General features: G+C 42.9%; 1 protein-coding gene across 1 annotated transcript; it reads left to right on the top strand.

Annotated features, from left to right (window-relative positions):
* Window positions 1-35,991: 35,991 nt before the first annotated feature.
* On the top strand, window positions 35,992-71,585 carry esrrgb (estrogen-related receptor gamma b; the record flags this gene model as incomplete). Its single annotated transcript, XM_079291037.1, has 7 exons — window positions 35,992-36,041; window positions 45,800-46,215; window positions 49,558-49,674; window positions 58,528-58,638; window positions 58,839-59,000; window positions 64,362-64,631; window positions 67,318-71,585. 7 exons carry the CDS (start codon window positions 35,992-35,994, stop codon window positions 67,560-67,562), a joined length of 1,371 nt encoding a protein of 456 aa, XP_079147163.1. The 3' UTR covers window positions 67,563-71,585.
* Window positions 71,586-72,089: the final 504 nt, after the last annotated feature.

The following is a 72,089-nucleotide window of genomic DNA, read 5'->3' as shown; positions in this document are numbered from 1 at the left end:
ATTGATGTGGCGTATTTAAATTCAAGTTTACATGCCACAGTGAAGTGAACACATTTGGTTCTTCTGATGTCATGAAAGAGTTCCCTTGTTCGTCTCCATGTTGCTGCCGCTGCTGTCGCATCCTTTGGCATTTACAGTTGTGTTGGCAGTTCTCCATTAAGCCAGCAGGTGATGCTGCATAACAAACAATCTCTGCCGTCAGTGTCTGTGTGTCGACACAAGAGCAGAGAAACTCAACATCTTGTCCATTTTCAGAGGATCCTGTTATATAGAAATGTACCCACTTTATAAAGGACACCAATGCAACAGCTCAGCCATAAATTCTACTTCTACAAACAAGTTTTTTTATTTTTGTGAAATGACACTTTTAGTTTGAGTGTCATTTCTGCAAAACGAAATAATGCAGAATGGATGACATCAAACATCTATATCTAATTAATTATCAACACCACTATTGTACAGCTCTCCTCCTTTCATTCTTGCTCTCTGCTTGTATTCAAATTGGAAATAAATATACGGCAGAATTATAAATCTTCTTCCAGCTGTAATTATGGGTTGAGCATCCATTTCCATTTGTTTTATCAAGTTTGTGGAGAGATTCTGTAATGGGGTCGTTGGCCTTCATCAGGAGGCCGTACACACCCCATCACATGCTGGACTGGTGCACAGAAATTACATCATCCCACACACACACACACACACACACATATTGTACTATTCCAACCTGGCTGGGGATTCCTAGACATGATCTAGCCATCACCATCAAAGTTCATTTTTACTCCAAGCGTCCTCCAGTGATTACCTCACTGCTGGGTCAGGTTTTAGTGAGTCATTCTCCGGCAATCACTCCGTCTCGCACAACACACGGAATGCAGCTACGGACCGGAGGATGAAAACAAAAAACACATGCTGGTCAATACGGAGGAAGAAGTCCTCTTTATTTTTCCTGTAATGCAGGCTACATGCCTGCTGACTGTACTTGTCATCGAGGTAACAGCAACTGTAGTGCTTAACCTCTTATAGCAGCGCAGCGATAGAAGACTGTTGTGTTAACAAAACAAGATTTTAACGTGGTTGTGTAGAGTAGACGGAGTTCATCATCTGACCACTTACACGCAGTCCAGACTGCTTAATACTGGCTAGACAAAGTGAGACAAACCCCAAATACTAAGCAGACAGATTTCCCTGCTACAGCACACCGACAAGCCGGCACAGTGACGTCTGCTTCGTCTGGGGGTTACAAGCCCATGAGTCATACTTGGGGAGTCGGTTGGATAGGAATGCCAACAGGAGACCCCTTAAACCCACACCAGCGGAGACAGTGATGTGTATATGTCACAGCCATACAACTCGAATGACTCATTTGATTCGTCCACCATCTGTGTTAGTCATCGGTTTTCTTAATTCATGTACATAGGAAAGGAATACCACGCCGGCTAGACGATGACTTAAAGTGAGATCACGTCGAGTCAGCGAAAGCTTGTCTCTCGATGTGTCGTTCTGCCTGAGGTCTCTGTCGTGATTCAATTCAATTCAATTTATTTTTGTATAGCCCAAAATCACAAATTATAAATTTGCCTTAGAGGGCTTTACAATATGTACACATTTGACATCCTCTTGTCCCGGAACCCTCACATCGGAACAGGAAAAACTCCCCAAAAAACCCCTTTAACGGGGAGGAAAGAGGAAGAAACCTGTGGGAGAGCAATAGAGGAGGGATCCCTCTCCCAGGATGGACAGAAGTGCAATGATGTCATGTGTAGAACAGGATAGTGAATTACAACACATTCAATGTAATTACAGCACATTCAATGTATGACACAACCACGACAGGAGGCAACACCTGGTCCAGGTAAACCCGGATACACAGGAACCTGTGAGGCGAGAAAGCACAGAGACTCTGGTGAAGAAGCAGGTCAATAATGTGCATTAATGGTATCGGTAGTATGAAATAGTAATGTGAGTAATAATAAAAGTGATATTAGCAGTTGGAGTCAGCAGGGCCATGGTAGGAGGAAGGACCAGGGTCCAGATGAAACCATGCTCCATGGAAACCTGTGAGGAGAGGAAGCACAAGGACTCCGGGGAAGAGACAAAATCAGTACTGTGCATTAATGGGACATCAATGCATACAGACGGAGGTGAAGAAGAGGAGGAGAGAGGTGCTCAGTCTAGGAAGTGCCCCTGTAGTTTTTGCTTATACCAGTTTGTCCATGGGCCGGTCCAAGGCAAGCCAGAGCCAGCCCTAACTATAAGCACTATCAAAGAGGAAAGTCTTAAGCCTACTCTTAAATGTGGTGAGTGTGTCTGCCCCCCGGACTGAAACGGGAAGCTGGTTCCACAGAAGAGGAGCTTGATAACTGAAGGCTCTGGCTCCCGTCCTACTTTTTAAGACTCTAGGAACCACAAGTAACCCTGAATCACTGGATCGCAGCTCTCTAGTAGGGCAGTATGGTACTATCAGCTCTTTAAGATATGATGGTGATACATGTAATAAATACATATAGTAATAAGTGCAGTGCTTTAATTGATTCTTCATTTCACAAATGAAAAGTTTCATTCATATGCAATAAAGCTCACCACTGTTAAATGCTTTACTAGCGTTCTAATGTCTTGTATTACCAACAGCTGTAGGATACTGTTGCTTTGCAACAATGGATGTGTAAAGAGAATTGGATGCAGCGTTGGAGCTGGGTCCGGTTCATTCCTATGAAAGTCACTCAGTGGTGCGTGTAGCCAAAAAAGTTTGACTTCAGAGTGTAGAATTACCTGGATGTTCCGCATCAATGGATCAAGTGCACAAACGTTTCCTTTGACCTCGCCTCTCCGCCGCTCGCTCTCGGGCTCATTCACCTGAACGGATGACCGAATGATTTAAATCAGGACTATTTAAGTGTTGTTACTCGGAAGTTGATTTACCTCCTAAACTACAGGCGTCCTTTTCTCAATGTAAGTCTATGGGAAACTTTGGGCCGAATAACATCACATGACGCACCCAGAGGTTGTAATTGCTCCGTTTGGCCACGATGTAAATTGTCCTCAAAGCCCGGCGCACTAGTTTGTTGACCAATGACTCTCCACTTTTGCCAATGTTGCACTTTGTTTTACCACATACCAATATCCCGTACTTGTTGCAACAGTGTATGCTGTTCAACATAAATTACATAAACTCACCCAAAGTCATTGCACTGCAGCACAGAAACACTTAGAAGTTTTGTTCCGACAACTTCTGTTGAGGTTGAATGCACTTATTGTAAGTCACTCTGGACAAAAGCATCTGTTATAATAATGTAATGTGAGGAATGTAATTGCATTTATTTTACATGTTTGCCATATTTGACAATTCATTTCACACTTTTGTCCACTAGGGAGCAGAAGACCTTCAAAGCAGCTGACTGAGGCACATTCCTGACATGGCTAACGCGTTAGCTAACGTGGAGGGATCTCCTCGACATCCCATTGGAGTTGTGTTTCTGTCCACCTGACGAATGTAAGTCCAATATTCACTGTCGTGGTTTCCACCAACTCTGCTAGTTGTTTGACCGTCTTCACCAGCTGGTTGCTGACTTTGTCTGTCTGGCAGTTTGATGTTGCGTTCATCAAAGGTTGTTTCCCGAAAACGGGGTTGATGGGAGGAAAAAGACAAAACTATGTACACTTAATTTGTTGGCTGCAAGCCAATAACAATAAAATGCAAAAAAAGAAGCTCTGAGACCCCCATTCACATTATCTTCAGTCATTTGATCATATTAAAATATGAATTAATAGAGTTTTAAAGAAAAGTTGTGGTTTAGGTCCCCCCCCCCACCCACCCCAAAAAAAGCCACTGTCATTTGTTCTTGGCTTCTTGGCCGCCGTGGTCTTTGGCACGCGTCTGTGACGGCTTGCTCCCATAAGACGACATATCGTGGCGGTCTGATGTCACAAAGGTGAAGACTGTTCACTTTACATCTGGGTCTACAGGGGTGGCGATCTGCTGAGTTAAGGCCTTTTTGGAAGGCAGAGCAGAGGACAAGGTGTCATTGGGCCTCTGCATGAATATGAAATAGCGCCGCTCATGATGTTGATTCACGCTCCAGACAAATGCTGTCAAAGCTAAGGCTAAACACACTTAGCATTTTCTGATCAGCACTCAGTGTGAGTAAGAGGCCAGCAAGTTGCTGTGCTCGGTGGTGTTTGTTGTGATTACTAATGGCTGGGTTTGTGCAAGTGATTGATGGCAAGAGGCTGACGGCAATTCCAGTTATGAGTCAGCTCAGTTAGATCTTGTTACCATACTGCGAGGGATTCTTTCTCGGGGACTTTTTTTTCCGTGTTGAGTGTTGTGTTTATGCTGTTTTGGGCTAAAGTATACAGCTTTCACTATACCACATGTGCTCTCGTTAAGCTGATCAGCTGTATTTCGGAAGGACGAGAATAAGGAAGAAAAACAAGAACCTCTCAGTCCTTCTCTAGCTCATCCTCGCTCTTTGTGTGGAATTTCAAAGACACCCGCATCGGCCCTTGTTTCCATTTCCCTCCAACGTTAACCCTCCACACACCCCCACCCACCCCACCTCTCTATTCCCGTAAGTGCTGCAAGTTGGATAATGAGGAAATTGGCTTTTTGGAATCGCGGCAGCATTGGCACACGTGGCAGAGAAAGTGTCAAAATAACAGAAAACAAGCATTGGACTGTAGATGTGAAAGGCCGGAGGTTGATGTCTGTTTTCTGGTTTGGACGAGTACAATGATAATGTCCAATGTCTCTCGCTCTCTCTCTCTCTCTCTCTCTCTCTCTCTCTCGCTCTCTCGCTCTCTCTCTAAAACACAGACATAATGTAGGTCTGTGCTCACCCATAAATTAGTACCATGCACACAAACACAGTGGTAGTGTGCATGTATGCTCACACACATATACACACTCACAGCACTGGCCAGGTTAGTGCTGGCCTCCTCATGCAGAGTCTAGACAGGAAGCTGGACCATGCCAGATTAGGGATTTTCTCCCTCGCACTAACACACACACACACACACACACACACACACACACACACACAGTTACACTGCTGACAAGTCATCTTCTTTCAATATGTCTGTGTGCGTTTATTGTGTGTCAGAGGGAAAAGGAGAAAGAAAAGGGAGGTAAAAGCAGAGACTTGGTGACAGAGCACAGTGTGTATGTAGATGTGTGTGTTTATGTGCTCGTCTGTCTTTGTTTGAACAAGTCTCGCACAAAATGAAAAACAACTCCGCCACAAAGAAACCGATTTCGAGTCAAAAGCGTTCTCGCTTTTTCAGAGTCTGTTACTCATTTTTCCTCCCGTTGAAATGATGAGTCGAAGGCGCAGTGTGAAAAGTTCAACTTGTCCTTCCCAGGTACAGGAGGCGCACTGCATCCTGTCGTGCTTAGCTAAATTAAACCGAGCCCCTACTGTTCTCATCTGCTCACCTGTAGCCCCTGCCAGGCCCGGCCACGACCTCTGAACCCACACAGATGGGTCTGCATAATAAGACACGGGCACCCACAGCTAAGTGCCATCCTGGACATGTTTGATGGGTTAGCTATATAGGACCAGGAAGGTCTGAATACTGTATGTATTGGAATGATAACGTGTTGACCTTTATGAGCAGATGAGGGTGATTGTGTGTGTGTGTGTGTGTGCGTGTGTTTCTATATTTCTGTGGGTGTGACTGAGCTTTTATGTGTAAATAAATACAGATACTAAGTGTGTGCTTACTACACACAATCGTCGTTGGCCTGAGGCCAATGGCCCCTGCGCCCTGTGTATGGCAGGCTGGGCTGTGCTTTTCACTCTAACTGTATGAATATGCATGGCCTCCTGGCTTGTTGGACATGGCACTATAGACATAGATTATAAAGAGCTCTCTTTAAAACGTTACATGTAGCTGAAACGGTTCAGCTCTTCAGCGCTGTTTGTTGAGGGAACAACCCCACAGGGCCTCCAGAAATGTGTTTACGTTTGCCATTGAAGGAAACAATCAATTTAAAGAAGAGTTCAGTTGCATTTGACTGTTTTTCTGAGATTCCTTTTTATGACCTTGTGCTCAATTTGAATGCATGTTGAACTACTGTGTTTAGACTTCTATGAATTCAAATGAGCAGATTTACAAAGACATGGCGAAGGTCTCTCTGAGTTCCTCTGATGCCGAATAAGTAAGCAACAAAACAGTAAAAAAGAACCCTGTCAATTTCCCCCAAAACTGAACCCCTTCAGTCTGTCAATTCGGAAGATCCCCGCTGTGAAAAATGAATAATATATAGTATATAATCCACCTTCATTCCACCTCAGGACATGAAATATTTATTGTTGACACAAAGCAATCCAAATGCTTTTTTTCATTATATAAGGTTCAAAAGGCTATGTTTGGAAGTAGTCATCTCCGCGCAAGTCCTTCTGTTCGACACCGCCTGAATATATGAGCATATTTACACCTTGTCTTAGAGAATATATGACATATGTGCACTGGCCACTGCTGCATTAACAGTATATTTCATCCCCTTCTTGTTCCGTGTGTGAAATGATCCTCTTCATTTGCCACATGAGTGGTTTTCTTATCATCCAGGACCCCTCTCGCCTGCCCCGGGGGCTGAGTTAAAGTCGATAAAACACCCAAATATTCTGTTAAACATGGGCGGCCTCTGCCATGTGGCCGCTCCCTGCAATGCCTCCTGGGTAATTATGGTAATAACTCAGCAGTCAGAGGCGAGGCCAGAGGCCTCGGGTTGACGAGGTCAGACCGGGGAGCCTGAGACGAGAGGAGCGGTGGGAGCGGGGTCAAGGTGAAGCGGGCCGGGCTCCCGCGTTGCTATCCCATAAACCCTTGCTGTCACATCAGAGGCCGCTGGATCTATGTGGACATTCCCTCTAATCGGTCCTCCTCAACAATCAAGATGCTGATGAGGGATGATGACAAGTTTGGTTATTTGTGCGGCCTATCGATAGATAGATGGATGGATGTGGTTTTGGAAAATGTTCTGGTGGAACATTGGTCCCAGAGACGGAGGTGTACACACCATCACTTTCAGAAATTAAAATCGACTTCTTTGTATTCTCTGTACTGTCTGACCGCTTGCACTTTGACGAGTCTCTCGTTTGATGAATAACCGGGAAAGAAACGGAACAACGCGACGTTTGGACATTTTTTTGCAGAAGATTGATTTGTGTCTTTAAATTCTGTTCATGTTCGATTTTTTCACATGTTATATTACCATTAATTCAGAGTCCTCTACACTTTATGTACCTTTGTAGTTTTTAGACACCGAGCTGTTTTCATGTAAATTTTTGTAAACATCGAATAACCAAAATAATAATACAATAGTCATGTCACTGTACTGAGTATCTATTTTAAGAGCATTTGAAGTAAATGTGCCTTAAATATCTGAGGTATTTTGAAAGGTGGAAGGGTTAGAAAGAGGTCATTACAAAGTAAAAGCACACAGTGACTCACTGAGTGTGTTTTTTTTGCGTGTGTGGCTCGAGCCTTTCTTGCATGACCTATATTTAGACTCAAAGTTATGCTAGACGTACAATGACAGAAACACTATATTCCCCCGTATTCTGTCCAAGTTCTGGTCAGGGGAGAGGCCACAGGAAAATGTTACCGTTCAATCACCATTTTGGCTTCTTCAGCATTTCTTCATTTCCTTGAACCTTAAATTTCTTTTCCCCTGCTTGTGCTACTCCTTCATCACCCGAGCCAAGGCTTTGTCGAGGTCATTACGGTCTCTTTGCGTAGAAATATCTCCTCTAAAGTATAAATTTGATAGGAAGTGGAGTGAAGTGACAAGTGCAATAATTTCCGGTGACACGCATCTCCGTTCCCGACCGAGGTTTAATGTAAAAGTGATCAGCGCCAGAGCTATTATCACAGGCGTCGAGATGTCAGGGAAAATGAGAACGCTGCATTCAGGGAAAGTGTGAGTAAAAATCGAACGCCACATCCCAATGAGTAACCCCATAACACACCAGGAAGCTCTCCAACTAAGTTAGTTTGAAGCTCAACCAGTATTAGTGTTGATAGATGTGATCTCAGCCTTAATTTTGCTCCATATTATAAATCTCCTGGTTTTTTTCTTCTGTTTTTCAAGTGCGAGCGAGTGCCAGTCCTTAAATATCTCCCATCAGTTTATTCCTGCCCTGCTGTATTGAACCCTCATTCCTGCTTACATAGTTACATATTGCAGTTTATTCACTGCCAGCCACCCTGCGGTTCGTTGAGACCCCTGACCTGCAAACAACTATAAATATTTATTTGCGTCGGCTTGTCTAAAAATAACTGGATTACAATAGAGTGTCCTGGAAGAGGTCCAGGAGAGCTGTGCAGCGAGCAGTGTAGTCAGCATTCAGAGTCCGGCCTCCGTGTCCAGAGAGAGATGGGGCAGTGTCAAGAGGCAGACATATTGATAGCTTTTGTGGTCAACAGGGAAAAAAAAAGTCACTTAGCGAGAGATCCTTTGGGTCCAAGGATGTATTTCTGGAACGCGCAGACGGAAAACAAGGAGCAGTTTGGAGCGATGCGCAGTGGTTCTCCAGTGACATCTATAAACACCATCCCCGTCCTCCTACAACGTCACAGTGCTGCATTTTAAATGACAGCAGTGATTCCAAGGTTAGATATCGTATCAACCGTGTAACAGTCCAAATGTGGAAGAAATAGACTGAAGACACCCTCGTATTAATAATTTGGGCGGTTCAACAATAGTTGCTTAAAGGAAGAACAACACAGCGGCCATTTTGAATTCAAAGAAAGCCGGATAAAAGCTGATGGGAATGTTGGGTATTGTGAGACTGTGTTGACGCAAACATAAACTTTTTAGCGACTTGTAGTCACTTTCTGCACCGGCATTATGGCCACTAACACAACATTAAATACAAACAGGCCTCACAGTGAAGTGATCCTCGTCCAAAGTTCGTTTTCTTCCTTTCAGAGGAGGTCTAGTCGGTGATTGATCCGACATCAGATGTCCTGGATGAACTGATTTTGTAGGACGTGCATGTATTTCAACAACGTCCACAAGTAAAATACAATTGTACTTTCTGAGAATGAACTTTGTTTTATTCATGATATATGAAGAATAGAAGCAAACATGGTCAACATATCCACATAAGAATAATATTCAAGTGTGAAACATGTATTTGGCTCCTGCAGAGTGTTGGAGTGGGCAGTACAGGTCAGCTTGGTCTTAACATAACTAGCACTGACTCTTGCCATGTGACATGCAATGCTGCATACATTGACACATTAACTTGTATGATCCAGAGCAACGACTCAGACTGAAGCACGGTCTGCTCGGAGACAAACTCAGCTCTGTGGCGGATGATTTCACTTTCTTCCTTTGTGTCTTCTCCATTCTTTGTGCCAGCGCTGTACGCTGGCTAGTCAATATCAAACTGTCTGCCAGTCTGGCTCAGTATGAGACACAAGCCTCACGCCGCAACTTTTGCTTCTCCTCCCCAATCCCTCCTTCACCCCCAGAATGCAATAAATGTCCGGCCATCATTTATTTTAATTCACTCCCCTCTTGCACAGATGAAATGGATTCGTAACCTTGTAGGACAAGGACGTGCATGCCGTCTGCCGTCAGTTGCTGAGTTATTCTCAATTCTTCTAGCATAGAGAGAGAGAGAGAGCGGCCCAATGATGAAGAGAAATAGTCTGGCATGCAAATTGCCGGCTGCCATGTCCAATGAGGAGGCCTGGTGGAGACTGTCACCGTAGAAACTCTGGACAGGGTTAATGAGGCTGAGGGAGAGACGGGGCTGAGAAACACAGCGGCGGTGGTGGTGGTGGTGGAGCGAGGGAGGGAAAATAGTCTGAAAAAAACTCAGCGTGTGATTTATTTGCCAAATCAAGGCACGATGAGTGGATTATGGCTAGCCTGATGAGAGAGTGTTTAGAGGATAGCTAATTGGACGTGACCGAGGAGGAGAATGCTAAGAGCAGGCCGTGGGGTTTGGGTGACGTATGTCATTCAGCTGGCAGTTGTTTAACTCAGTGTGTTGAAGTGAGCAGTGGGGAAGAAGAGCACAGGTGTGTCGGGCTACAGCTAATTATTCATTGTATTGTTGATTCATCTGTGGGTTAATAGTTTAGTCTATGAAATGTTAAATAGTTTAGAAAATGACCAGAAGCCACAGTAAAGTTTTACATTTTCTTATTTGTCTGATGGTTGAATTGCTGTCGTATGCATAACAAATAAAAATACTAAAGTTTGTCTTTTTATTTTTTTTCAAAATTACAAATTTAATTATCAAAATAAGTTGTCGAATAATTTTGTGTTGATCGAATCATCAACTAATCGTCACAAATCTCTATTAGTGCGTTGACACAATTCCCAGATGGCCCTTGTTCGAGCGGGTGTCGCGCAATCCTTCAAAATGTCCTTTGTCTGGTTTGTATGGTGTGAATTTTTAAAAACACAGCTGAGCATCATCCTGCTGCAGAGATGCCTCTCTCACCTGGAAAAGGCTGGAAGCACTGTGAGAGTCATGTTCTACGACTTCTCCAGTGCCTTCAACACCATCCAGCCTTTGCTTCTGAGGGACAAGCTGGAGCAGACCGGGGTGGACCACCACCTCACCGCATGGATCCTGGACTACCTCACCAACCGTCCACAGTATGTGCGGATACGGGAGTGTGAGTCAGATCGGGTGTCCTGCAGCACAGGGGCCCCACAGGGAACCGTTCTGGCTCCATTCCTCTTCTCCATTTACACCTCGGACTTCAAACATAACTCTGCCAACTGCCACCTGCAAAAGTTCTCTGACGACTCTGCAATCGTCGGTCTCATCTCCGCCGATGATGACAGAGAATACAGGGAACTAAACCAGGACTTTTTAGGATGGTGCCAGCGGAACCGCCTCCACATCAACTCCAGCAAGACCAAGGAGCTGGTGGTGGACTTCCGCCGGGGCAAACGCCCTCCTCCGACACCGGTGAGCATCCAGGGACTGGACATTGAGGTCGTGAAGTCGTATAAGTACCCGGGTGTGCACCTGAACAATAAACTGGACTTGACTGACCACGCTCACGCTCTTTATAAAAAAGGACAGAGCAGACTCTTTCTGCTGAGGAGGTCTTTTGGGGTGCAGGGAGCACTCCTGAAGACCTTCTTCGACTCCGTGGTGGCATCAGCCATCTTCTATGGAGTGGTCTTCTGGAGCAGCAGCATCGCGGCAGCTGACAGGAGGAGACTGGACAAACTGGTGAGGAAGGCCAGCAGCGTGCTGGGGTGTCCACTGGATACTGTGGAGGTGGTGGGAGACAGGAGGATGATGGCGAAGCTCTCATCCCTGATGAGCCACGCCTCCCACCCCATGCAGGACACTCTGGCAGCTCTGCACAGCTCCTTCAGTCACCGGCTGATTCACCCCCGGTGTCTGAGGGAGAGGTACCGCAAGTCCTTTCTCCCCGCTGCTGTCAGGCTGCACAACAAACTGCTCTCGGTAGACCACTAACACGCTGAACACGAACACTCTGAACACTTTAACACTTTAATTCATTCACCTGGTGCAATATCTAATCCGTGCAATATCCAATACGTTTAAGTATTTACCTGATCCGTCTGGATATTCTGGATATATATTCTGTATATACTGGTATATTTAATACTCTTCTTTACTGTCTTATTTTATTACTGTTTACTGTTTAGTTTATTATATTACTTGATTTTTATCTTTTATTTAATTTACTTGTGAGCAGTGCTGCTGTAATCCTGTAATTTCCCCACTGAGGGACTAATAAAGGATTATTTTATCTCTTATCTTATTGTTCTTTGTTCTCCTGGAGGACTGGGTACCTTTAGATGAGAGAGCGACTCATAAACCTCAGCAATGATCATATTTCTGATTTTTGTTTGTTCTGAATTGTCTTATCTGGCATTATGATTAAAAGTAAGTCAACAAAATCGTCTTCTCCAGGTAATAAAATGCAGTCTTGGTTCATGACTAGACATCCAGCAACACTGTAACGCCCACTAGAGGGTAGTATTTAACTACAGGCAGCATTTCATATGTATTCATACTTTCTGCGATGCATCCATTGCTTGCATGACTATCTTTATGGTTTTGTAAATGAATACAAAAAACATAAATTCTCCACTTAAAGTCACTTCAAGTCACTTGAAGCATTCAACCCTGGATTTAAAGACATGGTTTGTTGAGGTGAAATAATTTGATAAACAGCAGAACTTTCTTTTCACTTATCTGTAATGTTTTGCGTAAAGTGCCTCCTGAGTTTTTAGCATCTAAGATGAAAATGAAGTGTGGAGCATGAAGTATTTATTATTGTCCTCAAACCTCCACCTGCTGAAGGATGTCCATTATGTTCTTGCCATAAATTGTGAGGATTCTTGTTTTGCTCCAAATCATGTTTTTTTTGTTCACCAAAATGAAAATGTTGTGGTCCTGGATTTCACGATATTGCTGCCATTTCAAATTAACTGCATGGATTTGGAAATATTTATTTAATTCGGTGGAGTAATTTATTTTAAGTATTTTAAGAAGCGTGATACAACAATCAGTGTCACCACCTGCTGCTGTTAGGTTTTTTTGGACATGATGCGGTTCCACTTTTGGAAAGATGCGATGGCCTTTACGCTCCATGTTTGTCTCTCTATTAGCATTTTGTCCCAAATAACACATACTGTGATTGAATCAATACATTATTTCTCTCTTCTTACACCTAAGTTACAGAAGAGCCCTTTTGATTTGTTCTTAAAAAAATGTGATTTCCGCGTGTATAGCTTATTAAATCAACCACTCATTGCTCAACATGTAAAAGCACCGAGTTTCTTTGCAGTCGTTGGATGCAGATCCTCTTAGTGATGGCATTTCCTTTGTGTGTCCACTGAAGTCCTTGGTAATGTTTAGTTTGCATCCATTTGCTCGCTGCAGCATCTCTCTCATTCCATGAGTGCAGCGGCATGCACATTTGAAACGGGTTAGGACACAAAATGGGATTAATGCTTGCAAGACATCTCCTAAAGCGTTTCCACCTGTAATGTTGTTTGCAGATGCACTAAATGAGACGTCTCAGCGGGAGCGAACGTCTCTGCATGCAGAGCTAACGGAGGGAGGCCTGCACTGGGCTGCACTGTGACCCTCCTACATTCTGCCTCCAATTTGTGACAGGACGTAGCATATAGGGAAAGAGACAACATGGGGAATGTGATTACACGGTTGCCTAATGTAAGAGAATCTCATTTGTTTTGTCGGCCGTTTGATTGTTCCTTTCTGCGCTGGCAAATTCTGGGAAAATACAATGCAGATGTGGATGAGGGCGAGCAGTCGCTGTTACCACCCGATCTGAGGACGAGTGTTTTGACTTTGAAAACCTCAAACTTATGTTGCTGTCAGGACACGAGGAGGAAAATGATTTTAAATAAAGCTTCTGTAGATGCATACAGGGTCTCAACTTGACACTCAAACATATAAACGCAAAACGTTCGTCTGAAACTGTGGCCAGAGGATTCTTCTTTTTTGTGCAGTGCAAAAACACACCATGACGCTCTAAACATAGCTGTGAAAAATAAAATCTAAAATGGTCTCAATGCCCGGGTTATGACGCAATTTTCTATGAAAGGAAAAGACTTTCCTAACCAAGATGAATGAGCGATATCGAGCTCTGGCATGACAAACGAGGGCTGAAGTGTCGCAAGTGTTTTATGGCGGCCCCTAGGGTCCTTATCTCCCATAACCCCTGACCCCTCGACCTTTTAAACCACAAGGGTGATTACAAGTGGCCGGCCAATGGAAGAACTACTATTCTCCTGTTTCACACAACCTTTCTCTGTGATGGAGCCAGAATTACAGTATAAGAACATCAACCGGAAAGACGAGCTAGTTCATGTTGAAATGCATCAAATGAATCCACGACGTGATCAGTTTGCAGATAACAAAAAGACAAACTTGGTCAAATGTTCCAAGCTAACAACACATGATGTCTAATATCAGCGGGCCTGAGGTGTTTCTGCATGGCGTCCTGTCTGCTGCCATCTCAACTGGTCAGCAGAGTGATGAGCAGAGGTCTCACTCACTGCTCATTCGCCACACCTGTCATGTAGCCGACTATGATATCTGTTCCCCGTGGGACGCATAGCTGTGCGACAACTGGCATTTTTCACCGCAGCCTCTGACAGCATCGGCAGCGCTGGCCGTTAAAACCCCAGGGCAGGTAGCAGTTTATCGAACCCCGCTGAGGTGAAAGAGCAGTTGAGCAAAGTAGAGCAGAGTTGAGTAGATTCTTCCCAGCCTTGGTATAATTTTAGGATAAATCTAAGGGCTCTATACAGGTGGTGAAAGTGTGACCTCATTGCCACAACAGTAAAGGAGATGAATAAGTTGGGTTGACTTTTGCCCCGCTGCAGCATTTGATTTGTTGTTTGTTTACTGACAGGGTGGATTTTGGGGCGAGGCGAGGTAATTGATGTACACATGTGGTCTCTCGCCCCGTGACTGGTTCCTGGAGATGGACATCATTTTCCGTAACGTTGCAGTCTGAGATTAGTGCGAGGTCCCGGGGGTCTCGCTCGTCACTCCATTTCCTAAATTGACAGCTGAAGAAACTCTATTCCACCGGACGTGATGAACGACGCGGGGCGTCGGAGGAGTGCGTCGCAGTAGAGAGAAAGGAGTGATAAATGGGGGAGGTTGGGAGGAATCAGGGCAGATGAAAGTTGTTGGGCACTGAGAAATGAATGACAGCTCATTACCAATATCCGAGAAGGGAGTCGAACTTTTTCAGCCGAGTCGTTTTTTCTGTGTTTTCTTTTCTCAAATACACTGAACACGGACACAAATGTCCTCGAATTTTGAGGCCTTTAATTGTCCTTGACTGTGTTGTTTTTTCAGCTGTTCAGAGTGAGAGAATTTGTAATGCAAGAATAACAAAAATTCAAGAAGATTCAAAACCATGATTAAATGCAAATCAATGTAAACGGGCAAATGCAACCTGCAAATACTCACGGATACTAGATGTGGTGGGTCTGTTAAAGCTGTTTCCACATTTATGTGTCTTGTTTTCTGTATAATCTGCTATTTATAAAGCAACAGCAGGTTTGTTCTATAAATCTTGGAGACACTGTGGCTGTTGAAGAGAGGTTTTTGGCTAAACATACAAATACTAAATTGAATAGTATAATTGTTGGTGGTCATCAAACATTCCTGTTATCCACAGCTCACATACTTTACTCCTAATTTTAGTAGAAGTTCAGTAAATTAAAGTTAAACAATCATCATACGGGGTACCGTTTTGTAATTTCATCTGCACTATTGCAGATGCACTGTGGTTTGGTTTGGGGTTTGTTATTTCAATGTCAGGAGGAACTTCAATTTGTCAACCTGGAGGTTGGCACCTTTTGTTAAATGCTTTTTAATATTTGTCAATATTTTTTTAACAGGCACTTTTGCACTGGAGATAGGTTCATATTTTGGCATGAACACCACCATTTTTGTACATTTGTTGTCATATTCCGCAGTATAACTTTTTGTAATTTACATTCACAGCGTATACAAAGCTATAAGTCACCCATCAAGACATTAGAAAGCTGAAGGAAACCCTTGAGATTGCCAGTTGGCTTTGCTTCATTGTGTATTTTCCCCTAGTAGCCTTACTAGCTTCTTGCAACCTCACTCAATTTAGTTGTTTTAGCCCCCTATGGCCGTGTTGCTGATTTTGAATAAGTGCTCGGGGCACGAGGGGTCAGCTGCAATTTCCGCCGTAGCTAAACTGGTCTATTCTAATGTGAGATCTGAGGTGACTTTGACTTTTGATTAATGACAGTTCTCCAAAGGACATATCACCGGGAAAACTTTCCACAGCATGAAAATCACTTCCAGTAAAAGCTGAAAACATCTTTATGCATACAGAATTTGGCGCTGACTGACTGCATGCAATGTGAAATAATACCCAGGTGCCGTTACAGGAGGCAAACACTGAAAGTGTTTGTTATTAAAATATTTGTACTTCTTGGGCCCCAAAGGCCCACTATGCCTTTTCTCACTTATGCATATTTCCATTATAGTGACATCAAGCAAACAGAGAAATGCTGCTGCCGCCTCTCTCCTGTTCTCTCTCCTTCTCTCTCTCTCTCGAGTGCTTCTCTCACAGGCTGTGAAAACAGCAGCCCCAGGGAGTATTCGTATCCCATGAGCCCTTGGGGCAGAAGGCCCGAGGACACGCTATGGGGATCTATTGAGGGGCGTTGTGGAGAGGGAGAGCTGCACATCTCAATATGAATACTATAGATAAATGTATAGCAGATGGCAGTTGAATAGAATTGTCCTGTTTGGGGATTTTAGTGAAGAGATGATGAGGAAAAAAAGCAGCTCGTGTACCGGCAAGACAAACGGATGAGCTGCCGTGAGTTTGAAAATGCTGTTTACATGTCAAATGGCTGTCGATGGCTGACACTTGCTCTCCACACTGACAACAGTGCCGACACAATAGAAACCGGTCCTTTTGATTGTAATGATGTTTGGCAAAGCACACTACTTCGGACATTATTTGTACATGAGTACCGTATGTTGAACTGTCATTTTTTTGTGTCGTATGTGGTAAGCAGTTTTCAACATATCAGAAATACCGTAACTTCCTGTGACGAGGCATTATTAGGCACAGAAAATCAAAAGATCAACTGAAGTTAAAATTTAGCGCCGCACTAATATTGTTAAATCTATTTTGTTGGTTAACTGTGTATTCAAATCAATCAATTGTTTTTAGAGTGATTTTTAAAATCAAAGTTATCATCTGATGACGCTCAAATGGTGTTAAAAGGTTGTGAATGAAAACGAAGAGTAGGCATCTGGGACATAAAACGTGTCTTGATAATGAATATTACAATTAAATATATGTGTAATGTATTGTAACTGTCAGGTTTTTACCTGAGTGAGTTCTTCTGCTAGTTCAAAAGAAACCCACTTCATCTCAGGATGGTTTCATCCAAAACGCGATGCAGCTTTACCAGAAGTAAAACTGTCGGATTGTGGGACAAAGGTCTCTGTGTCTGTACTCTCCTGTATGATCTTATTATCTGTCAGCCAATTTAACAGAGAGGCCTTTGGGGAGTGACAATGAGGATGTAGGGGAGGAGGCAGGGACGTCCTCACACACACACACGCCACCAAACACACACACACACACACCTCTGCTCTAATTCACACTGACCTCTGCGGCCTCTCCACAATGCCTGTTTTCGTATTTGATAGGAAAATCGATAGCCTTGCTGGCAGAGAACAACCTCCATGAAGAATTAAAACACGGAAAGTGTTGGTAGCGGTCAATCATTTTTCTGTCCACTAGCGCTACACCTACTGATGCAGCCGTGAATACATGCTGTTTGCTGCCATCGTGAAGCGTGACGAGAGATGAAACTCAGATGTACAGATGATGATGACGCAGGAAATATTTGGTTTCATTCCACAGATTCACTGCAAAATCAATATCATTATATATTATTCAAAAAGAACCTTTGACATTTTATTATCTTAAAATTCACAAATAGTAAGTAGAAGCTGATAGCCTGTACGCTACTGTGTACAAATCAGCCTTTCTACTACACCTACGGGTGAATAAATGCTGCGAGTACCTGTCAGGAGTACACTTTTTAAATGGCCTCAAACTTTGTTTGGCATTTCTGTGCTGCAGTTTCTTTTTTACGTATCAGCCAACATGTTCACTGACACAGATATTTGCAATGAGTTAATATCGGCCGATATCTCAGCCTGGCAGATCTATCGGTCTGGCTCTACTATGAATGAAACTACAGTTAATTTCCCATACTCAGTCACATCAAATCAACAAAATGAGGCTTCGCTGACGGTCATTTAATAATTATCAATAAAACAAATTTAAAAGGGAAAAAAAAAAATCATGTTTGCCATGTACGGACTTTAATCAACGTCATATCGCAGTCACTGCAATAACGTTTATTTTTCCGAATGTGGCCGTTGATCCAAGGTGAAGCAGCGGACCGGCCTCTCTCGTGCCGGTCTTGAGGCCGTTCTGAACAGATGTTGGCACAGCCAGCTGGACATGGCGACCTTGAGTAAATCTCAAAGGGGTCTTCTTTGGCATCATGGGCACCCAACTCTCCCCCCCCTGGCAAAGCAGACCCAGTGCAGCAGCATACATGTGCGTGCATGTGCGTGTGTGTGTGTGTGTGCGCGTGAGTGCCTACAAACCAGCATTGTGTGTCATTCAAGCTTCAGTGAAAAGGTACCAGTGAATCAATCACATGCCCTGTGTAACACCGCACTAAATGAAATTCAATGGACTGATTGAGTGAGTGATGGATGATTCACATACATACAGCCAGAATTAAGTGATGGAGAAACACTCAGAAGGAGGGTGGAGGAGGTGAGGGTTGGTTAGACCTCTGAGAACTGCGTGTGTGTGTGTGTGTGTGTGTGTGTGTGTGTGCGCACATGTTGCTCTGCGAGCGTGTGGGTAGGAAAGAAAACTGTAGACGTAGAGTGTATAGACCCTGAAGGCTGAGCGCCCTGAGGAGCGGCTGTGTTCGTACCCCACATCTGCTATCCCAGGATGCAGCAGAATGTGTGTGTGTATGTATTTACTTGTGTGTGTGTGTGTGTTAAAGAGTGTGTGTGGTTACCATCTGGGCAGAACATCAGGGGCACGCCTGGACTGCACGGTGAGCCAGTCCACTTTTAATCTGCCCAGCGCCCTCTCCCCACCAAGGAAGGTCAACGCCTCGGCAAGGACAGCACTGTCACCCCCGTAACACCAAAAGTGGGGGTCGGCACTGGCTATCCATAATAGATGGCAGCTGGCTTTTGTGTACGTCTTCACTTTGCCCGGGGCAGCGGTGTTAGCCCATCTTTCATTCCCCGTACTCCGCAGAGCTAATGTGCTGTGTTAATGCTTCTGTGAATCAGGAGGAGTGCTCAGTCGTGTGTCTCCCCCGTAGCTACCGAGCGCTCGTGTCATTGCCAAAATAGGACAGAAGGCGCTTCAACAAAGGAAACATTCATCTGGAGGCGTATCACAGCACGACAACAAAATCAACCTTCATACAGTGAGAGTTCACAACACTAGGTTGGTAAGAGAAATGGGAGGTGTTGAACTTTTATGGGACAGCGTATACCTTTGGTAAACACGGCCCTGCAGGTCCAGTTTACGGAACTTTTAAATCATCCGGTCTTTGTGTTGTTTGGATGTTGTAACAATCTGAAAGTTCTTGCTTATTTCTTCTTGTTTGTATCAAAAGCACACGTATCTTTTCGAAGCAGAAAGTACAGTTTTGAACTACGACATTTCACACAGAATGCCTCAACCCCAATTTCACAGGCTTTTATGTTAAGTGGCTGTTCAGTCCGACCCGCCCATGAAGCATGATTTCCAAGAGCGTTTTTTCTTTTTCTTTTTTTTTTTCTAACTTGCCAGAGAGACCAAAACCATTTTAAATGCAAATGACCCAAATAAGATTAGCGAGGTAGGCAGTCCGCTCCCTGTTAATTATCACACGCAGTAGTCAATTAACAACGCTAACGATGGGACACTTAGTGAGCGTTAACCCAATTTACCACAGCTCAGAGCCGGGTGGACAGAGTTGCAAGGGGTAACCTGAGGTTGGATCCGGAGGAGGGGGATGGGGGTCACATCTTTATTGAGCTCCAACCCCGCCACAGACGCGCAGAGCATAGAAACGTCCGCTAGAGCTCAGTTTAGCACTTTAATATGAAAATGACAAGAAATGGAACCTGTTCTATGATGGCGTGTGGTCCTGTACGCGCTCATGTGACCTATTCTTTCGCCGCGATGTTGAGTCGGGCACCATGTGGGCAGAGGGAGGAGCGGGACTCATTCGGGGGTAATTAGAGATACCCGGGATGTGTTAGCCGAGATGCTGCTCTACAGTTAACAGCATTAGCCATGGCGGGCATGAAGGCGTGCTCTGATTTAACACTTGTCACTAGACCTTGGCTGTGAGAGGCATGGGTGACTGACAGGTCGAAACAAGGCCCTCATTTGTGTGTGTGTGTGTGTGTGTGTGTGTGTGTGAAACGTGTTCACCTTTGTGTATGCACACAGAAGTGTGTTGGGTTTTACTGATGTGAGAAAAGTATGGGAAGTGTTGGGAGTTTTGTCACCGCTGCTTCTGTCGTTCTGTTTCTGTAACCTTGTAGAGCAGGAACCAGTGTTTAGTTGTCGGAGACATTCGGTGACATAAGCCACCTGGATGCGTGTATTGGTGTCATGCACTTGCTGTAGTGATACACATCTATTTTGTTTATGTGTACAAATAAAATCCCTGTTGCAAAACACAGATGACAACCTTTTTATTTACTTATTTTTATTGCAGGGCAGAAAAGTCAGGTAGCAGCTTTCTTGCTTTAAGCGTTGTGGTATAATGAGATAAGATAGAGTAAATGACATTGGCCTCTGACTCTGTGAAACGCTTTTGGCTCGTGACAACAAAAGTGGATTACATTAGAAGGCAACTTCAATGTACTCCTTTGAATCCACATGTAGTTTTAAAAAGGATACTTGATATGGGTGCTCAATGAGTCTTAAAGGAGCAGTGTGTAGGATTCAGGGGGATTAATTGGCTGAAATGGATTACAGCATTCATAACTATGTATTAATTAATATATAATCACCTGAAACTAAGAATTGTGTTTTCGCTTAGAATGAGCCCCTCACATCATAGGGAGTAGGTCCTCTTCACGGAGTCCGCCATTTTGCACCGCCATGTTTCTACAGTAGCCCAGAACGGACAAACCAATCACTGGTTCTGGTGAGAGCCTTTACCCGTTCATACGCCACTTGAAGGCCACCGTAGTTCTGTTGGAGAGGGAGGGCAAAGCAGAGGTGTTCAGTTGGCTAGATGCCACTTAATCCTACACACTTGTCCTTTTGATAGAGTTCTGTACAATTTCAGATTCCAAATAAGTTTAGTGTCAGCTATAGTAAGGTTAAAAAAAATGTGCCTTTTGTTTGAGTTTGACAGATGATAAACTAAAACTCTCCATAAGCCACATTTTCACTTCTTCCAAGATAAAACCCTCCGGAGTGGAGACATTTTATAACATGCACTGTGATGAAGATACTACAGTATATTTGTAATCTATAATGATAAAATATCATCCACGGTACTGCAGGGAAATGATCTATTGCCTTGTTCTTGGTTGCCCGGCGAGTTTGATATTGATTTTGATCTTTTTTTGCCATCTTCCCCCTTCAGTTACAGCATCCTCTTCAGTCTGTTGAGAAGAGAAATTGGCCTGCAAACCGAACACTTTGGCTTAGATATAGAACATGTGCCATTACTTGTGAGGTAGACCAAACTAAGCCTTTAAATATTTCTTCCTCCTCCTCTTTCTCTGGTGCCCAATTCTACAATAAAATGATGAATTGTGTTGTTGGATGACAAATTAATTTCCTATATTTCATTTGGGCATCCCAGTTTAGCGTAAACAGTGGTTTTACTTCTACAGCTGTCTTGGAGTAACTCACGTTAAAATAGTTTGTTCCACTTCCTGTTAGTCATGATTTGTACAGTAGGTCTTATCGTCACCTACAGACCAGCACCAGTCCATTGGTATGAACGTTAAATATACTCACTCACTGTCCAGGCGGTGACATTCAGGCGTCTCTTTCAGACAGTCTCTCTCCAAAATGAAACATCTGCTCCGCTTACATAAATCATCATCACACTCTGGCCCTGCCCACCCGTTTTCATCTGTGTAACAAGAGCTGTGAGTGTCAGCAGGAAGTGTGTTGGTGAGAGCGGCCTATTGATCATTGATCTGGCGCCATCGATCCAAACCGTGGCTCTTTCCCTCCCACCCTAACTCTATCTCTCGCTGTAGGAGTGTAATCTGTTCGGACTCACGGGGACACTCCTGGTCATTTATTTTTTTTTTACTTCAATCTCCCTATGGAATATACTAATAAGCTCAGATAATGAGAATAAATGGTATTTCTGACTGGTATTTCTCTTCTTCGTGTTTTGATTTATCACCTTTAATCAATATTTTTTAAATTCAGAAGCAGGAATCACCTTGTGATGTTGCAGAAAGCGCCCTTTTTTTGTGATTTGACATTTGTAAAAATTTAGAGGCATCCAATTTTATTATTACGTGCACTCGACTTTTTCTTTCCTCGTGAATATTTGTTTTATGCCTCACAAGAAAAATTGGATTAATCTAATAATACCGACAGTTCTCATTCACTGTTTGTACCAAAGGCAATGCACTTTGTTTATAACCCTCGTAACCGTAAGCGGGGACGTGCAGGGCTGCCTCCAGGAAGTCTGATGACGTGGTACAGAGGGCATTGGGAGGAGGTCGGGTCGATGGATGAGTTCAACAAATACGGGACTTTCACCCAGGAGACCGCTGTCTGTGTCCCATGTGAAGCCAAAAGTCAACGTTGACTTATTTCCCCTTACCTTTGTTAAGTAACTTACGTCCTAATATATTGCCACCTACGTAAGTTACATAACGAGCATACTTGTTTTAACCCAAACGGGAGATTTTTTTCCTAAACCTAATGACGTAGTGCTGGTGCCTAAACAGGTTCTGCACTGCAGGGACTTGTGCAGGCGCACTGATCGCTCATGTTGCTGGACATTTGTAGGACAACGCATGAAAAATAACTTCTACATCATAATGAGCCATTGGAGGAGGATGCATTGAATAATAAAGTGCTGTTAATAATAATCTACCCAAGACACTAAACTGTTACTTTATAAACATAAATAACTTGTGATATTGACAGAAAATGGTTCAAGATTATTATTACGGAGTTCAATCCTGATCTCTTTATCAGTGGCATGAATGGCCGACAGTAAAAGCTCAAACTGTCTGATGAGCAGATCAATATACATGAAATTTACAAACTACGGGGCAGGTAATCAATGAGTATAAAAGTGTATGAAATATACATTACAGGACTCCTGCTATAGCGCTGACCACAGACTTTGATAAATAGTCCAGCCATTTATTTTTGTCGGTATTGATTATTCCATCCGGAGAGTTCACCAGCATCGTCTGTCTTCTCTTCCCCCTTTTTTGCTCGATCTTCTCCCGAAAGCTGATTTATGATCGGTTGGGTCAGATGAGCAGCTGTTGGTTAAAACACCTCTGAGATGAGTAAAAGTGATTTGAAGTTGAGAGCCTTTAATGTGATTTTAAAAAGTCTCTCTCATTGATTGAAATGTGGCTTCACCTGGGTTATATTTTTAATTTTAGCACTCAGGGAGATTGCTTTTGTGTAATATTTGTGTCGATTAGTGTAACTCCTGCATGGTATATGGGCCCTTATCTGTCATGCTTTCCATTTTTAAATGACAGCGTTAACACTTAATCATGTCAAACACCTCGCGGTAATGACTAAAAAGTATCAGTCTCCAAAGTCATTCCTCCTTAAGACCTTTCCTTGTTTTTACTTTTAGTCTTTTTTATAGTTTAGTCCTCAAACTGTTTAGGATCTCCCGACGCCACACAGCCCGAACATGGCTATTGCTTGTCATTAGAATAACAAATGCTCTGGGGCTCCTGATTTAGTGTGGCGCTCTGGCCCCTGATGTATGTTAATACCAAAACACTGCACCTCTTACCTTAGGGTTCATCATTCATCCGGGTAAAAGAGGTGGAATTGAAAAGCAGTCCTTGTTTTTGCTGCAACCTGGATCACAGTCATTTATTGTGTCATGAGACAGGGCGGCCCTTCTGCACGTCCTTCACCTCCACGTGCAGTGCCAGCTCCGGTTAGATACTAAAGTGTGTTTGCGTGTTATTTTGTGGGTTTTAACATGGAACCAAATACTTAGAAAATTGAACTGTTTGTGAAAAAAGGGAGAATAAGAGTTGCATGTGGTATATTGTCTTGACCTTGTTCCTTTTTTTGTCAGTTTGTATCTGTTGTCCCACATTCAGATTTTTGAGCTGAGTATAAAAGTAAAAAGGGTGAAAGATTTGCATTTCATTTCATTTCATGCATATTTTTAATCATGTCTCTTTCCGGCTCTGCCCAGCGCTCCCATTTAAGTCTGGTGAGGTTCTTCATTGAGTGAGTGGTGCAGCTCCGGGCTCAGCTAAGTGATGACTGCTGGTGACAGATTGTCCTCCACCACATTGCCAGCACTTCTCCCAGACACGGCCGTCCGTCCCTCTTTCATCTCTTCCTGAGTGGACGTGAGGGCTCACCCAGCAATGCAAGACGAATAACACTTCTGCAAGGCCATTAGTCTTTCCAGCAACGGGGCGGCTTACCTTTCAGTTGACTGTAGTCCGCGTAGGACCAGACTCAGCATCACCTCAGCTTCATTCCCTGACCGTCCCCACTGGACTACCAGACTGGCAAGAATGTGCGAGGCTATCTGATGTCTCTATGAATGAATAGGAAGATAAGCACGCTGTCTGTGAAGCTGTGCTTAAAAATATTCGCTGGCGGCCCATTTGTCACGATGAAAACAAGACTTAAACTAAATAATGTCACCTCTGCAAATGAGAACTATGATGGAATGTAAAAATATAAACTTTGAAAGATGGATGACTGACAAATGTACTAATTACCTTTTTAAAGCAACGTCTTATTCAACGAACTGCTGCATCTGCAGAATCACATAGTAGCTCCTCATCAGTAAAACGCTTTACTCTGCCGCCCAAAATGTCTCTTGTTCAGAAGTTGATTTAGCTGCTTGACCTGTTGCTCCTCTGTAAATGAGAAGCGTCTTGCATTCACTGACGTTCTGTCTCGGGATTAAGAGAAAGCTGGTTTTAACATATTTTTGATTGAGTAAATTGATTTCTTGGCCGTACACTAAACCTATAGTCTCCGAAAGGGTTTTTACAAAGACAATATCAGTCATGGCAGTGCAGAGGGATGAAAGGAAAGACCATAACTTATGCTGTTGCTGTATCCGAAATCATTTCCAAAAAAGTTGGACTCAATCTGAAACCAACGGATGGATGTTCGACCATTTGTAAAATTCAGAATTCATACAAATCTGTCATCTGCATCGAATAAGCCAAAGTCACCCTTAAAATATTGGCGTTGTCTTTTTTTAAACACCGTGAGGAGAAATGTGACATCTGACCACTGACCAGCTGCATGCAAATGTTGGCTACAGTGCATGAAATCGCCTGAACCTGATTTATTTCGTTTTTGTGAACGTAATCATAGCGCTGGTCAGCTTGAATCTAGAATGATTATTAACGAAGCACAACATTTTAAACAATAAAACGCCATCCTTGAACAAGGAGAAAGGGAAAATCTTTTTACAAAAACGATCATTTGAGATTCTTTCTCCTGAAGCGCAACAAGCAGTAAATAGGTTGTCTGTGTGAGGGCGTGTGACTACTCTACCTGCCTATTACTCAGGAGGATGTTGGCGTGAATATGCTTGTATGAAAGAGGCGCTTCGGTTGAATCTAGACTCGTGATTCGTTGACTTCACAGGCGCTCTCAGGGAATCCTGAGGCCACGCTCCCCCTGCCACCGCCCTGGGCAATTACGCTCTTTTGAAATGCAAATAGATGGCATGTACATGTGTGCGCGTGTGTGTGCGTGTGTGCATGTTGCCGCCGTGTGGGTGGGTGGGTGTACAATGCAGGTTCATGTGTGTCTGCATGCACGTCTGTGGGTGTGCGTGTGTCCCCGTAACTTATCTTAAAAGCACCTAAATCCACTGGCGCCCCGGTGCAGCAGCAGTCAAATACAATCGCATCTGAACGCACTGCTACCTTGTGCTCGCTCGGCCCATAGAAGGGACCCTCCAAAACGCAGAGCCGACAAAGAGCATACCTTCAATTAGCCAAACGATTAACATTTTAGAGGAAGTCTGTGTTTGGGTCCCTTGGGCTGCCTGCGCTCCCCACCAGTCTCCTTTTCATATTCAAATCCCCGACATAAAAGTTAGCTGTATCCAATCCTAAAAAATGGCTCTTTTACTATTTTTGTAAGGAGATAATGCCTGCAGTTTTTTGCAGGCGGTATAATTGCCGGGTTATGGAAGAAGGTATGCCATTATGTTTAACAATCATCATGGGCAATAGGTGCTCCTGTGAGTCGGAGCAGACAAAGCTCTCAGAAGCGGCACAAAGCCGTGTGATATTGTCTTTTCTAATTTAGTAGGCGATTAGTCAATCACACTAACCTACATCCATTCAAAGAAGCGTCTCTCTGGGGGTAGCCTCAACGCTTGAGTGGAGTTGTGGTCATTATCATGTTGTGCTGTGGTTTGGTCTTCTCCATAAGAGACGCCATTATTGATTAGTTTCATTTTTTTTTCTTTTTTCGTCTGGCTGCTGTCACTTCACTATGGCATCGTTGGTGCTGGGTAGGCCCGCCTCCATAACAGAGTGTGACAGGGTACTAAATGGTACGGTGTGGGAGCTGTAAACTTTGTGTGAACTTATGCCACACCGCTGTGCCATTAGGACCAGATGAAATTCCTCTCAGACACTTTACCCGGGGGTCAGGTGAAGTGAATTCCTCCAAAATGTGCCACGCACAGACGTGTCTGCATAACTTCTTCTTTTTTTTGTGAATTTAGAATCTGCTTTTTCAGACTCAAAATTCGTGGCCATATGCCGTCAATTGTTAGTAATGCTAGACCTCACATTCAGTGGATTCAAATTCCAGCTGCATTCATGCACTTGAAGCCACAACATGTGAATCATAATTTATGAACATTTCCATTGTACAATATGAAATACAAAAGGAGATTAACTCTAGAAACAACCGACGTCACACCGGTAAATTGAGACATTGACTCAGTTGAAGGAAACACTCCCTGAAATGCTGAAATGATGTATTGATTTTTCCCCGTCTTTCGCCCCGATGCCTCTGGGTAATTGCCTCTTTGCTGCTACTGAACTGAACCATCGGGGGTGTCTCTGGCCTGTTATGTCGACTCTGACATCAGGAAGACAACACCACTGACTTCTGGTGCATCATGTGAGTCTTCCGTCATCAGCTGGGACGCCGCGAGGCGTCACTGGATGTTAACTTTTTTTAGCAGCCTTGGACACTATAGTCCACTTTATCAAATCTGTCAGTGGGGGAAGAAGTACTCAGATCGTGTAAGAATACTCTGTTGGAAAGTAAAAGTCATACATTTAAAATACACTGAAGAAAATGATGCAAACATCAAGTCACTGTCGACTTTGTCTGTGTGAAAACAGACCATGAGCTTTCTCTAACCTTAAACTGCTGCCAGTGTGTAAATAGAAGCATTTACTTGTTTAATGATGATGTAGTCACTACAAACAGAGAACACATTAAATATGTTCACGGGGAAAATTTTACAGATACGTTCAGTATCAACGTTTTTTCGAGTTGCCAGATACGTTAACAGCATTTTCTCCTTATGTTGAAGCTCCTATGAGGATCTTTCATTTGGTGCTGATTTTGGCGGCCCCTGTCTTTTTACCTCTCTTTTTATTGCACCAGGATCTGACAGTCTGCCCCACTTAGTTCTGGTCTGGTTCTCTCGTGCCTCTCTTCCCTTCAGCTGGTCCAGTGATACGGCCTCGACCTCCATCAGCGGGCTGTTGGTATTGGCTCCCAGCGAAGCCGGATCTGGGTTTGTTTGGTGGGTCGGTTGCTGTCAGAGGCCCCGCTGGAAATCTGTTTGCTGTAAATGTAGTTGTCTGATTTCACCGGTAATGCACCCGACGACAGGCATTAAAAATAACTAATCATATAATATAGCCAATATTCGCCCTGATGGTTAAATTAGTATTAAATCAGGCTGTTTTAAAAATGCAATAGTAACTTTAATAGAAAACGTAATCCGGTCAGCATTCATTTTCCTGCAAAACATATTTGCTGTTGCGCATTAATTGTTGTTGTTGAATTAGCAGAATTGTGTTACTTACAGGTTTTTTTTTACAAAAATGACCAGAAGTCTGAGTTGAAGCCTTATAACTGTTAACGGTGTCAAAGGCAAACGACCCCACTGCTCCTGTTTGACAGGTGTCAACCTGGGTGCAACAGAGAGCTTTAATAAGCAGGATCTGTGGCTGAGAGTTGATACGAGTGGCTCTCAAATACTTCCACCTTTTGTGTGACAGATTCTGATGAAAGCTTTTGACAGCTGGAACATTATGTTTGGAACTAGAGGTCTCGTCCCAGCACTGCACTTTAATTCCGCCAGGATGCTTGACTGCCCTCTGAAAATGGAAGACAATGAACACGCGGTATGAAATGTCTTTTTTAGGACAATGAGCCTTGTGGGCTTTAGAGAGAGATGAAGATAAAGTGTTGATGACAGTCCCCAATTCCCAAGATCTAGAATAAATGTTTTCCTCTTTCTTGGTCCAGAAAAGAACTCTATCCATCACGGTTTTAGCAGCACTCTGTGTTTCCAGGTCTAGCTGTAGTCCATGGATGAAAGGCACCTAGATTGGAGGGTTTTTCTTTTTTAAGGTTAAGCATGGTTAATGTGATTCGGAGTTGCCTCTTTAAGGTTCATAACGGTATTCTAAAGTGACACATGTCTAGAATCTGCAAGCGTATCAAACATCAAGACACGTAAAACGGGTAAAAATTGATTGAAATTCCTTCGATGTGGCATTGTCTCAGTCACTAGAAAGATGGAATGGAGGAGGAGCTGTGGTAAATTGCTCTGTGAATGTGGCTGCTGAAACCAATACTGTTTTCTTTGCTTTGCTAATTATTAATTACCCATCTCCATGCATATGTGTTTCTTCCTAATTGTATTTGATGGATGAGTGGCAGCTTTGACACCTCATTAGACCAGATTAATTGAACGACACAATATTTATGTCTCGGCAATGACCAGTTATCCTACCATCTATCACTGAGATGATCTCGCTGATTGAAAACCACCGGTCCGTGTAATCCTAATTATTTGGAATTAGAAAAGAATTTATAGCTTCTTGTGGCGTTTTTCTGTGATGACGGCAAATTGGAAACATTAAATGCATAACGAGGGAGAAAATGAGAGGAAGACACAATCATGGAATTAATGGGGGTGAATGTCGGAGAAGGGGGGAAGGGCGCATAAAACAAACGAGGCGCATGCCTTATAGACCCACGGCTTTTCACCGCACAGCACAGTGCTAGACACACACTGTCATGTTCTCTCCAGATTCTGGCATAACATTTGTCTCTTTCTCATAATTCTGAAAGGGAATGCCCACAGGATGCCTATTTAGATTTACTTAAACCTGTATATTCTCCAACTCCCCATCCACTCACTTCCAAACATGCTTCTGCAGAACATCTCGATCCATATTCTTGTCTTTTATTAAAAAAAAAGTTGGCTGAGTGCATGGAAAAAAAACGTTTCCACTGAACTTCATATAACCCTCCTCGAACTTCTGCAAAGCTTTGCCCCTCATGGGAGGAGCACAAACTAAAATCCAGCATTTGAGCTCACAGAGAAGCAACAAGACCCGGAAGAGTGGAGCTTTTACTATCATACAGTAGAGGAAAGCCTCAAGGAACAGACTTCTTTCCCAGGTAGTGAGAACTTCCTCAAGCTTATTTTTTTTTCTTCCAACTTTTCAAGTTTCTAACACCATTAGCCGGCTCCCTCGTGGTCTTGAAAGCGGTAGCACTGATTGAATTAAGCTGTTTCCTTCTTTGAGACTTTTCGACAAGCTTTCTTATACAGAAGTCAGTCACCGCTGTAACTACACATACATGCTCATACAGCACTCTCACACAATGCTTGCATATGTGTGCAAATACAGTACACATCAAGGCGTGCACACGTTCGCAATCTACCGAACTATCTATAGAAATCTGCTGACCAGAATCGCTCAATGGGATGTTGACCAAAGACATTCTTAGAAGCTGCTCTGTAATGCCATTTACACCGTAGTATTTTAATCCGTTTAACTGGCCGTTTTAGATTCACTTGGCTCAAAATGCTCTTTCTAGTTTTAAAAATAGGACAAATGGTCTTTTGGAATCAACCGGGGAGGAGTTTAATCTCATTGAATGGAGCCAAAGCCAGATGTTTAGCTCTACACGGCATAGAGTACAAGATTATACCGGCCTGATATAGCCCTTCCACCGCCCGTTTATTTTTATCCTCTATTAAGGCAGCGATATCCTTAAAGGCTGCCAAAATTATCCTGTAAAAATGCTGACTGGGAAATATGAAAGGTTCCAGGCGGTTCTAGTAAGCAATCTGCGCGCATGGTGGAGCAATGTGACTGCTGTGCTTGCTATACCAACAGGGGTGACCCCAGTTGGATGGAGAGGTGAGACTAAATGAAAGTCATCCCTGGATCTTAGCGGAGCCAAGTCTTGAATACCAAGCCTCTCTTTAAAGTGAGATTTACTGCCAACGGAGGCTGCTTTACATAAATGTTTGTTTTTAGTATTATATTCATCAGCACTGTGTAAACAGGCTGCAACTCCTGCAGTTTAAAAATGCCCCAGACATTTAAAAAAATTTTTTTTTATTCCTCCCTCACTTTTCATACAATACTATGCACGATGCTTTCAAGTGCGTGCGTCGTCGGTAGCTGTTTAAATTATGCATTGAGCTAATTTGATCATTTATCAGCAGCTAAAAATCATGCTCAGATGATTTTTGTTTCACAGGATACACCACTGACTCTAAGTGTTTTGACAATCCTCTCGTGTTCGGAGGTGATTTATACTGAAACGTTGTGGGAATGAGACAAGCAAAGAGGATCATTTCCATATCAAACACACGATAAGTCATTTGAAACTGAAAGTTTTGTACTTAAGTTAACCGTTCCTCAGAGTGGAGCTGGTAATTGAAGAGTTACTAGTGCCCTGTGGGTGTTCTGAAACGTTGAAGTCGGTACGAGCCCAACCGGCAGCTCCGTGACACGAATTCAATACAATTCTTTTTTTTTTTTTTACTTCTCTCAGACGTTTTAGGTAACACTTACTTATGCACAAGTTGTCACCACTGTTAGTCTACAGATCGGTAGCTACACATAGAAATGTAAGTGCATGTTCCCCAGCGCCTTTTTAAACACAAGCTAGCTGTTGCTTCTGTGTCAAAAAATGTGCTGCACGCTGTTTTTAACAAGCGATCTAAATTATAACGAACAAATAAAAAGTCTTATCGTGTTTTGGAGTCTGTTTTTGTCCAGCAGACACTCGTAAGCAACCGTGTAAAGTTACCCACTCGCTACGCTAGCTGTTTTACCTGCAGGGTCTAAACACAGCGGGCTTGCTTCGTATGCATAAGCGTCATAAAGCTGCAAAAAGCTGACGCCACGCGGGCCGTTTTTTTGCCAGCTGCCTTATTGGAATGAACTTGAGAGGAATGTATTGATCCTGTTTCTGGACGGCAATGACACAACCTGGCTTCGCTTTAGAGGTGACTCCATCCAGACCCTCTTGTGTTATGCAGGTGACGTAGACGAGTCGCCGAGGATTCGGCTGGTGTCAAGGAGCTATTTAAAATTAGAGCATGGCGGTGCAATTGATTTTGTTTGTATTTAATGTGATTAAACACAGTGGAGACCGTTTGCTGTTGCCGGAATCACAATCGCGGCTTTCGTTTTGGAGCGTAGACGCAACGCAGGTTAGAAAAATGTCCTCAAGATAATATATGCCATTTGGCGATTGCATTTAACCAAAGTGTCTTGTCATGATCGAGGACATTTTAATAATGAATGGAAGCAGTGAGAACAACTGTGATAGTGCTGGTGCCACGATACATGTAAGTAGAGTTTATAAAAACAGATTTTTCCTTCAAATTGAATTCATAAAAGTAAAAAAATGTAAGTCTCTGAATCAAAAGGACTCCTCATCTTATTAATATAGTTATAATACATGTACCCACAACATAAACACCTATATATATGCAAACAGACAGTTCAAGAGAAGCTCTGGGCATTACATAATACAAAATATCACCTTATAGGAGCAAATAAGCATCATTTATACATTTATTTATATATATATAATAAATGATCAAGTGTGAATTTCCCACATAGATATTTCATGACACTGTCCGGTGTCAATACTAGAGATCCCAGCATACATTGCTGCCCCTCATCGCGTGAGTCCAGCTCTCTCAATCCAGATATCCGAGTCCTGTTACGAGTTCCTGATTAACACCGACTGCTTGTGTAGTTTTGTTTGAACTGTCCGCAGTTAAATGAGGAATTAAGAGGCAAGAGATAGAGGCTAATAGCATTTATTAACCCAGCGTGAACTGGCAGCGTGGGCGACCACGCTCCTCCACCTCCCACCGTCTCGTCCCGGTGGCTCAGTCAGCGTGGCCCAGAGAGGGGACAGGAACTTAATAAAAACCAACAAATGCACCCAGCTGATGAATGCAGCCCTGTGGCTATAGCAATTATCCCTCTCCACACTCCTCCAGCAGACGAGCCAAACAAGTGTGTGGCAGCGAGAGGGAAATGTGCAAATGATGGATCCGTGGGATTCCGGCTCTGTTCAGGGAGCTGCGTGTTAGTAGTTGGACAAAGACACATTTGTTGATTTGTTGACTCTGGAGTGTTTTGGTCTGGATTGCAATATCTTTGTACGATATGTTTGCTTTAATGGTGAGGGTTTCAAATTTGTTTGAGTAAGTAAAAATATCATTTTTATTTTCCAAATGTTTTTTTTATTTCAATGTTAATTAAAGAGAGAACACTTATTTCCAACATGATACCAAGATATAAAAAAACAACTGATTAGGACATGTAACAAAGCATCCCAAATGACATCAGCGCTAAGTAAACCAAGAAAATAAATAGACCTAAATACAGCAAAACAGAATAATAGCACGTAAACTGTCATTAATAATGTGTCACCCTGACCTCTGGTCGTCCCTCTTATATTTATTTATAACGTCGCTTTGTTACTTTAGTGGCTTTATAATGAAATGACTTCCAGAAAGGTGAAACACAGAAACATTATGGAAATTAAGTTGTGCACTCTAGTTTCCTCAGTATGAATAGATTGTTCGTAAAATAACAGAAATACACGTGACTATCCCAAGCCAATTATTATTATTGTTTGTCATATTTCTGTGTGTGGCCTTTCACAAGGTAAGAGATGTGATCCATTTGAATCTCCAGCTCCACAGCGGAACATTTCTAATTTGAATGGAAACGTAGTTTGTTCGTCAGAACATTTCATCGACTTTCTACCACTCAAATAAAAAACGTTGAATTCTATAACTCATAGTTTTAAAAGAAACACGTCATTGACTCAGTATATTTTAAGGTAAATTACGTTTTAGCTTGTGTGGTTGCCGTTTTATCCTTTTCTTTGTATCAGTAATGTGAGATAGAGCAGTGTAAGGCCATGTGACGAGCTCATTTAAAGCAGTGAGGTGGAAGCCATTTGAGTACACAGCGTTACAACCCACGTAGTAACTCTCTGTAAGGAAGCTACTTTAACTGTTTTCTGTTAGCATTCATGTAATTCACTCAATTATTTTATCAGTTTCTTGTTGTTGTTAAAAGTTGCAACGCAGCATTTGTCGCGAGTTAAATCCACAGCACCAGTTAGGACGGAGTACGCGGGGCCACACACTGTCTGTTTGGAGAGGTCAGAAGGTCGGACATGAAAGTTATTTAATTACATGCAGACAGTGTGACGGGGAGATCGTGTCCCTCAACTCCCCACGATGTGTAATTGCTATTTATTGACAGATAGTGATTGGTTCTTTTTCACTTTTCATAAACAAGCTGCTGGTTTGCACACAGACGGTTAAATGTCAGCGTTTGTGATCTGCTTTTAGAGGCTTTTGTTCAGGTTATATGTGTTCTACACACACAATTGTGCATACCATACATAAGCCTAAATGTTTCTCCAAAAATAAACCCAATTCCATTTTTCCAGCATTGAGAGGCAGTGGAGATGAGGAATGCATCACTGTGAGAGTGACAAACAGCAAATGAGAGCGAAACCATTATGAAAACGCAACACTGCTGCCTGCACAGTGTTTTGATCCAAGACTTGCTGTGATCTGCTTTAAAGAGACACACTCGTGGTCGCAGAGCTGAAAATCTGTTTTGCTTAAATACAGACCTAATGATTGGATTACTGCTTCTTCGTTTGGCGATAGCGTGATAGTGGGATTACCGAATGTGCGCTCGATAGATTTCCTGTCAGATGCCATGAAGCCCGGTTTCCCCTCGCTGTGTAAGCTGGCTGAGAGGGAGGGAGACGGATGAGCCTTGGACTCACAATATGGCCCACCTCAGAAAAGTGGCAACACAAACACACAAAGAGTGTAGTGATTCTTTTAATTAACAGACTGAAATAAAACCACACCGATGGATGAGAATGTCCTTCCGATCGTTCTATTTTCGTCTCGTTAACTTCTCCCCCCATGTGTTCAACCTCAATGCGAAGTCATCACACATGTCATCGTAACATCAGCGTCTTCTCTCTCTCTCTGCCTCATTAAAAGCATAAACCTATCTCCTCCATTGATTATGTCTGGATGTCTTAATCAGATCAGCGGGAATATCCTGTTTTTTGCGCTGCAGGAAAGTGCATTAAATACCAAAGCATTGATCAAGAATTTAATTGCGAATGCACAGCTCCTTTATTAGAGCAATCGGCCCTCGCTCCAGTGACTTTGATATGGACTGACATGAAAAGAAAACGTCCAAATGTATGACTCCTTTTTTTTTTTTGGTTGGGAAACAGAGTCTGTCCCGAAGCTTCTGGCGACACAGCAACGCTGTGATCAATAAGAGCGTGTGATGGGTTTTGTATCGATCAGGAAAATGTGGGTTGATGAAGTGGGTTGGATGAGGAGGGGATGGGAGGGGGGGCTTTGAGTTTCCCCTGATGGCTGCCACATTACACAGACGTGGTAAAGATCCACTCAAACTTGTCTGTCGTCGTCATCGTTATTATCGTTCCTGCCGAGGTCATTATCACTCTCGGTTTCCTACATCCTGTCTCTTTGGTCATTGGTAGACCCCGTCTCTTCACAGTGATTGGTGAAATGCTGTGGGAAGCAGCTGCCATTACTTCAAAGGAGGGCATGCTGTGGAAAGCCAGATCCACGGTGGAGAGGATGAAGGAGTAAAGAGAACAGTTTAGCTCTGTAAGCTGGCACTGAGCCTTTTAAAGCACAGTAAACAGACCTGTTTCAATTGCCTCCAGTGAATACTGCCGCTACTGCCGTTGCTTGTAAATTACTACTGTCCACTACAGTTTACTTGTGCCGTTGTAAACACTTACTGTGAAACTCCTCATCTATCTCCCTATCTATATCTATCTATATCTATCTATATCTATATCCACTATATATCTATCTCTATCTATCTGGGGGGCTCTGCCTGTGTCTGTGTTTTGCAGCGCTCCCTTGTGAATGACTGGACACTGACTGGTCGTCGATTAGCCCGACCCATCTCGGTAATCTCTCGCCCTCATTGGCTGCTCTCAGGACAGCCTTCCTGAAGCCGACCAATGGCAGCGGCTCCATATGCACCGAACCACTCCTTCCTGCTCTTAAAGAGCCCCCGTGAGTTCAATGGAGACTCAATCCCCTCACTGACTTGCTCAGACTGAGTGCGCTCTCACCGCTGCTGCTCTCCATCCATCTGTGTCTGTCTTTTATTCTCTCTTTCTCTACCCATCACTGACCTGATCTTTACTCTTTCTCCTCTTCTACACACTTGCTTCCTGTTTCCTCTCTTCATCTGTACTTCAGGTTTTCCTCCTCTCTCTCTCTATATCAACACCACTCTCCGTCTCTCCACACGTACTCCTGAGCCTGAGTGTGCAGCACCTGTGCCGACTGGAGTTTGTCGGGCCGAGGCAGAAGGTTTTTTTTTTATCTTGTGAGTGTGTGTGTGTGTGTGTGTGTGTGTGTGTGTGTGTGTGTGTGTGTGTGTGTGTGTGTGTGTGTGTGTGTGTGTGTGTGTGTTGAACAGGGGAGGGAGGGGAGGCAACACCCAGGAACACCTGACCAACATTTCATCAAGATATGTGGAGATCTAGGAACTGATCTCCTCCTCCAGCTGTTTGTTTATCTGTTTTTTTTATTGCAACACGTGGAATGCTTAACGTGGACTGATGGATGTTTCCGAACTGTGCATCCCTGACCCTCTTTGCTACCACAACCAGTAGGTGCAGCTTTTTCCACATATTTTCCTCTTCTCTGTTTGTTTTTCATCTTTGCTGTTGTTTTGCTGTGAGATCATTTAATATACTTCAGAAATTATCACAATTTGTGAAAGAAATCTCATGCATGAACTAAACTCGTTGAAAACATGCAGGGAGTTCCTGGCCTTATCTCAGCTCCCCGTGTACGGGACAGCAGAGCTCAGTGTCAGTGGGGCTGCGGTAGCGTAGCCCGCGGGGAGTCCAGGTCGGACGGTTGTCCTACAGCTGTCTAGCTCTGCATCAGGATCCAGGGCTTAACCTCAGCAACAGGGAAGAGCCAGACGCAGATTAATCCGGACGAATATCCTCTGGCAGCACCCAGGGAACGAAAACTGTGACTGTACTGTCGCCCAGTCTGTGTGAGAGTGTGTTCTCGAGAGGAGATGCATGTTCGAGGGGACAGATAACTGCCTGCTCGTGTTTTTGTTGAAGCTTTGATCACTTTTCTGTTGTTGGAGATGTTGCACTTTGCTACTTATGATACAAATCACAGGAGGGATTTCCAAAGTGGCAGTTTGTGTGAAAACAATTCAGTGAATTATATTTAAATAAGATTAAAGTGTGAGTGCATTTTGCCATTTTGCATTGGGTTCATAAGTGCAGGGGACCAGCAGCTTGTTTTAGTTTTAGTAGTCAAAGAAACTCTCACGTCTCAAATGGAGCACCTGCCTTTTGTGTTTCGTTACACTCCTTGCATGCCTGGAAAGACGCTCTTCTCTTGACCAAATATGACTGGACAAAGAGCCTTTACCGGGATCCTCTTAATGTTAAGCTGTAGATGGGATTGGAAAGGTTTAACCTGCGTAGCACTTTTTACAGGACTGTGATTACGAATATTTCAAACTCCACAAGACTCTCAGAACGATGTTCTGCAATGTTAAGCAGAAACTCATAAAAGTGAAATAATATCAGCCTGTATTCGGTTAGCAGGAGAAACTATAAAAAGATTTTTGAAATCAAAAGTAACAGATTTTATGAGAGGTGTTGGTGATAGTTATTCAAAAGGGTTTTACACGCATACATTTGCAGTGACCTCGTGCTACATTAAAATGTGCATCTCGTTGATTTTTACATTGATTGTTGTATTTTAGATTTGCACTGGCACCCAAAATGGTGCTCAAGTAAAAAATAAAGTGTGAGATTGACAACATTGACAATTCAAGCTGTTTCAACGGTGCAGTACACATAATGTGAGGTACATTTATGAAGTATACATTGAATTGAATTACTGCAGTCAAATTAATGACAGTAATTCCTCAGCGGACAGATGCATGTGAGTGTCATGTTTAACCAGCATTGTTTTGCGAATGTGTCCGTTGTTTTGATACCTCACATAAAAGTAACAGATCCGGGTTTCCTTTCTTGTTACCGTAATCTTTTTAAATATATCAGTTTCATGTATGGTCTATAAGCCTTGACATTCAATATTGCAATTCCTGTGCAGATTGCGGCGCGCTTGAACAAAAAAAAACCACAACCCCTGAGCTCTTATTTTTTGCACAATCATCAATTTCCAGAATCTATAAAACTGCACGTAGTACACTTCAATTCAATTAAAACTGTTATTGCATTTTTTTCAATTTCATGTTTCAACATTTTAAGTTGAATTTAAATAAAAAAACAAAAGGCACAATATGATGCTTAAACCTAAAGTGACCCTGGGCCAGGTCTGTGTGGGTGTGTGTGTGTGTGTGTGTGTGTGTGTGTGTGTGTGTGTGTGTGTGTGTGTGTGTGTGTGTGTGTGTGTGTGTGTGTGTGTGTGTGTGTGTGTGTGTTTCCTGCTGTGTTTGTGGGACTTTATGTTTGCTTACACTTGCGTGTTTACACTGCATTTATGAACGCACACATAAATATGTGTGATTTGGCGAATCAGGAGCTGGTCACGTATGTGCGTGCACGTACACATATATGTGCTCTCAGATCGCCCCCTCTGAAAACTGCAGGACTGTTGGGTCACATTTGGTTCATCTCCCTTTGAGTAATGCTGCGTGTTCTAAGAGACTTAGTTTAACGTGCTATGTTGATTATAGTGTATTTAAGGAGATCAGACCAGATAACTTTTAAATAAAACGACCTGCTATCACCATAAACTGCTGTAAACTCTCTTTATCGTCACAGAAGCTGTAATATACAGTAAATGAACCCTGAAATGTGTCTTTACCTCGAAGCATTGTTAACCATATTGCATGTAATTGTAGTTGCTCATGTATTTGCACACAGTAAATCTGGGCTTTTAGTGTCACATAAAGCGCTGCTTAGTAAGGTCTGGCTTCAGGGCACGCTATTAATAATCACTTGAGGACTGACGACCAACCCTCTGGCCAGAGGTGAGAGGTCCCAAGACTGATGTGTCCAACTGTCCCGCAAGGTCTCTGTTGGTAGAAAAACTTATCAGCCTCCTCAGCAAACTAACATTATAGCTTGTCAGTTCTCATATTACAGAAATATTGAATCAATCTTTATACACTTATATTATATCTGTATAGATTATAAGTACCTTTGTTCAGAGATGTTTTATTTCACAGTGTCTCTAAAAAATGAAAAAGAATAATTGATAAATGTTTTTGTACATACAGTAAACGTAAATACGCTCAAATGAAGCAACTGGTCCGCCTCTTTTGCTTCAGTGTTCTGGCCTTTAGATAACATAACATGTAAATATGCTAAAATGTTTTATAATTTATCATTTAATCTTCATAAAATATACACATGAGGTCCGTTTTGTTGTTTGTTGAACCACATTTTTTGCGAATTTGTGTGCAACCAAAATCCAAATAGCCTGCAGCTCTACAGTAAGTGTGGAATAAAGAACACAAACTGGAACCTGAGTCCAGTCAACTTTAATATTAATTCATCTATTTTTCAAATCTGACTTTTCAGTTCGTCTCCACTTTTTCAGACAGATGACACGAGAGCGACAACATCCTTGTAAATAGTTTTTCTGTGGTCGACACTTCTTTTCATAGACACTTTTGTACACAATTGTACATCTTCATGAGGAAACAAAAACACATTATTTTCCTATTCTTATGTTGAAAAAGGTAATTGTTGATGTTAAAATGGCCAGCCTCATTACGTCTCTGTGATTAGCCGTGGTTGGTTTCAGCATGATTAGCCATGGCAGTTTTTGACAACTGCATCGTTTACACTTCAAGTTTAAATGCTGTTTCTATTCAGTTTGCTGAAATACATTTAGATCCATTTCCATCTCGTTCTACCTGCTGTTTACATGGGTGCCCATCACAAACAAACCAACAGGAATACATAAGCACAAGCGGTCAAATGTATGCGCACACATACGCACACATGTGCGCGCGCATATATACATGTACAGATGAGACCAAAGAATCGCTCACTGACCTGGGATCTAATTTTAGCCGTGCCATACCATGGAAAGACCTGACTGTGTCTGTTCGGAGAAACGCATCTTGTTATGCTTTGCCTCTGTGTGTATAACACCAGTCGCCACATGGCCATGTTTTGTTTACAATGTAACTTTTCCATCAGTGTCATCAATATTTAAAACAAATAAATAAATCATCTTTTGTTAACATTCTTAACATGACCGCATAGTTCCACTTCATAAGGAAGAGATTAGAAAGTTGATATTTAATATATAACAAACTCTTCACAAACGAGAGGCACAGTAAACATTACATTATTTTTAATATGTAGTATCGAAAGAGTTAATTAAATTACAGCAGAATATTGTATATGTACTATGTTCTAGCTGTGGTGTTGGACCAAAGTTGAGATTTTTAATTGGAAACTGTGTGATATAAAACTCAAGAACACATTGAAATGTTATATTAGTGGTCATTTCAAAGTCTGTCTGCCACAGAGCGTATTTGGAAACAGATATATACAGGAAGAGATCATATCATATCATGTCTCGGTAACATTACTGGAAATGTTGTTCTGTTACTTGTGAGGGCCAGCGTCTTGCATTCTGCTTCATCACTCTAGTGAGTGGACAACTCTGGCTGCTTCCAGCGCGTCTTTCTGCACTGCATGGAAAAACAGCTGTCACTGCACTTCCAGTAACACGGTCGCAGTTGTTGTTTTTGTACCCAAAATTATTAAAAACTTCAAGTTTGATAGTTGGCTTTCCCAGTCGGTTTTTACTGGTCCCATCAGCCAACAGAGCCTACTGACGGATGGAGGGAGCAGGTGGTGGGACAGTTCGCTGTTGTGGGAGAAAATGCTTCTTCTCTTTTACCGCCAGCTTTGAGTTTTCATGAAGACGGTCAGGCGAGAAATGACAATGACAAACGATGAAAACAATTCAAAAGTGTTCAGCCTGACGTGTTTATTAATGGCGATGGCTGCTGCATGCGAGCGAACAGCCCAGCTCTGCATGACGGCATGAATGGAGAAATAACTTCATTACATGTCATGACCCCCTCTTGATAGAGGGACATAGATGTATCCTTTAGGCAACCTGTCAAGGACTCTGAATTCATCAGGATGTAGATGGACGCTTTTCTTTTTTTTCTTTTTTTTTGCAGCCACTATTCAATCAAAACGTAGAGGACTTCTCAGAATGAGTTTGTTTTATTGATCAAATGAAATGAACACACACAGAAGGAGAAGAAGCAGTGCGTCTCATCATGGAGTGTGGGCCAGCCAGCATGTTTAATTGAATGGGCCTCATCGTAGCTTCACGAGGTCTCACATTGTGAACTTAATTCCTCTTCACCGCGTTAATTTGCATTGTGTCAATTGACCGGAGCGCTTACTGTATCAGCTTGAGTCTCACTTGAAATTCAGCCCATGCACTAATACCATTAGGCAAATGCAGAGTTGTGTCATTTACACATTTGGGAAAAGAAAAAAAAAGAGGGGGGGGGGGAGAGAGAGAAAAGCCAATTTGCGGCGGGCAAGACTTGCTTGTGATCATCAGTGGATGTTATTACTGTGGAGAAGCAGACGTTTGAAGGTTATGTTACTGGGCAGTAATTGAAATGCAAAATAACATTAGGATCGATGGCCATCTCTGTTTATTTATGAAATCAATATCGTAACTGTCTCTCATGAGTCCCCCTCTGATTCCCAATGACGGCTTAAGTCGCCGCTCGTTTATTCTTTCTCCCCCATAGCCTCCTTCTTCTGTCTCTCTTTAAAAGGCAGTTAGGGGTGTGTTTGACTTTGCAGGCAGAGCAATTTCCTGGAGGTGGTTGGACGTGTATGTAGATGGGGGTTGATACTCCAGGTAAGGAGACTTCATCCATGTGGGAAATCTATGCAATCTCTCCTCGTGGCAGTGACATTGAAGAGGCCATATGCTGGAAGTTCTGTGTGCGCGCGCGCGCGTGTGTGTGTGTGTGTGTGTGTGTGCGTGAGTGTGTGTGTGCGTGTGTGTTAGAGAGAAGCAGAAACAAAGTATGTCTGCCATGCAGTACAAACGTATTGGAACTTACCAACTTGTTCAGGAGTGGTAACTTTGAAGTAAAGATGTAAGAAAGTAAAAATGTTGTTCAGCAGTCAAAACAAATGAAAATAGCTCCACTTACCTTCTTCAGCCGTGGAACGTGGTCAGTTAGCTGAGTAACAGCGTTCAGAATAATTACCGCAGGAAATTGACAAAGTCCTTCACAATTAGAGCACAAACCGTAGCTTTCAATTTATTGGCGCTGAAACAAATGAATCAGTCACATATTTTGATTGTCATTTTAGGATTTCAAACGTCAACTGGCTTGTGTTGGACAATTTTCAATATTTTTTTCTGCCAAAATAATCGGCAGATTCATCAATAATGAAAATAGTCTTGCAGGCCTGAACTTTATTTTCCCTGTCTTGCAGCCAGCTGAAACATTTAATGCAGAAATACTTGAACACAAGATACATGACGCCTAATAAAACAATATAAATATGTAAAATATACGCTGAATGCACAACCTATACTATAAGAGGCAAGAAGTTGAGGCGCAAAATCAATGCAACACAATATTAATTAGATCAGGTGAACTTTAAAAAAAAAAAAAGAGTAATTACCTCAGTCCAAAATAGCCAGGTACATAAGTGAGTCTTGAGAAGTCTTTTGTTTAAAGGACGATTGATTGAAACTATTCTACAGTTTAGGGGCAGACAGTGAACACACCACTGATCAGGAGACCTAAGAGAACTCAAGGACTCACCGATCCAGACTTGTTGGGACTAGAACTTTATATGTAACGTCGTAGTTTATGGCTGAGACGCTGTGATTTAGACGTGTAAAATCTGAACCTGCACGGTTTGAGCCGACAGCTGAAGACGATGAAGACATGCACAGCGTGCCGATATTAATAAACACGGCTGTTTCTATTGTGACAAATAACCTTAAAAAGCGCTTTGAAAATATATATTTTGACGAATGCGTGTTCCCCGTAAACTGACTGCATTATTCGTCGCGGCGCGCAAATGCATTTAAATTTTAGAACGCACACGTTTTCTGATGACCTTCATTTGTGCCGACGCCATGTCACCACGCGCATGCTGTTGGTGCTACTTAACACTTGGGCGACACGCGCTACCCCAGTTTCCCGCTCGTGTGACCATTCATTTCCCAGACACCCCCGTCCGCGGGACGAGCGGTGTAATCTATGCGTCAGGCAGGAAGGGGCAGTCGGTTTAAAGCTGATAGAGTTTGCCCCAAACAAGGACAGCCTATCATAGAAAGATTAATGAACTAATTTCATGCATGGCTCCTTGCCTCTGTCCTTCTGCGCTTCCATGTTCGACTGTGTGTGTTCAGCGCCATGATTTACGTTGTGTTCCTTGCTCCGAGCTCAACGCCAAGCTTCACAATAATATGTTCCCTCTGTGGGAAAATACATAGTAAAATATGGAGAGTCGGATTTTTAACCCTTCACTCGTCGAGCCGAGGATAGCAAGAGCTCATTGTGGTGAATTGGTTTTATTTATTTTTTTTGGACTGCTGGTAAAAAAATGTATTGTGCAGAAATTCGGAAGGCTGGAAAACATAATTCACGGTTTAGAGGAGAGGGGGATGGATTCATGTAGGGAAGCAGGGGATCTGCAACACTGCCAGTATGAGGAGGCATGCCAAAATACACACACATGCACACACACATGCACACATTAACGTGAGATTTTTCACACACTTCCATTTCAAAATGAGAATGAAAACAAAAAGAAACCGGTCACTGATCTGAGCATGTACAGCCTTTCGGCAGCGCCTCGGTCGTATTAAACATCATAGACAGCGCTCTAGTTTTTGCACCGTAGCGTTGTCTAGACACTCTCTTTCTTTCAGTGTGTTGGACACTCTGAAGCCTGTGTCTGCGCTGCTCCGAGGCATCCATTGTGGGACCGTCTGGGCCTCAAAGAACAGCAGCGCAGAGAAGGCAGGTGACCTTCACGTCTGTCTGATGAGTCTTGCTTGTCTGCTCGGTTTGTACCATTTTTCTGCGCGGCGGAGCAAACATTACCCCATTAGATATCAGGTGCAATGCGTGTGTGTGTGTGTGTGTGGGTGTGTGTGTGTGTGTGTGTGCGTGTGTGTGCGTGTGCGTTGCAAAAGGGGAGCGGGGCGGGTTGAGGAGAGTCAGGCTGCGCTTAGAAACTCTACGTCTCTTTTATAATAAGCAGAAGAAACCAAATTATGAAACTATGAAGCTATTTCTGTCTGCACGAATTGGTGGTTCGTGCCATTATTTCATTTCGACAGATTTGAAAGGACCCATTAGAAATTTCCATTAAACTTAACAAAAAACGTCTCCCCAGCGTTGCTGTGTGCTAAGTGGGGAGTGAACTACTTTTTACATATGCCACAATGTACCATTCCATAGGGAATCCCCCTATCTGGCTGCGGTGATGTATTAACTGTTGCCACGCCGCTTTCTCCAATTCCCTCAGATGGGAAAAAAATATTCCTTCCAATTGAGTAGAGGTGCATGCTGATTGCTGGCGAGATTTAACGCGAGCACCGTGAATCTTTTATCAACCGCAATGGCCTCGGAATGAAGACTAACATTATGTATCGCTCCATCTCTCACTATGTTAACAGTCCTGACTGATTAAAAATGCATAAGGAATGTCTGGGAGCCGTAAGAGGAGGGTTTATTTTTTCATGCCTCATCTGGAACAGGAAGGAAGCAGAGGATCAATAGATCTGATCTTGGCCCAGGGGTAGAGGCTATCTCCTCCGCCTCCTCCTCCCTTCACCCGTTAGCAGTTAAAAGAGAGGTTTCATGTTGTCGGGGCCGGATGACTTCATGGCTTTATATAAACACTTATGCACAGAGGGGCAATACATTACCCACCACAATACCAAATTTGAAGAAAAAAAAACGGGTCAGCCCCCGGCAGCAAATAGGCAACAAGTTCAGAGGAATCTGGTCAGTGATAGCTTGCTGTTAGTTTCTGACATTCTTAACATGGCTTTCCACTGTTCTCACCCAGCTCACAGGCATGTAGGGCTCAAGTTGTGTAAGATCAGCACCAAACTCTGACAGACAGAGCCAGCGGTCCGAACACGGATCCAGGCCTCATTTCATGCTTTGTTTGAGAGGATGTTATTGAAGCTACTGCAGTTGCAATAACACACTGAGGCCCTGAAGAGAAATGATTGCGCAACAATAGCAGTAGGGCTGTCACAATAACCACTGCTGTTGGACGATTTATCATTTTGTCCCAGAAATAATTGCGATAAACAATATTATTGTCAATTTAAGACCATTTTATGTCGCTGATATAATGTCGATATAATAACAGAATAATGCAAGTACAACCAAAGAACACCTTATATTCAGACATTGGAATTGGAACTAAATCTTAATATATCCTAAATAAATTAAATAAAACCACACAACCAAAATGATAAACAATAAATAAAATGGACTTTACGCATGTACACACAACGGGCAATATAGGGGTCAGCAACAATGATGGTTCATACTTTTTGTCCATACATCCGTCCTGTGTAACATTTTGGGTAACTCTGCCTTTTCCCAACTTTTGTAATGATATTTGGGATCAGGGAACATAATCCCAGGTCAGTGCCTCTTCCTCAGCCTCTCCAACCTTCTCACTTAAGTCCACCGTAACCCGGCACCGTCCTTTGGCAAACTAACTGGGACTATTGATTGGGTCATGTATTACCCATGATCCTCCATATGCTGAGTGTAGCACCTCTCTCTCTCTGTCCATTAACAGCCTGCTGAAATTTCATTCATTCATTTACCTCTGGCAGCCGACCAATTGTGGGCATTGTTTGCAAGACGTATGGGGCATCTGTTGATGTGGTCGTCAGTTACCATTTCGCCTGAGAGAAATAAGCTGCTGTAGTATATCACTTGGCATTCCAGCACATAAATGGTTGCCCGTGTAACATAATCTATCAAACTCAGACGGGGCGGCGTGCTCACATCACAGCTGACGAATCTCTCGCAGAATGGTCAGGAGATGATGGCAGAAAGCAACGCTCTGTGCATCTTGTCAAACTTGTAGTGCTGGTAATTTCACTGGTACTGCAGTTGTCTGATGTATATTTACTGTGAGGTTCTTTGTGTCTCAGTCTAGAAAATCAGGGCTGATTTGCATGTGAGGTAAACAGGCTCTCGTCTTTTCTCTGACTGAGTCCTTCCAGAATAAATTCCATGTTTTCAAAGATATTGGCCTGATTTGGCTCAGTTGCCCCACAGTTGTCACTGTATTTTCTGTACATTCTGTTCCCTAAACTGACCTCGAACTCTCACCTTCTGTGTGTTTCATCCAGGTTGCTAACCAGAATGCCCACTGAGGACCGACACCTATCCTCCAGTTGTGGTTCTTACGTCAAAACCGAGCCTTCCAGTCCATCCTCCTCGCTAGTAGACACCGGCAGTCACCACAGTCCCAGTGGCAACTCTGACGGCAGCGGCGGCTACATTAACGGCGGCAGCAGACACTCGCACGCCTTGGACTCCCCGCCGATGTTCAACCCGGGCATGCTCGGAGGCGGCGCCGCCTGCCTACGCCGCTACGAGGAGTGCTCCGGCGTCGTGGCAGACGACTCGCCGATCAAGTGCGAGTACATGCTCAATGCCATTCCCAAGAGGCTGTGCCTGGTGTGCGGTGACATTGGCTCAGGGTACCACTATGGGGTGGCGTCCTGCGAGGCCTGCAAAGCCTTTTTCAAAAGGACGATACAAGGTATTTCCCACTTCTTCTTACAACTTTCACTGGCTCACCGGAGCTCATCTCCAATGCCTGCATGCTCCCAGTCAAACCTGCGGAATAATCATATTTTCTGTAATTTCCCAGGTGGTTGAATATTATGACAAAGAAAGTGTTAGGCCTTCAACCCAGATGTGTTATAACACCTGTGTGCTCTTTTTTCACGATGATTCCAAATTCTTTTTATTAGCTTTACCATGACAATTGGGACTGCCAGGAAAACATATTGACGTGTTCCTCAGTGCTGCTATCCAACCGTCTGCTCTTGTGGGACTAATATGAGGTAGTGATTACGAGCGTCTACAGCAGGCATTAGGCCCAGACTGTAAATCTGCTCCGGGTTGTGATTTTTTTTTTTTTTATGCGTTTGCATGTGAATCGTACATCTGGCGTTGACTCTGCCATGTGTGGGAGCTGTTCCAGAAGAATCACTTGGACCTCCGTCCTGCAAACTGAGACGCAGAGTTTAGAATTTTATCTGCAGGATTTGTTGTCCGTAGACATGGAGCTGGGCAGCAGGCGAGTGAGGCCTTGGCCACATTTAGGAGGTAAATTTGATCCGTCCGAACACTTTTCTGAATTACTGAGGCAATAAAAAACACTTTAACATCTTGTGCGTTGCTCTCTTTATTACTATTCGGCAAAAAACATAATAGTGCATGACTGCCAACACGCGTTAAGGAATGAGGCTGATTTATAAATCATATAGCCTGTTACTTTACGTGGTTTTACTGTAGCCAAACGCATTTTACAGGTGTTATATAAGAATATAATAGTGACTTCATTGACAGTGATAATATTTATCCAAGTCTTTTTACCCAGGCTGCACCGCTGATGCTCCTGTTTTGCCTGTTAAACTGTCTTCTGGCTGATTTATGCTCCCTGTTTACTGAACATGTTGCAAAAGTAACTTAAGAAGGATGCTGCAGATACAAACCAGCGATGGGCTGTTTGAAGTGGGACAAACTTACCAATGCCATTCAGAACGTTGGTATAAAATGCAATGAATTGCTTCAACCTAACTTTTTAAAATAGTCTTACATTTTAGCTTGGTCTGCATGTGTCTCAGTCTGACCAACAACACAGTGAAGGACTCTAAATAGTGTTAATGCGTGACTTTGTGTTGTCTTGCAAAGATCCCCCCTCTTCTTCTTCTTCTTCTTCCTCTCGCTCTCCTTCGTGGAGGACAGACCCGTAATGAACCTAATCTGTCCGTCATTCGTCCTGAGCCGCGGGAGTTTCAGTCAATAGCAATCAGTGTTGGGTGACTGTAATTAAGAATCGGGCATTTCATCGGGAGAAAGTCTAGAGAGGAGTTGTTGTTCTTTGCCCTCGGGCCCCTACAGCCCACACCCAAGGGGGAGGAGATGGGGGGGGGGGGGGCAATTAGAAGCTCAGGCACGTGTTAGCGGGGCAATAACAGAGGAAGGGGAGAGAGAGGAGAGCTACGCTGAGGAGTCCTCCAAATAAAATGCAGAGGGACAAGGGACAGGGGACGTGGTCACTCACTGAAAGGAGAAGCCGCTTTAATGGAATGGTAATCAGGAAGGGGGGGTCCCGGCCCCGGTAAAGGAGGAGGACAAGGAGAGGTCCAGCTTGAGTGGAGATGAGTGCGTGGATAATAGCATGGCATAATAATATATCAAAATTTAGAGGGAAAATAAGAGAGGTTAAGGAATGATATTAGAGTGGCTGAAATGTCCTTTGAGAAATAAAGGTGGACACAAGACCTGATTAACTAAGAGGGTATGCCGACAGTGAGCTTTTAGAGGTCCCCCCCTCCCCCCGTCCCCCCGTCCCCTCACATACACACATAATCATGGACACAAAGGTTATTTTTGATCCATTCAGGTATAAAATGTTTCCTTTAATAATGGACTTTTTCCATTCCTTTGTGGAACATTTTTACACTCAGAATAAAAAAAAAACAGCAGACATTAGACAGCTCACTATACTTTAAATAGGGAGCGATTCAGGACACATCCTTAATGTTAATGTAAAATATTACAAATTAAATCTTTAGAAAAACAAGTACGCATGCTTTTTTGTGTACTTAATTTACATTTAGTCACTCTGAGAACCGTGTTTAGAATTAGTTGTACTACATTATGTTATGTCATATATGTTAACACACAAACTGTATGATATGGTAATTAGTATAGAGTACATGTGGTATAAAATGAGTTTGTAGTATATCGATACGGTACACAGCATGTGTCTCTACACATGAGCACTGCACTCTACTGTATTCAGTGTAAAAGACTTAACCCGCCCTGAAACCAGCAGCAGCCTCCGCCAACATCCTGGCATTGTGCCCCGGCCCCTCACTGTGCATGTGACCCCGCTGGCACCATCGATGCCAGGGATCCTGACAAATGTTGGCACCTTCTCCTTGACCAACAGCGGATTGTGTATGCGTGCGTGTGTGTGTGTGTGTGTTGTTGGGGGAGGGCAGCTCTGGCAGAACTGCTACAGATAACACCTGGTTTGCTGTTTTTAGGTACTATTAATACAGCTCTGGTCTTTGGAGGCATTGTTTAAACACTCAATCAAGGGATTTGGATACTTGGGAAGGAGAATTTGTCATTGGATTCTTGGGGGTCACGTCCACTTTTGAAGTGGCCGCGTAATGATCCCGGGAAAAAAAACTGTTAACCGGAAACCTGGTGAGAAAAACAGGCAGCCGATTCAATACGTCTGCATTTCTGGCTTTTTTTTTTTGGACCCGAGTGATTAAATTGCATAGAAAATATTTCCATAGTGAGCCAACAAATGTCAAGACGGAGCTGAATAATACATCGAGCTTTGCCACACGATATGGGATCCTTAGATTGGCGAGTCTTAACAGCCAGTCTTGGTCTTTGGCGGAGAGCATTATGCAGAGCGCTCGGCTGTGCGTCCATCTCTTAGCCCTTGTGGGAGGGCAGCCTTCCCATCATGCTTTCAGTGAAGAAGGATGGGCTAGAAAGGGGTCGTTGGTGAGCGCTGCAGAGAGGATGCTCTGCATTAATGAAGCTAATTTATCTGAGAATCAAAATGGGGGTGGGACTCTGGGGAGGGGAGGTGCTTTTTACATGTCCCATCAAAATGCCACTAAACCCTCGTCCCCTTCAGGAGTGTCACACGGGGTCACCTTGGGACAGGTGTGTGTGTGTGTGTGTGTGTGTGTGTACACGTGTGTTTCTGTGTCTGATTTGGTTCTTCTTTTCTATCCCCAAAATCTGTCCGACAACTCCTCCTAATTGCTGAAGTGCACTTTTTGTGCTCACAGAGGGAATGACTAAATGAATGACGCCATGTTTTTCTAACCTTCTGCAGGGAATATTGAGTACAGCTGTCCGGCCACCAACGAATGCGAGATCACCAAAAGAAGACGCAAGTCATGCCAGGCCTGCCGCTTCATGAAATGTCTTAAAGTTGGCATGTTGAAAGAAGGTGAGTACTGATCATATTTCCTGGACATTTTTGTTTTTTTGTGTTTTTTCTTATTTCTCAATTCCACTTCAGATGTGATTTAAGAGATAGAGAGGTCCGAAACACAATTGATTCATCGATCTAAAGAAATGCAGTGGCACGCAACGGACAACTGTTACGACGTTTAGGCCAAATATCAAGAAGTGACTAAAAATGTCTGTTTACAGCTTCTCAAACGTAAAGTATTGTTGCTTTTCTCTCTTACATCATATCAATCAAACAAGCATCATACTGTTGATTGGAATGAAGAAATCAAATGGAAGAAAATTGAAGATAAGCAGTTGTCTCGTGCCAGTGAATCTAATATCGTCTAACCATCTCACTGGAGGCTAAGGAGTGTCAGTGATCAGATATTAAAGATGACCAGTGACCCACGAGCCTTACTTACCTCTCCTCACACCGACGAGCCTCTCGCCCTTAAACAGTCGGGTGGAAAAAGCTGCTGCGTTGGATGTTCTTACCAACACTGACTGAGAAGTGTAACAGTACTCTTGAAAAGCACAGGCTGTTCCCAAAAGACTCTCCCTCTCCCCTGGGCTCTGGGTGTCACTCTCCCTCAACCTCTCGCTCCCTCTCTGTCTGTCTGCCTCCCTTCCCCTCTCTCGCTTGGACTATATTGATCCGCTAAATGCTTTCCGAACATCCCACCTCACTTCCTGCATGTGTTGTTTCTCCTCCAGAGAGAGACCTTTGGGAGTACAGAGGGGAAATCTAGCCGATAGATTTTTATTTTTATTTCGAAGAAAAGAGGGGTTTTTTTTGTTTGTTTGGGGTTTTTTTTACATTTGTGTGTTTAGCTAGAATATATATTACACACTGATGCATATAATCTAGCTCTTAGTTATGCTTTTGTTAAGAGTATTACAATACAGAGTCCTGGATTTGAACTTTTTTGGACAGATTTCAATTCAGTTAGACCTCAAAAAGGCCTTATGTCATGAAAATATGACCCAAATATATTAAAAACAAGCCCCCCGCACATTGTCATGAATGTTCAGTAATACACAAAAGAAGGTCATTGTACTGAAGTTTAACTTTTTCATAAATTAGTGTTGTTTTTTTTACATTTTCTTTGGATCCAAATATTTGTAAAGAAACTTTGACTGAAACAGTTCTGCTGGTGCAACCACTAATCACCGTGTTGGATTTGTGCTCTGCATCACTGTTACAGAGCAACTTTAATATTTAGACATTTTATGAACAAAAAGAAGTTTAATGGATGATTTAACGCAGAAGTCTTTATTGTGGCAACTCTCAAACACCAGTGAAGGTGCCGAATAAAGACAAAGGAGCATTATGTGTTATTTGTTGATTTTCAATTATTTTCATTAAATTTGATTTCTTTCCTCCAGTTTTAGTTTCTCTGTCTTTGTCGATATGAGACTCAAAAGTGCTTTGATGTCCAAATAATTTTACATTGACTTATATTGATTTAGCCTTGTATGCCGTAGTGTAGCAGCCTAATTTGTCAATTAGATTTTGGCAAAAGATATGCATATTAATTGATAATTTATTTTAAGTTGTTTTTACCTCACCTGCATGTGTTTGATTTATATTCTCTTTTGCTCTGTCTGACCTTTCCTTTGATAAAAATCTGCAAATAAAACATAGGGGCGGGTAAATGCAGGCAGTCTGAAAACAACGGGAAGTAAGTTATGATAGTTTGATTGTCAACAGTGGAGAAGTGGCTTTGACATTGGTTGAGATTATTAGAAATTCTTGGCGCCCCCAATTGCTGCGATTAACATCAAGATGTAGACTCCTTCCTTCCCAAAGTCATAACTCAGTTAAAACAGAACACACACAGATAAAACACATATTTTCTCATTCATGGTTCGTACATTCTCAGAGGATAACGTCCTAGATCTTAACCCTGAATAATAAACGCCCATAAATATGCTTAAAAACCATAGAGATGCTCTTTATGAAGAACTTCTGCATTGGGGGACATGATTATCTTGAGGGGGGGGGGGCCACAGAGTCTTGCTTTTGATCCACCAAACCAACACTGAGTCCAGAGTGTAATTGACAAATGATAGCTCCATAGTAATGTCTGTGTTTTTAACACTTATTCAATTGGACATGAGCATTAGACTCCATTAGATATATCGCTGTAACCCAGTTTGAAGACTGATTTAAGTTTAGCCCTCTGCCGTCCGCACTGACTGTATGACATGTATCTCCCAAGTACCAAGTCTCTACCAACTATGTATTTTAAGAATTTGTTCATAGACTGAACTTAGACACACAACAGTCGTAAATATCCTAAAATAAACCACAGCCAAGCAGTTTCGTTGTGTTCTGCCAGCATCAAACACAACTCATAATAGAAGGCAGCAGCAGTTAACCGCAATCTGTGGCGGTAACACAAGATTGTATGTCAGGCTCTTGGTTTACTTCCACTCATACAACTTCACCGTGTACTGACGTAGCTGTGTCTCTTCATCTCAGAATGAAGGGTCGTCCATTGTATTGCCATTGCACATTGCAACACACACTATTTATGAATGCGCTCACTCTTGATGTCTTCATGCCGGCCCAAATATCGAGCACCGAGGCTTTGACTCTCGGCCAGAAAAAACAAAGTTACTTCAGAAATAAAGCTGAAACTATTAGCGCGTGCTTAGCGGAAAAACGGCGGGGTGTCGTCTGTGGCGGGCTAAGCCATTGATGTGGACAGTCAGTGTGTGTGTCCGGGTGTGTGTGTGTGTGTGTGTAGGTGTGTGTGTGTGTGTGTGTGTGTGTGTGTGTGTGTGTGTGTGTGTGTGTGTGTGAGAGGGGCAATCTGTAGCCTCCACCGCCTGCTGCTCCTGAGACGCGGCATCACAGCCACCGCGACAAGCAGCACAGTAGGTGATTCTCTGAAAGTGATGGCATTCAATTAAAAGGAAAAAGGACATTTAGTCGTGGCATAGTGCCGTGGCGTGGCCTCTTACAGACGTGGGGGGGGGCTTTGATCATGGAATGAGTGGGGGACAGCGGCTTGCCCTACTTCATGTAATGAGATCACCATGTAACAAGTGGCCAAGGGCTGGTCATGGAAAAGGAATAATCACATAGTGTAATATGAATGCAGGCGTCATATGAGAAGGAAACTTATCACCACATGTTTCATTGTAAACCTCTTTTTCTATTTTGAGATTCTACAGCTATTAGCATACACGTGTAGACTAAAACACGAACATTTCCGAGTTATTTCCTCGTGAATGCTTATCGCTCGTATTGCAAAATTCCCTTGCTCACAACATCACAAAGTTGTACTTGTTTCAGTGCAGCGGCATCCCGAGAAAGGCTTCGCTCTGCAGAAGATGTTGAGAGAACTTATGAGATCAGTCGTTCTAAAACTGTCTAATATTTCCACCAGGACCCTCTAAGCTCCGCTCTAAGCGTGCCATCTTGAATTATGAAGTGCCAGCTGCTACAGTTATAGACCAGCACCATTGGCGGGCAGGGGGAGCCCCTCCTCCCCGTAACACCTGCCGCTAATCAGCCGACTTCAGCTCTGAAGCCCGGTTCGGTGGCTTCAGGTGCGTTTTAGAGTCCGGTGTCGGCCCAAACACCTCGACTGTGCCGAAGTAGCAGCTCAACACACTTGAGCGAGGAGTAAGGGAAGCAAAATGAGTCTGTAAATTAAAGTGACAGACGTCGTATCTGCTTGATAGTCTCGTGTGTTTTCTGTGTGACGCCAGTTTGGATTTGAGTGACCAATTTTGTGTGAGAAGAAATTAATTTCACACCTCGTGTCTGAGAGGGAAATCTCTTGGAGATGACGGACCTCTTTGCAGATCCGGCTTTACTGCTGCGCCTCAGCAGAGCCCCTGGATGAGCTTTGGGTGGAAGGTGACGTCCGTTTGAGAAAACCAGCCTCGTGCACTGACCCCTTAAATGTCCAGCTGAGGCTGATAAAAGGTCACACGTCCAATGGAAAAATTCTCACGTAATTACGACCCGCGGAAGGTATGGTGTCAGTCACGACTGCCAGGAGTCAGTGCCCGCAGCTAATAGCAGCGCTAATGACCCAATAGCATTACTGTTTGCTGTTAAATGATGCAAGGATTTTCTGGACTGAAATAGCGTTTTCTTTCACTTTGTGATGTGAGTCGGTTCTGGTATTTTCTGCTGGAGATGGAAGATTTTTCTTTTTTTTTGATTTTTGTAGTTTTAGTGCTGAAACAAATTCTTTAAAAAAAAATAGGTCCTATTGAAAAAGAAGTGTACAACCCATAGGCCCACTGAGTTCATGTCATGACAGAATATTTTTACCATTTCAATAAAAGACACTTAAGCTCTTCCTCTTCTGAAGTCCATGCTCGTCGGTTTTAGTGTTAGCTCAGTGGTTCTGCGGTGTATTCTTTGCTTGTGGGGATTTTCTGACACCGCTGTAATGTGGTGAATAAATACAAGCTGCCAGGCTATTTTGGCAACCTACACCGCTGTCTCGCCCTCTCCCGACCACAGATAGGGATCAGCAGTCTTTCCTGAGCGAACGTGGCTACCGGGATAACGTTACAGCCTTATTTTCCTCCAGCCACATACACAAAAGATTAGTAGAGCCATATCCAATATCACAGACTGTCAGGTCCCTTTCCAATCAATAGGCTTAGATCAGAAACCAATCCATACACTAAGATTACATCATCAAAACAGAGATATAGCAAAGGTCTATACTGTATGGGGGCCTTCCATGTTCATTTGAACAACTTACATTAAAAAAACTGATTACATTTTGCGTGTATTGCTCATCGTCTGTGGATACGAGGCAGTTCAACTTTAAAGACAGAATGCCCCCTTGCCACTTGATGTTTTTCTTGTAACGCAAAGGTGTCTGTCTAACAGCACATGTAGGGGACTTGTCTGCTTTTTAGGGTGTCAGAGTAGCTGGCAGACTGCCGCTGAGTGTCAGCACCCACCCAGAGGCTCCTCACTGGCCTGTCCTCGCTGCCTGGCAGGTGATAGATCAGACACGGAGGCCAACACGTGTTCCTCTGAAGAAGGGGATTTAGCGAAGTGCTGAGCCCCGGTGCTCATAGCACACACATTCAAGTAGGGAATGTATATCACAACCCTGACAAGGCACATGGGGTCCATGTCTCCTGCTGGCACTCTGCTCTCACGATGTCTTTTTCTCTTCATTCACTCCAACATGCAACAATTTGTGGGAACACCTGCTACACAGGCACACCAGGGATCCTGAATTGACCCGGCCATCATTTGTGGTCAGCGCGGTTCTGTAACGCACAGTAATACCCCTCGCGACATGCCGGCTCAGATTTATGAAAAGTGTAGAACATGATAAAGAGAGCCATGCCAGTGTGTGCGGTTATGGGGGAACAACTCCTGCTTTGTCTTGTGAGCCCGTTGGGGGTTAGAGCAGGTGGGACGCCATCCTGATACACCCCCCCCCCTCCCCTTCCTTCTCCCCTCGTCCCACACTCTGCCCTCCCTCTCCTTCTGCAATCAAACAAAAGCTGTCCAATGTCTTTAGCTCTTCGCGGGCTCGCGGGCTCGCAGGCTCGGCCCTCTGAAGTAGCTCTGGAAGGGCAAGGTCCCTGCGCCTTCTACAGGGTGAGCGACTGTGGAGGAGGGGGCGCACGCTGCCTCTCGATCCCTCTGATTTTTCCCAGCTAAACTAGGGACCTCCTAATCTCCCTTTGGCAGCGTTAGCCAGCCGGCCAATTCTGACACATTCTCTAGAAAGAAGCGCCTCTGACAGGTGAGCGGCTGAAAATAGTTGCGTGAGATACATACACACGCGCAAGCACATGTTCATATCGTAACATGGAGCACACTGGCTTGATACACACTGTATGAGCCACGTGCACTTTTGTGTGATGAAATCTGTTTGCTGTAGAGCTTCTTCTGCATCGTACGAATGAATCTCATGTACTTTGTGATTCTTTTTGATCGGTACTCTTTTTATTATTTGTATTATTTATTTTTTATTTGGTTATTAGTTGTTGCATTATTCATTAATCACAGTTCTTACAACTTAGCTTACGTTTAATCTGTTCTGTGTTTTTACAGTGTGCAGGCTCGTAGCCATTGAGGTCACAGAAGTCATGTCAAGTCATTTATTTCTGTGGAAAGTTTAGGGTTTTAACAACAGTGCGGGGTTACATGCTATAATTTAAACAAACATTTACACATGGTGGGTATTTCGTAGTGTAATTCCAATATATTTAATCCTGATATAACAACCAACATTTGTTTTTTAATGATTAATTATTTCCCGACAAGAATTTTGTTCCTGGCAGCTGGAGAAGGTGCACTTTAATGTATTCAGTTAACTGTAATTACAGTTAACTGAATAAATAAAGGTGACAAGGCCAAGCAGTTACAACAATTTAGTGACTTTATTTCTGCTGTTTGTGTAGGAATTAATTATGCCTCAAATCCTGGCTACAAACCTGGCTGTATGCTTCTTCTTTTTTCATATGGACATAAAAGTAAGATTGGAAACTATGTTGTTGGAAAGAATAGGGATCCAAATAAATGATAAACACATTAAAAGAATGAAAATAAATCCGCACACATCGGCCGCCACATAACGGAAAACACAGCCACTTCAATCGGGAATGTGCTTTAAGGTTGCACAAGTCAATAAAGATATTGAATGTGAAAGGGAAGCCGGGGTCAGGTGGCCGTAAAGATTGCTCCTATGCAAACATGCCTCATCGTCTTTCAACACAAATGTACATACACACACACACACACAAACACGTTGCGCAAGGATGGACTGTCATCCAGTATCTTTGTGTCTCAGGTCGTCTGTTATATTAGGGGCACACTGTACTGTACTGTATGATCTTACCGAGCACGCAACACTTCTACCACCTCCCATTCCTCACACAACCACCCTCCTCCCCAGCCCCTCTACGCGGGGCCTCATCCAGCTGTCTTGTTGTGGTCAGATTCTCAGTACTGTGCCGTGTCACATGGGGAGGAGATAATCCCGCACTGGTTGGATCAGGCGCTGGCTGGGACAGGCATAGCTGTCAGGCAGGGAGATGTACACCCGATGCTGAACGGCAGAGAAAAAAAAGAGACAGACGGAAGGGAAAGTGAGAGACAGAAAAACGGAGATCTTGCAGAAAACTGATACATTCAGCCCAAAACAGCAGCTTGTCCTGTCTTATACCCCGACCCTCCCGTTCTTCGACATTATCTCACCCTCTTTTTTTTCTTCCTTTCTGTCATTCTGTCTGCCCTCCTGCCTTGGGTCTCTGCCGTTTTGCAGCGCCGCTAAGCTGTAAACTGAAACTGGTTAGCGCTGAGCTCTTAATTCTTGTCAGTGTCTATTAATTATGGGCCAGTTGGATGTTCCAGTTCAAACAGCCCCCGCAGATTTTGGAATTCTAACTCCGGCTGTTTGGTCACTTGTCGCTTGTCGCAGCCACATGACCCTGCAGCCTGCAGCGCGGAAAACTGTGTGTGTGTGTGTGTGTGTGTGTGTGTGTGTGTGTGTGTGTGTGTGTGTGTGTGCTTCTGTGTGCATGCATGTGAGGATGGTAGTATGTCAAGGACAAAAGCAGCAACAATTTGCTGTCACTTAGTCTGACAAGTCTAGAGTTCAGAATCTGAATTTAAGGTATACACCTGCTTAATAAGTTTCTGCCTCACACAAGCTCATTGTTGTGAGAGCCTTTACTCACTGCATATCCCTTTATTAGGCCTATGTGTGTCATTAGATAGAGAGAAGCTATCGAGTTGATTTAATATCTGAAGTACATGCGCACTGTTTCCTGAAGCTCAATTTATAATTTTAAATTTACCTTAACCAAGAGTAATGGTGAAAAGAGCGACTAAAGCTCCATCTGTCGCAAACACAGTTCCTAGCTGACTAATTAAAACCACATCCACATGTGTTCAAGGAACAAGAAGTCTATTTGCAAGCCTTATTGATTACTCTAAGGCGTACAAATGGAAAGCTGTGTTAGGAGAGGGGCTCTCGATTTAGCTTCAATCTGCCAGGCATAAAATGATCTCACTGTGTTTGCTGGGAAGAATGAGCTCCCTCTGGGCACGGTGGGTAATTAGGTTAGTGGATAGTCGGTGTCAGGAAATTGAAAGACCATCCTAATCGGATTCTTTTGTTTCCAGGGGAATCAAAGGAATTTTTACGAGTCACTGGGAAATCTCGCACGACTCAATTCCGCTTGACCATGTTAAACTCTGTTTGCTCTCTCTCTCTCAATGCTCAAACAACTTTTAATACGAGGGTGTAAATCCAGCATGTGGTGCATCTGATGTGTCCTCTGAGGTGGCTTCCAAGATAATCCCCAATATGTCCGTTTGTATACTAACTAGGTACTTACACTCATCCATCTGCAACAAGGAGGTATTGAACTATTTCATAAAAGGAAAAAAAATTGATTACAATGTATGCATTTATAATTAGTCATACAGGAGTAAATTACTACATGATGTGAAAGGCCGGTTTAACATACTTGGTATTCCAGTGACCAATATATACTAAAAGTCGAAAAACATTTCTGGCCACAGCTGTATATGATACTTCAGAAGTAGTCCTCAGTTTCATACTAAAGATAAAATAATAAAAACACGCAAATCCTTATTTCCAGCATCACATACATACATACATGAAATCTGATCCCTGCATTCTAAGCATTTAGGAGCAGTGGGCTGCTGTGAGGAGATTTATCTTTGAGATTTATGACTCAGCAAAATATATGCAAATAGTCTTTTATCATTGTAAGTAGTTTCAGATAAAGTAAATGATGTAACTGCATACAATTGGCTTTAAAATGTCTTGGGTGTAGCTACCATTTATACATGCATGTGTGTTTTTTGCAGGTGTGCGTCTGGACCGGGTGAGAGGGGGGAGACAGAAGTACAAACGGAGGTTGGACGCAGAGAACAGCGCCTACCTCGGCCTCGGCATTCCCCCTCCAGCCAAAAAGCCATGTGAGTCACACAGTTTGTTCTTTTTGGGGGGTTTTCTAGTCTAGACTAACACTATGCAGATGTATTTTTATGAATTTTTTTTTTTGTCATTTCTGTGCCCCAGTATTATCCAGCCAACATTATTTTCTGTACATGCTTTGGCCTGAAATTGTCTCACAGCACGTCTCTCTTCTCTCTCCATTTCTGCATCCGTCTCTCAGTGACGAAGATCGTTTCCCATCTGTTGGTGGTGGAGCCAGAGAAGATCTATGCCATGCCTGACCCCACCATGCCCGACGGAGACATCAAGGCCCTGACCACGCTGTGCGACCTGGCCGACCGCGAACTGGTGGTCATCATCGGCTGGGCAAAACATATCCCAGGTAGAGAGACATGACTGCTAATGAATGACTGTGTTGTCTGGGATATCGTTTTCGGATCATATTATATTTCTTGATTCAGCCATTTCAAGCACTGATATTTTTTTCCGGCGTCACGACAAAAATCAATAGATGAATACAAAATAGAAAAATGTTGTTCTTGGTTTTTTTTTACAATTGATAGACGAATACATTTATGGCATATAGAACTAGGATTATCTGACCAGTTGTTTCAGTAAAAAATTAAAAATGTGGTAATTATTCATTCACTTTATTCATGAAAGGGGATTCATAGATGATATGTTGTTGGTAAAGTAAGAAAGTTAACCCACATTTGTACTTTAATTTGCTGGAACGGTACAGTATGAGATTACTGAAGTAGTTCACCGACTGTTTCACACACATAAACATCCCCCCCCACACACACACACACACACACACACACACACACACACACACACACACACACACACACAGACACTCACACACATAGACGCAGGCTCACACAGGATAATTAACATCTGCTACTCATCTGCACCAAAGGGAGAAGCTAGTCCCATATTCTAAAATCTAATCAATAAAGAGCAGCTGAAACCTGTGATTTGAATGGGTAGGGTGGGAGAGTCTGTGGGGGGGGGGGGGATCCGCCCCTGTCTCAATGTATTCCATTTCAATCCCAGACTTAAAGAAGGCAATCCTCTTACTTACTTAAGGAGACTACACAGTCAAATTGATTTATTTAGGGAAATACTGATGGATTTCCCCGGTTTTTGTCGACGAATTCTTAAATTAGACTTGTTATGCAAAATGCTCTGAGATCTTCTTTTCTTTTCATCGCTCTCAGACACTTTGGGCTGCAGATTGTTTGAAGGGAGCGCAGGTTGCACTCAGATACAACCCATTGATCCAATCAACTATATAGGATATACAAAATTGCACATGTTGCCAAGTCAACATTTTTGGAATACAATGTTGCACTGCAGCAAGCAAGTTTCTTTATCAATTAACTGCTCATTTGTCTCTCCATCAATCAAATAAATAGCCATCACAATTTCCCAGAGTGCAAGATAACGTTTTCCTGCTTGTTTTATCGCACCTAGAGCATAAAACCCCAAATATATTAAATGTACACTGATGTAAAACATAAAACAAATCCTCACATTATAAGAACCAAAGAGCTGAAACGATTATTCACTTATCAAAATAATGTAAACTATAATGCAATGTCACGTAGTAAAGTCTTCTTTTTAAACATACAGTAGCAGCAGAGATGCAGAAATGAATTCAACCGGCATATTTTTCAGTTACATTTTCTACGTGTAATTATTGATCTTCTATGCTGATCTAAATCCAGACCTGACAGAGTTATTAAAGGGGTATGTGTGACACTCTGGGGACATTTTACCCGGGGCCACCGGGTCAGAGTGTCACCAAGTAACGATTAAGACAAAAGGGGTCCCTACAGTTTAACAGTCCACTCCCACCATTACACTCATAGCCCACTGCGCAAATGGCCTTAACGATGAGGTAATAAGAGTCATTACTGCAAATCGCTCCATTAATGTAAAAGTCCTTCAACATCCAGATGTGGAGACCTGGGAGGAAACACGCAATGCTGAATATGTTACATGTTGACATTTTGAAGACAAACTATTTGTGACGAACAGTCGGGCTCACGGCAACTTACTTTAACGTGCACAAGTTTGCTAGAAATTAGAAGCTTTAGAAATAAAACAAATAAAAACAAGTATTCCTTCAATAACAAAACTCTTGGGAGACATGGTTTTCCTCTGCGTTCTGAAGCCCAAGTTAAACATGTTGGAGAGGAAGGCTGTAACTCATCGCCGGGCTGCCATTGATTGTCATGAAAATGGAAACAGCAGCACGGTTGTAATGTGGTCAGAGGTGGCCACTCTTTTGTGCAGCTGTTGACACGCACACACCCGCACACACAGACATTTAAGTGCACACAACACGTGTCGATTTATATTCCAGGCAACAGCATTCAGCGCCCTCTGGTATTTAATGTTCAGTCAGTTCAGCATCGCTTTCTTCCTCTTTACTCTTTTCTCTGCCACTAACACACACACAGACTCTTACTACTATCATATCTTTCACACACACTCTCTGGCTTCCTTGTTCTCTTGCTCCCCTGGCTCTCCCCCTCCTACTCCTCCTGCTCACACAGGGCCCTCTAGTCTCATTATTACCTCTGTCTTTTTATTAGGCCCATTAGGGCTCTTAGGAGGCCTGTAATGATACTAAATGAATAGAGAGTGAACTGCTGTCTGTTTTAGACCTAGCTCTCAATGACAGCTTCAAGCTTCACTGCCAACCACTCAGTCTCTTCATTGCACTGAATAGGGATTCAATTACTTATCTGATCTGTACCTCTACTGTACTGTTGCAAAGCCAGAGCACTCTTCCTTTCTGCAAGCAATCACTAACATCCCATGGTATGCTGCGGAGTGATGCCTTTATAGAAATAGGCACATGGTATGCTGTTAAATCATATGGTACAGTGGTTCAGTATGGCCTGTCACATTTCGGGGGGTTAAATTCCAGATTACAGTCCTAGTCAGTACATTTGGTTCACCGTCACTAATTTCAGGGTTACCAAGACAAAATGCACTTTGAAACTGGAGGCCGGTGTTTGCAAGTCCCTCTTGTGTTTAGTTAGGTTTAGGCAACAAAAACACGCTCACTTGCTGTTGCAAATTAGTAGCCGATATGAATTTCTGATTTTATAGATGTAAGGGACAAAACACCATCCCATTAAAATGCATAACATTTATAAAAACAGCATGTAAAGTATTCAATGACGACAAAACGGAGCTAAAAACCAAACCACAGCACACAAACTCTGGCTTGATAATACATGTTTACTTTCTGTCATAAAGATTCAGCTAACTAGATAGCTAAAGTACGATAGCTGTATGTTGCTCTCTCACCGGCTAGCTTTAGCTAAAGGTACATTTACCAAGCCCGCTTTATCTCAAACTAAAAATAGTTTTGAACAAAATGTTTGGTTTATCAGTTTGTTAAACAACATAACTACATGAGGCAGTCGCCACAGCTAATCTAAGCTAGTTTGAGGTGACTAGCCTAGCTCAGCAGAGTGTCGGTAACTGCCATCTCAGCTTCTTTCTCGAGTGAATTCACACAATTTGGTGAGTTTATGTTGCTTTTAAATCACATCATTAAATGTATTAAACGGTAGATTGATTTTTATTTAAATTCCGTCCAAAGGCAGAGTGCAGTATCTGCATTTTTAAGTATCCTGTATAGTCTAGTTTCCCTGCCAGCCCGTACACTTTACAGTTTTTCCTTAATATGTCTTTTACTGCTCTTTGCCTTTGTTGGACAGCATAGTAGATAATAATTAAAGTTCGCATATTGTAGTGGAAGCATGTGGTATCTTTGTCTCTGTTCATGCTTTTTGCCATCACAAGGGGAGAAAACTGCAGAGATAGAGACGGAGACATTCCCTAGTTTGTTCAATATTGTGTCATGTTTGGTCAAACGGCAGCAAATCAGTAGGGTGAAATATTGATATTTCATCAGGGGGGAATCACCCTCCACACTTAACTCAGCCACCTCCGGGCGACACACCTGAAGCTCCGGGGCGACCCCCAGGGAGCCAGGAAGTCACTCCATCGCTTCAGTAAATTGAGTGGAAAGAAAAAAAAACACACAGGGGCTGGGGAAAAGAAAAGAATGATAAAGAAAAGGAGGAGACAGCTTAAGAGGGTGATGCCTATTTCACAAAATTTGTAAAGAAGTGTAGAAATAAAACGCTGAGCAAAATAAATGGTGCCCCAAAAGATAGAATAAAAATGATTTATGAGTGTTTTCTTCAGAGGAGGTTTGATTCATTAAACACTCATAATAAGCATTACTTTTTGTCTGAATCATTGCTCTAATTTTCTTACTCACTCTGTCTCACTTTAGTTGTTGGTCCTCCCTCATTATTCTGAATACACCATATGGGATTAAAGCCATTACTTTTCTTGCCTTTTGGGAATGCAGAGTAAATTCCTGAATCCCTGATGCAGCGTCCAGTATCTACATTCAGTGATCCCGTAGTCCCTCCATCCCCCCCGCTAAACGTGTACCGGATGTCCTCCATCAACTGTCTGTTTGTCAGATCTGAGGCTTGGATCGATCCCCCTTTCGCATTCGGTGGACTGATTACAATCTACTAATCAATGACACCCCCAGCACTCTTTTCTCTCTGTCTCTCTATTTGCTTGATAAGAACCATCGGGAGGACCTCTTTTAAGTCAACCTGCCCCATTCCCCTCCATACAACCTCAGATTTAAGTAAGCAGCGTGGTGGGTTCAAGGCCCGTGGGTCAATACCCCCAATCACCTTCCCATTCACTATAGAGCAGTGAAAGGTATTGTGGCGCTTGAGGTCCTTTCACATATCCGTCTGTTTGATGTGGCGGGTGTGAATGTTGGAGAAGAGAGTTGATGGGTCGACCTCGAGATCTTGGATGGATTGTTAACTCGAGTGCAGAAGGTTGAACACAAGAGACAAAAGGATCAAGAAGGTGTCTATCGGGTGGAATATGTTTCCGTTTTGTCTCACCTTTGCTGGATTGAAAATCTTTCACATCACCACACAGTTATGTCTCTCTGCAATAATACTAATGCAGTGCATTTAAAGGGAAGTCCTGCAATTATGTGTATGATTGTGGGCTTAAAACCAAGAGAACAAATGCAATCCTCTAAACTCCTTGTTTATTCCTTTCTGGCCGTATTATAAATCCAGATTGCCTTTATTTGCCTCGCTCTTGAAAATTGACAGGACTAATTGATTCACTTTATATAAAGAAAGAACCCTGAAGGTGACATAAACCAGAAATACTGATCAAGTGACAGAGGCCGCTTTTTATTTACTCCATTTTAAAAAGCAGAATTCATGTGTTGAAGAAGAATTAATGTATTATTCTCTTCTGTACCATGACGTGAATAAGAGATGGTGAGGTTTAAGAGTGGATTTGTCCTCACTACGGCGGTGTCTCATGTGCTTATGTGATGGCTTGCAGAGGGCTCTCAGTCGACGGTTGAAGCGCCCGTGGCTCATGTTTCAAAGGCCTCCATACTTGGCTGATTTATATTCCTCCCTTAAGCCACCACATACAGTCATCGGCCTCTGTTTCAAGTTGGACTTCTCCAGGGATTATATCGGGTTGTATACACAGCCCATAAAACATCCTGAGGACCAAGATGTCACAGTGCATTGAGGTTAATGGGTTTATCTCATGATTCATATTGTGGTTATGCAATGTGAGCGCAGCAATACCTGGAAATAAAATCTCCCCAAAAAAAGAAGACATTTTCTTTTCAATTCTGCAGGTTTTTCCACTCTCTCGCTGGCAGACCAGATGAGTCTACTGCAGAGCGCCTGGATGGAGATCCTGGTGCTGAGCATCGTGTTTCGCTCGCTGCCCTGTGAGGACGAGATCGTGTACGCGGAGGACTACGTGGTGGACGAGGAGCAGGCGAGGATCTCAGGCCTGCTGGACCTGCACGTCGCCATCCTGCCGCTGGTCCGACGCTACAAGAAGCTGCGCATGGAGAAGGAAGAGTTCGTCACGCTCAAAGCCATCGCCCTCGCCAACTCGGGTACAGTTAACTCCTCAAACCCACTGTTGGTCACTATGAAGTGATGCGCTGCTGCCAAACATTGTCCAGACACACAGAACTTTTTTTTACATTGTAGTGGAGACACCAAAGTTTCCAAATATACCAAATATTTCAGGATGTATTTTGGGGGAAATGTGGGAAGCCGTCAAGAATACTGTTATTTGATGGAGTCTTGGATTTGAAACGCACTCAGTGTAAACATGGAGTCAGTGAAAACCTGGAATAAGATGAATGCTTAAGATTTTTCAACACTTAAAGCTAAAGTGGAAATTTAAGGAAAATATAATAGAACTTACTCTATAAAACAAAGTGTTAAACATGAATTACTTTTAGTTTCGGTACTTGATTTTTTAAAATGATATGTTTAAAGGTATCATCAAGAACTTGGATTTTTATTGCAAATTGCAGTCAGTAGCCAAACATCCTTTATTTTGGTGGCATGAGCTTGGCAGGAAGGTAGAGCTCTTTATTAAATCTTAAATAAATCGAGATAGTTGGCATTCAATTAAAGAAAACAAAGAAATAAAACAAAAAATGGCAAGTGATTGTCTCTATCTGGCGAGCCGATCACTTCCACGCTGAAGGAGACCTGATAAGAGGGGACAAAAAGGTCAGGAGCACGGTTGTTTAATTCAACGCTCTCTGTGTGTGTGAGAGTGTGTGTGTGCAGCTCTAATTTAACTTTGTGCACATACGTGCGTGTGTGTGTGTGTGTGAGACTGTCACATTGCGCTCTCATTCTCTCCATCTCCATAACAGTGGCTGCCAGCGCGCCACAGCCGAGGGAGATATATTTAGCATTTCATTCGGAAAACAGGGGCTGTCAATAAAATGTGTTAAGTGGAGTGGAATGAGCGTTGGGGAGCGACGGGCCTCGTTTGTTCCAATGTGAAGACGCTGCGCCCGTATCGACAGTTTGCTTTTCATGAGGCCAGGCTGTCCCCCACTAATCAATGCCTGTTAGGAGTCTTTTCTCCTGCCTGACTGAAAAATGAAAAATGCTGAGGCCAGAGCTTTAGTCTTCTGATGACAAACTCTCCATGGGAGAGGGGAGGATAAATGGGAAGGGGAGAGCCGGAGGGAAGGGGTGGGGGGGGGTTGGGGGTTGATGGAAAGACAGGGATGTAAAGGTAAGGGAGAAGTGTGAGAGAGGAAGGCAGGGGTTGAGGGGGAGGCTCAGGGAGGGCGAAAGGGCAGCTTCGGCTCGTTTGAACACAGCCTCGGAGAGCTTCGGCTCCAGGGGTCCTGTGGGTGTGACAGCTGTGGAAATTCATGGCCATTGATTTTGTAATTAGCGGAGTATCGATGGGATTGAAGCCAGGCTGCTGACGGATTACATGGAAATTGTTTCTTCAAAGTTAGTTTTGCATTCCGCCCCTAACATCCTTCAACACACACACACGCACACACACACATGAAAATGCTCTCCATGTGCATTTACACACACTGACACACGTTTGAAAAAACATGTTCTTTCGTCCCCTCCCCCCCCTCTCTGCTTCACACTCACACACAGCCAAGCGAGGATCAGATCAGTATTAACATGAAGGTTTCAAATGAAGAGAGCTGGAACACATGTGCGGTCCACATAGCCTAGTTAATTTCCCAAGATAGAAACGCAATTTACACAGAAGGCGACTGGTAAAAGAGACTTAATCAGTCAGTTAGGAACATAATTAGCCTTGTACTTTCCCTTTTTTCTGCCTCATTTACATGTTTAGACGCGGTCTTATACTTCCCTTCACAACTTTCACGACACATAGCGGAGCTGATCTAATTCACTTCAATCAGCAGCCACGTTCGGTTTACCGTCAGTAATGCGGTGTGTTTAGGATGATACGAGTCTCTCTTATTCTGTTAGCTACAACGAGATGAATCGTTTCAAATTCAATTATAATACTGACTTGAATTCACATTGTGTTGTGCACAATTGCATCAATCAGTTAATGAATTGTGGATATGATACATAGGCGGATTAGACCCGACACTAAATGACATGTAAATCTGTGCAGTGAAATTGGTTGAAAGCAAACCACTGCTTGTCCATTAAAACGCTCTCTGTCAGCTTGTCCTTTTGGAGGACAAGCCTGTTTTTTTGTCCCTGACTTGTGGACTTATACATAGAGAGCAGTTTTTAATAAGTCTCAACTGGTTTTATTTTAGAGCCTATACATAAGGGGGCCAACTGCTCTTTCTTATGGAAATGAAGGCCATCTGCCGCCATCATTCAGCTGAACGATATCCTAGTAATGCAGCCATCTGAATTCATTAGCAGGGGGGGGGGGTGTATGTGGTCCATGATTCCAGAAGAAATGAATCTTTTTCCTGTCCCACCGTATATTTATACAGACCTACAGTACCTCTCCCTTTCTCTCCCCAGAGCCCTGGCCACGCACAGGCATTTATTTAAGGAGCGTCATTAACTACTACCAAGAGAAAACCTCTCTCCGAAATTGCATGTTTGCAAAGACTGACTTTAAAGGCAGCCAATGCTGCGGCAAAACACCGCCTTGTTGTTGTAGGTCTTTTGTCATACTGGAGATCGATAGAAAATGTTTGCTTGCATTCAATACATTTGTCATTTAATATGAAGCTTTCAAATAAGGATAATAGAAGTATTTTTTCTTCTTCCTTCCATCCCTTCCCACCACCTTTCTTGCTCCAGACTCCATGCATATAGAGAACATCGAGGCCGTCCAAAGGCTGCAGGATTCTCTCCACGAGGCTCTGCAGGACTTTGAGGGCTCCCAGCACCCAGAGGACCCTCGACGGGCAGGCAAGTTGCTAATGACCCTGCCTCTGCTCCGTCAGACCGCCACCAAGGCCGTTCAGCACTTCTACGGCATCAAAATGCAGGGCAAAGTCCCCATGCACAAACTATTCCTCGAGATGTTGGAGGCCAAGGCTTGACACCTGGGCCAGATGTTTGACAGACAGCTGCATCACTCAATGGGAGGAGAGGGACAGCCCATGAAAAAATAAAAAAAGGTGGTGTGCCAATTGACAGTGAAAGGATGAAGCTTGGACTACTGAGTCATTTTAACACTTTTAAATGGTGATAAACATAAAAGAAAAAGGGACTTGAATGGTTTTAAAAAGGGTGAATATCAACCTGATTGACATGGGATCACGATGATGTATATAAAGATGTTGTGTACAGAAATCAGGCAACCGAGGTCTTGTTATAGCCACAGACCCATTGCTCTATATCACCTGAAGCTTCTGTGAATTTGTTTCCTATCTTATTTTCATCTCAAAATGGAAGTATGTTAATATAAATGTCCTGAAGAACTGTACGGCTACATAGCCACATTATGTGCTTTTTGTTTGTTTCTTTCGTATTTTCTAATCTCAGTTGTTAAAGCAATAGTCTCTAACTGGTCTACATATAATATGTGTTCTGTATATTGTGTGAAATTGCACTTGGCGGGTAGGGGGGAGAATTGTTAGACATATTCTTATATTCGTCATCAAAGAAAAGCGACCAGGGGTCTGTGAGATTCTCGATTTCCTCGTAAATATATTTACCTCGTAGTAGCTTCATCAACTCAGCGGTTGTAGTCGACTTGGTGCTTACAGAAGGACACTGGTTGGCTGGGAATCATAGTTCACAAAGAGTTTGCACTAAGCATCTATGAATAACGTGGCAATAATGGGTGTTGTATTAAGTCTCAGTCAGTGTTTTTTTTTTTTATTGTAGACACAAAATTCACTCCTCACTTCTCTCTGTCTTCAGTGTTACACAGATATATTCGCAACTTTGTATGCTGTGAAAAAATACGCGTGAGTAATATTCTGCGCTGAGAATTCTAGAGGTTTATTTTATCTAAATACAGGTACAACAACAGCAACGTCTATGCAGTTTAATGCAATCTAAAATCGCTCTGCAATGCAACCTGATAGCCCTGCAATAAATATTACCTTTGTAATGTTCAGTTTGTGTCACATAGGTGCTGACTCAACTCCGGTCATTTTTGAGTCCACAGTTTGTGATGGTGCGGTATTAGATTGCATTATATTGTATAGGTTTTGCTTTTTCTCGTATATCCATCCCTTTTTGTTTAGGTTGTAGGTTCAAACAAGTGTCACTATATTCACAGCAATAGCGCTGCAGCTCATCACAATAGTCTCTTGTTTTTCTTGTTGGTCAAAGCATGCTAGCCTCACGCATCAAATCCATTAATCTGATGTTATATTGTGTGGGCTACACGTTAAATATTGCGGCTCTATATTGGGCGTAATTTCTCCTCTTTTATGACTTTGCCAACTTTGAAACTTTCTATCTTTGATTGTTGTGATCTATCGGGGGGGGGGGCAAGTTCAAATAAAAGTAACGTTCCTTTTTGCTTTTAAACTGAGGGTGTTGAGTCCCTTTGTCTCCTTGATAAGTAACAATCTCAAATGGCAGACTTTTAACAGATGGCTGCAGGTTTAGATGTTAGTGTGCAACAATATAATGACACTTGTGTTTCTGAGCTGACCTTGATTTCCTCTCTGACTTGAAACTCAACAACAATGACAGAATATATCAAACCACGGATTACGTCTCACTTATGTTCTGTATCTTTGACAATTATTGTGTCATCTGTAATGTACAGTAGGTGTTAATCATTCAGACGGGCACTGTATTTTAAGTTCTACACAAACCTGATGCAAAGTAAGGTAATAAATCAGTATATTACAGAAATGATAATAGACTTTTTCAGGCAATCTTTATCAGTTGTAAACCAGTTGCCAAATTATTCAAAGAATGCAAGCAGAATAATGTGATACAACTATAAACATGTCATAAGATCAAAATAATACAATAATCAGCTGCTCTTAGGATTTTAATGAGACAGACATTGTCCCTTATGAACACTCTAAAGCAGCCGTGTCTTAAGTGTTTTAAAGGGTCATTAGCTTCTGCCCAAACGAGAAGAAAACACAAAGCCAAGCGACCAGTAACTACAGATGTAGGCCAGTTCCTACACTTGCAAAGATCCCCACAGGGACAGATGCTATTGATTCACTGTAATGAAATGCACAGATAATTATAACCCAACACAGTAGAGAATACAATTCCCATGATGCACTTCCCCATTGTGTAACCAGCTAATCCATCCCCGATTGAAGTGAGGGGCCGCTGTACAGTAGCAAACCAAAGCGTTGTGTCTTCAAATACTTAAAAATGAAAAACTGATCATACTGCGTTTTGAGCCAGCCAGTGAACATGGATGTTATTTACAGTAGATTGTTAATGGTTGTACTTTTACTCTGCTAATCATCCAGCTGTGCGTCCGTTCATTTTAAACATCCTCCAAACCTACGATGGCAGTGATAACAGCTAAACATCTTTTTCGTTCACTCAATATATGCATTGATTAAAGATCAGTCTCTTTGTCAGTGCAAGACGCTGTGTGAAGTCTGGCCCTGAAGCCTAACTAAGAGATGAAACTACCATAAAACTGATGTTTTTTATATTACCATTGTGAAAGGAGAGTATTTCAAATGTTGAACAGGTTCTGGCCCAAAACTTGACCAAAACATGCAAAGCCACCTTCTCTCCTCTTCCTCACGTATACCTCCTAACTCTCCACTTTGAAGACTGGTGCCAGATAATTGTTTCCCAACTTTCCCTTCTTCTCAAATTAATATAAGAAAATAAAAGAAAAATGCCTAATTTATTTTCAGAGTTCTAAAACGGTTCTACTACATCCAATTAATTCTAATTGTCTCCTAAGCTGAAATTCTCAACAGAAATGGAGCAATTAAATTTCTGCTTTGGCTCTACCTCGGGGACGAGAGACGTTTTATTTCGGTTGACGGTGGGGAGGGTTTGTCTAAACCTTTACAAAGGCGATTTCATGCGTGTCTGTAATAGTTTCATAACAGAGCGATCACTGGGCTATGCAAGGCAAATATGGCCACCTATGCTCCTTGTGTTGTGGAGCATCAGACTGACATTTAGCTGTGCTTTGTTAACAACGTGGACATACTGTAAAGTGCTGTACGCCGCAAATGTATTGTGCATATTTCATACTATACTGTAGCTGCTGTGCATTGATCTTACTATGATCGTTTGTTTAATCTGCCCGTATAATTCATTTTTTATGGTGTATCGGCAACTTGAACACACGTTTAGAGCCCACCTGAATAGCTGTATAATATAAATCACTGTATTGAGTCATGTGCGTCTGTTATGTTTGGTCCAAGGCGGGACATTCTCTTTTTCCTTTCTGTGTCCCTCAAGGCTGAAACACACACACTCTGTGTTGTCATCGATTTTGGTCATCAGCACAGCAGGACGTATAGCGAGTGAAGTAGTCTAGACCCTATACCTCAATTCATGTTTTGAAAATTACACTGGGTTTGGAAGCGGGCCATGGGTTCCTCCTGGGAATCGGTGGCACAGAAATAAAGTGACATCACTGACTGGGTATTAAAAAAAATGTAGATGAACCTGCTGCAATTGGGGATCACATTCCTCGGAGGAGAAAGCTGCTTATTCGCTGTTCCATTTGCAGAGTTATCTTATCTCCATGCACTCTCAGATGACGAGATTTACATAAAACATGGAGGAACCTCCCTGGCCGTTCTGGTCCGCGGTGTATAAAGGACCCTGCTAGGTGTGTGTACCGTAGACATGTCATTACCCAAGAGGTTTACTCCCTTCAAAAGCAATATGTTAGCAATTGTGAGATATGAATCAAGTTAAAAGGGAGCTTTGGTTCATTTTAATTGTAAACTTAGCCTCTGCTCGGAAAAGGACGGGGTAGCTATGCACACACAATCCTGGGGAGACAAATGTGAAATGTTGGGAAGAAGAAGCAAAAAGCCAACAACAGCTGGGTTTCACTGCAGTATTGTGTGGCATTTTCTTGTGTTTTGTTTGTTGTGTTCATGCTTAATGTACCCATGTGTAAATATATGCTTTTTTTGGAGTGAGTCAGATCTAACAGTGCACTGAATGTACAGTGACAATAAAATCACATGGTTTATGTAATCCCTGCAAATTATTTCTTTTAACATCAACGAACACGGGAAGGAATCAATCTTCGAAAATGTTTACGGACACGGTTCACTTATTAATATATCCCCATTTTTTTTGGGGGGGGGGGGGGGGAATCACAAGGTCCTTTATGGATACCAAAAAAGAAAAGAAGAAAAAGACACACTGCTGTTTATTAGTTTATTAGTGGGCTGCTGTGAAGCAACATGGGGGTTCAGTGTCTCGCTCAAGGACACTTGAACATGCAGATAAGTCCGGGATCGAACCATCAACCTTGTGATTAAAGCCCCCCCCCGCTCTAGCCCTGTAGCTCGTGATGATTGCCTCCGTGGATACCCTCAACAACACTGTATCCTTGAGATTATAAAGCGGTTTGAGCATCAGTATTATAAACTCTTTGATAGACGTGAGGATACGGAATAAGAAAGCTGGTTTTAGCTTTTAAC

This window comes from Melanostigma gelatinosum, assembly GCF_949748355.1.
Source record: "Melanostigma gelatinosum genome assembly, chromosome: 19".
Taxonomy (NCBI): Eukaryota; Metazoa; Chordata; class Actinopteri; order Perciformes; family Zoarcidae; genus Melanostigma; species Melanostigma gelatinosum.
Note: the sequence above shows the minus strand (reverse complement) of the source record. Positions and strands in the feature narration are given on the sequence as shown.